The sequence below is a fragment of the Haliotis asinina genome, chromosome 3, assembly GCF_037392515.1.
Source record: "Haliotis asinina isolate JCU_RB_2024 chromosome 3, JCU_Hal_asi_v2, whole genome shotgun sequence".
In the NCBI taxonomy this organism is placed as follows: domain Eukaryota; kingdom Metazoa; phylum Mollusca; class Gastropoda; order Lepetellida; family Haliotidae; genus Haliotis; species Haliotis asinina.
Window position 1 is genome coordinate 66,588,772 of NC_090282.1, and position 72,089 is coordinate 66,660,860.

The 72,089-nt window shown below is 40.9% G+C and overlaps 2 protein-coding genes and 2 pseudogenes across 2 annotated transcripts; 3 read left to right on the forward strand and 1 right to left on the reverse strand.

Annotated features, from left to right (window-relative positions):
- Positions 1–5,909: 5,909 nt before the first annotated feature.
- LOC137276996 (aquaporin-8 pseudogene) lies at positions 5,910–6,695 on the forward strand (annotated as a pseudogene).
- An 8,019-nt stretch (positions 6,696–14,714) lies between these two features.
- On the forward strand, positions 14,715–47,658 carry LOC137278328 (lon protease homolog, mitochondrial-like). The gene is made up of 22 exons (XM_067810599.1): positions 14,715–15,351; positions 22,253–22,341; positions 23,727–23,846; positions 24,465–24,526; positions 25,383–25,615; positions 26,174–26,235; positions 26,899–26,969; positions 27,474–27,532; positions 27,774–27,857; positions 28,896–29,027; positions 30,951–31,039; positions 31,324–31,462; positions 32,088–32,210; positions 32,627–32,682; positions 33,137–33,224; positions 33,651–33,773; positions 34,606–34,722; positions 41,787–41,927; positions 42,224–42,389; positions 42,836–43,047; positions 43,384–43,548; positions 44,992–47,658. The coding sequence occupies exons 1-22, from the start codon at positions 14,722–14,724 to the stop codon at positions 45,139–45,141; spliced, it is 3,111 nt and encodes a 1,036-aa protein (XP_067666700.1). The 5' UTR covers positions 14,715–14,721; the 3' UTR covers positions 45,142–47,658.
- On the reverse strand, positions 15,732–17,548 carry LOC137277241 (uncharacterized; annotated as a pseudogene).
- A 15,871-nt stretch (positions 47,659–63,529) lies between the features above and the next one.
- Positions 63,530–70,975, forward strand: LOC137277242 (uncharacterized). The gene is made up of 8 exons (XM_067808904.1): positions 63,530–63,577; positions 64,187–64,300; positions 65,313–65,539; positions 66,019–68,206; positions 68,324–68,447; positions 68,760–69,040; positions 69,815–70,000; positions 70,925–70,975. Exons 1-8 carry the CDS (start codon positions 63,530–63,532, stop codon positions 70,973–70,975), a joined length of 3,219 nt encoding a protein of 1,072 aa, XP_067665005.1.
- Positions 70,976–72,089: the final 1,114 nt, after the last annotated feature.

A 72,089-nucleotide genomic window follows, 5' to 3' on the forward strand; every position in this document is an offset into this window, starting at 1 on the left:
ATATGTTTTGGGTAATTGTACTAAGTTTACATACTAACAATGTGCCCCAGAAACGCACCTTGTTCCTCTCAAACCCGTGACATTTTGCACAGAAATAGTTGGCAAATGTTATGGTTGGATTTTCAATTAGCGTTACAGGCACTCCACCAAAAGCATTCCGTCCTCCCACCTCGCAATCTAGGACATCTTCATCTGTTACACCATCTCTAGAACAACTACTGATTGTCCAAAACAGATTTCCTGTTCCAGTTTCTGAACACGTTTTGTGCTGGAGTACCTTTCTTTCTCTCAACAAAGTACTCTCTATATTCTTATATTCATCGCTTTGGGAAAAGTCAGATATGTTGGAACCAAGACAATTCTGAAAGTAGTCAAAGCAGCAATCGCCGTACAGGACGCAGATGTTGTCACAGTAACAGTTGAACATGGGATAGATACGGTGTGGATGCATTCTGACTGGAGTAGACCCACACTGGTGTGAGTTGTGACATGACTCGTAGTGACAGTTAGGGTTCCATGGATAACCGGCTATATTGATGTAGGAAGTGTCGTTGGCCAAGGGGGCAGCATCTGGAACACATGTATACCAGTTGGGTTAATAATGTCACGTAAAAGACATATATATCTTTTTAAGTCTGCCTACTTTTATCTGCCAACTTTTACCTAGCAACTAAAACAAAAATCAGAAAAATGAAAATCAGAATGCTGAGCACTGGATATTAACCCTCTTGTTTCCTACATTTCCCTTATGGATAGAATATGATCTTTTAAAGAGGAGTTTTTGATAGCCGAGATGTCTAACTTGCTGACAGTAACAACTGATCCAGTTAGGAGATAAACATCATGTGTTGGCCAATTTCCGGGTGTTATTGAGTATTTGAAGCATGGGAATGCATTTGGAACCGACGGCGTCAAATACTCAATAACACCCGGAAATTGGCCAGCACAAGATGTTTATAGACATTGTAAACAAAAAAGTAAACCAAAGGGGTTTTACTGTCTGCACTCGTTTACATCGAGTATGAGTACAGCAGTAAAGTGTCATCAGGTGGCCGTTTCAACTGTTTCCCATGGTAGCATTTGGAGTTGCTCATTTGTGACGTCATTCTAACTTTACGTCACCATATGATTTGAATGACGTCACCACTGTTGATGACACAGCAAAACAACTGTTTACGTGTAAGTACGCAGTGAATAGTCTTGCAGTTTCCGGGAATCCAAAACCATTTGATTATGTTTTCAGCCAATCAGATTACAGAACTTTTGGTGACTTTGGGTTTACAATCTATTTTGATGTTCTTTGTTGCTCTTTGTTATTCTCTTTGTTGTTCTCTACCGCTATTGCCTGCATTTTAGTCTGCGTTTTGGATTTAAAATCTGCATATTTACCAAGAAATGATCTCGCTGTGTATGTTTCATATTTTCTGGATGCAAAGGAAAAGACAAATCTACACGTCTTTGTGTAGACATATGTCCATCTGGCATTCATGCAGTTACACAGCAGGTACATAAAGGTTTGACACTCACTACACACTTATCAGCTGACCCACCCTGATCAATTTCTTTCAACATGAGATTTCAATTTTTTTTCAATATTGGGCATATTATTTTGCGTAATACATTCGTGTTCACTTAATTTGTAGGCATATAAGTCACATAAAGAAAGAAATATTTGCATTCTTACCCAGTCTCCAAATCCAAGGAATCATGAAAAGGATGTACTTCTCCATTCTGAGACATTCGCCTCACAACCGTCTCTGTGAGGCCAACTGGAGTGTACAAACGGCAGCTTCTGTGTGATTAATTGTCAGTGGTAAACGAAGAATATATCGTGATAGAAACAGTCAAAATGTATTCCACTGTAAAAAACAGTTTCTTGAGCCAGCCATTCCAAGGACATTAGAAGTATGCTTTGATCGTTTGTGTACTGTGACTGAACTTTAGAATAAAACAAAAAACATTCTATTAATGTCATGCAGAATATGTTTAGCTTAATTACTTGAAGTTACAATGTCTGTGTATTTTTCATTACAAAGATGTAGAATGTAAGAAAAGACAACAAACGGATGGGCATCACGTGTGTACGCGGTTTTAGATTTAACAATGATTCGAAATGCCCGGAGGATAATAGTTAAAGATGAAAGAAGGATTAGTGTTTAAGGTATCAAACGCTAGAAGCTTCTAAAGAGTGACTTTGTCTCACGAATGTTTTGTCCAATGTATACGCTCGTACATCTGGTCAGCCACGACAGGATATTGGGAAAGAATGCTGGTCATTAAGTGGATACAACCTCGATTGGAATATAAATATTATAACGGAACAATAAATGAATTTATAATTATAAAAAAACAATGACACAAATATTGTTTATGTCGGCCGATGTTAAGAATCAGAAATCACTTATCTCTAGTGTTAACGAAAAAACATATTTGTTTTGCTGTACGAAATGAATGATCGCTAAACAGTCTTGACTTTTTGACCTCAGTCAATAATATTGAACTTTCAAAGTCAGCTTATGATTACACAATGTCAATTTCAAAGTCCGTTTAACCCAACCCTACCTTTTAATCGTAGTATTTTTGTTATTTTGATTTTGGTCTAAACCTCTAGCGGCTGAAGGGATGGTGTAAATCCATCTAGGGTCCATGCAGGTAGCAAAGTAAATAAAATCGTCATGGTCCCTAGTATGGTCAGCTACCTTCATCTGTTATCGATCTGCAGTCAGTGTTTTATATTGTATTGTCTTCTTTAAGTAAACTATTTTACATACCAGTTTGATATTCAAGTCTGAGATACCCTAATGTTTTTACTGTCCATCGGTCACAGACTTTACTCTGCAAAGTGTTTGCATTGTGTGTTATATAAATTTGCTTTATACAGTAGAGACATTACCGATGTGACGTTAAATATTAAGTCATTCACTCGCTCAATAATAATATGGCGCGATGGAACGAGAATAATCAGGGAAAACTGAGACGTTTTCAGTCCGAACAACCCACTTTCCCATCATAGCCCGATACTATTCTATGTATATTTCCATGTCATTGGAACAGTCCCGATTCAAGACGATGCAATATGTCTTTCCTAGACATCAACATGGAACATGACTAATTATACATATTGAGTCAAAAAAGAAACTTCACATTCTTTCTTCAGGGCACTATAAAAGATCAAGAGATGGTAAGATGGTTAAATTGTTATTATTTCATTGCTGAGATCTGTGTGATGCACTCGATAGGCTACACCACCGTGAGAAAAAACATGGCTACACAGAGTGTCAAGTTACAATATGGACGTCGAAAATGGAGATTGGCAGCCCGCAACCGATTTCGAATGGTCTGTGGGGACAGTCGATCTCTGAACATCTCAGCCCTGGTTCGTGTAGACGGCAGAAATCTGCCACATACGTGACGTAGGATACGGGCGATCAGAAGTGGTGCCAGTTTGTTGTAGACGACCTCGCAGGTTATACACAGTACGACGGCTGCATCCCATTGCTCTTGCAACGTCAATAACTGATCTTCGCGCTTGCAATATGTCAACGGCACGTTCACTTTGCACATTTGAGAATCGTGGCAGTTAAAGTACCGTTAGAACTGTGGTTTAAAAGTGTATTTTCTAGTCTTGAGGCCAATGCAAACACGTGCAAATGAAGAAATCTTCGATGCGAAGATCACGTGATCGACTGCACGTGCAAAACCTGATTTGGCACTAACGTCATTTGTACGACGAATGTATGGGTTTGAGTGGGTTTAGCTAACGTTTTTCGAAAGATATGGATCCCTTTTCGGACACATGGATGTATCATCAGAGAAAACTTATTCATTGTTTAAAAAAACTCCAACATTTTGTGAAGTTTCTTTATTGACTCAGTATTTAGTTGTGATTAGAGTCCTGCTTGGCTGAATAGATTTTTCCATTGCAAGGGATACATGTCACTATAAATTTTGATGTACACAATGATGTATTTCATAACTTGGTAGGATATAATTACTAACAGAGATTGATTGTGGCAGTACCCTCGACAGGGGTTGCAGTACCGTAAAACTGTTGTGCCCCTGAAAAGGTACACAAAATGTGTATATATCTACCATATTTTTAACAGTACAATATTTATTCTTTTAATGATCGGCTAAATTTAAGAAATATGGATAAAACCTAAGGGGATGGTGTAAATCCAACTGGGCATGGGGTCCATGCAGGAAGCAAACGTAATGTCCATGGTCCATGGTACATGTATAGTGATCTACCTTCAGCTGCTGGCGATCAGTAGCCTGTATTTATATTGTATTGTTTTCGGCAGTAATGGATTTTATTACAACATACAAGTTTAAAAGCAGATATCCGTATATTTAAATGACCTTCGGCAACAGGTTTATATGGTATAGATTTAGTTTGGTTTAATTTATAAATTGTTGTCGGCACACTGTGGCTGAAAAACTGCCGATGTGACGTTAAATATTAACTCACTCACCCATGCATGCACATTACACACATCATTTTAAGCTTAAGATCTGTCTTTGTGTGAGCCATAGTGGCGACTGCATGCTTTAGTCATTGCATCATTCCTTTATACCCTTTGTTGAAAATGTTTCCAAAGTAAATCCATAAAGTGGTGAACATGTCTTTTAAACTAAAGTGGAAAACTTACACTTAATGTATATAGTAAGTGGTAATTGAAATAGTGAGTATACCGTCTAAACAATGATAACTGGCACAAACGACGTCGCTCGACACCGGCCTGGGCCTATATTTTCGAAGCTCTCCTAGCGTTAAGATAGTCGTAAGTTCATGTTAACGTATGACACTTACGACTATCTTAGAGCTAAGAGAGCTTCTAAACTCTAGACCTTAGCGCATTGCTCTGCATGTCCGTTTGGTACAAATACCGGCCTCGCAGGACGCCCTCTTTAAAAACACTGGATGGTCCTATCCAATATGTAATAAAATTGATATATATATATTTTCTATATTGTTTTTTTTCTGTTTTAAGCTTTGTTTACAATAATAGTGGATGTTATTGAGATACAGGAAATTTCCCCCAGGGTTCGAAATTGTGACGTGTATTTGTGTGCATCATATCTTGGATATCAAAGTAAGGGTTGACTTGAAGGACATATGTGTCCCTCTGGCATCCCGGAGTAAAGGACAGAAGTAACATACAGCCATGCGATTAGCATTCGGTATAGCTTCGGAGTCACGTTGATGAATAAATATGCATTTTCCACAGCCCACTGTTATAAATAATTTGCGGCTGTAAACGTGCGTCCTTACCTTGCGATTTGTAGTAAGAACTTGTAGCTTACGACTTGTAGTAAAAAAAAAATCGTAACGACTTTGTTACTTGTGTACTTTCAAGTCGCATACAACTCATACAACTCATCTTACGTATGACCCGGCAACATGGGTTCGTCGAGTGCCGGTGCACATATTCCAGTCACTAAAAATTAATAAATAAAAAATATTTAAAAAATAATTATATTAATAATAAGAAGAGAAATCGGTTCGGTGTGGATCCGTAGCTGGATTCTTAGGCGGAACACGGCTCGAGATCTTGAACATGAAGACAAGGCGAATTTTGACATTTTGTTAGAAGAAATTTCCCCACACATTGAGAAGTAGTGTATCCCCATGAGAAGCAGTATTCCACTTGGAGAGAAGTTCGCACTCATCATACGATATTAAATTTTGGCAAGCAGTAAGTTATGTGGTGTAATGCTGTCATCACTGCGCCGGAGTGTAGATATCTTTATGGAACGTTCGAAGACAGCTCGTCGCGAAAACGTTACGTAATTGACACTTATGACGTCACAGACCAATGTATTACGCTGAGAAGAAGTGTGACGTCACCGCCTGCAACAACGTTCAAAAAGTCTGAATTGCTTCTTCGACAAAGCTTCGATTCGTTATGGAAACGCCAAATTCAAACGACTGTGACCCTCTCCTTGAGAAGAAAAGCGACGTTTCTCATTATTTTGACTCTGTCATCCGGCCGTGTTTAGCCGAATTTCTTGGAGTGTGTCTCTTTGTGTTTATCGGGTGTTTGTCGACACAGGATAATCTGACAGTCCAGTCTACAGTTCCTTCGGCAGCTGCGGTAGCTTTAGCTCACGGACTAACATCAACTGTTCTAATAATGGGATTTGGAGGCATAAGTGGAGGTCATTTTAATCCAGCTATTACTGTGGGTGTGACTCTAGCCGGTGGCATGTCCCCGCTCCTTGCGCTGGGTTATGTGATCGCCCAGATCCTTGGTGGCATTTGCGGCGCAGGGTTTTGCAAAGCAGTTCTCCTTGACAGTGCTTACGAAATAATTTATGGCGGTGCGCATCTCCTAACCAAAGTGGATCCTGGACGTGGAATTCTGTGCGAAACACTTATTACGGTTTTGCTAGTTCTGACAGTAATTCTAGTTAGTGCTGACGAATCTACGAAGACCAAGTTCGCACCACTAGCCATCGGATTCGCTGTATCAGTTGGCATCCTGGGAGCTTTCAACACTACAGGTGGTTCCATGAACCCAGCAAGGAGTTTTGGACCTGCCGTTCTACTGAGCGTGTCTTCAAGCCTGAATGCCTTCAAGGGTCATTACGTATACTGGGTTGGACCTTTCATTGGATCTCTTCTGGCAGGCTTTTTCTACAGAATGTTCTTCGCCTCAGGATCCAAACGCCTGATATTTCGCAAGCAATGATGAAAGAGACTTTGAACTTAACAAGTTATGCACGCTGATACATGACTGCGTACCAGGTGGTTTGTTTGAACTATTTCGTATGTAATATGTGCAGGTGTCCCCGGTATAAAATACTACGGAACAGTCACTATATGTATTGCCTTATTTGTTATAAGTTATAATCTGATTTTTTTACATTGGTATATATGTGACGGGTAGGACATAATTTGCTACGTTTTCTTTCGAAGAAGGAGAGGTGAATATTCGCACTGTTTCCTGTGTCATTGTTAATTCTCATTTTAGTCTTATTTGTTTGTGGTATAGACACGGGTACTGGTAAAGCATTAAGAGACAGGAATATATTATGAAAGTTGGGCCCCGATTAGTGTAAGGGCATATGATGATGTACATTTAAAGTGAGTATGCACCTCAAAATAACTGGTAGGTGATGGCGATCAGTAGGGCTGGACAGATCCAATTTTCTATCTGGGTACCCCACCCCGTGTCCGTATACCCGTTTTGTTAATTCCTGACATCAAATTGACAATAAATTACTCAACTCGAAAGCTAATATTTCGAGTATTTTTAAACATCTTACAGTGTATTGTATTCAGAAGAAGTGAATGTAAGTTATGTGTGAATCTGTGACAATACAACATCATCATATCTGGTCTGGGTATTAGGACTTATACCCATGTCCAACTCATTACCCATCCGTCCCGGGTATCCAGGTATAACAGGTTACCCGTCTGGTGATCAATGGGGTGATCGTGGGTACGACGCTCGTATGTCTATGTGATAGTATAGGAGTTACGGTAATTGTAACACTACGGTCGCTGTGAGGAAGCCTAGGGTCTAGATTTTTTAATCTGTCTTAGCGCTAAGATAGTCGTAACTGTCATACATTAACATAAACTTACGACTATCTTAACGCTAAAAGAGCTTGGCCCTAAGGGACCGCAGTCTGGTCCTACATCACTTGGGGCGTACTGTCCATATCGTCACTGAACGGAGATATTCGCTAATATATCACAGTACGATATTGCAGGTTAAAGATACGTGTATGTGTTTGTATCGATACATTTGATGCCGGAAAATACTGGAATCCCCTGAGAGTGTATACACGTTTGGCTACATAAGAGAGACATCGAAATACAGCCTATGTTTAAATTCGACCAGTTTAATGTGATATCTTGAAACGATATCAACCCACTGACATTAGGGGAAAATTGTACAAGGCTTGCATAATTTAACATGGAATGACTACTTCCTGTTGGCTCACAGAGTAGCTCTGTGTAACAGAAAAACAACCCACGCTTGTAAGAGGCGACTAACGGGATCGGCTGGTGACACTCGCTGACCCAAGACTCGATTATTTACAGACCACAGCCATATAACTGAAATATTGGTGAGCCCGACGTTAAACAGTAGTAATTACGCTAGAAGCATAAGATGGTGTTGATGATTATTATGTCTGTAACACAAGCCTCTAACACAGATATAGAGATGACCTTCCGTGCAATACCATTTTACTAAACGCGTAAATGAGTTCGTATCAAACAAGCGAAAGCGGCTTTGTTACTAAATCTTTCACAACTGAAAAAAAACACTGGTATGACACATATAAGATCTACCTCCAAACCGGAAGAGTGCTTTGAATTCTAAAAATAGTACATGGCTTCCCCCTGGTTACTACCCAATGTCGGTTCTAAGAGTTACGCCCAGTGTTTCCTTTTGCTCCTAGCTAAGAGATACTCTCCGAGCCATTATAACTACACCTTTAAGTGTAACTCTTTGCTAAGAATTTTCTTAACGACATAAGAGTATTCTCAAGACATTTCTTAGACTTTTTTATAAATACCACTCCTGATACTCTTTTTTAACGTCACATGACCTCTCAAAATGCGACAGAAGCCTCTAAAACCCCCAAGGCACCATTCTGAGGAAACATGATCAATAAACCAATTACAGCAGTCAATATCGTAACATCGATTCCACTTCCACGTAGAGCACCTGCCACATATGTTCATTAACACTAACACACAATAAAATTTAATGTTTTTGCACGAATCTTTATTGAAACATATGGATTAAAACGAATGCGTATAATGCTGTCAAACCACTATTTTATAGGTGAAGGAACAAGTTTTATGGATGATCAACTTCTTTATTTTCACTAATGAATACTATTTTATAGTAATTTATGCAAAGTTCTCGTTAGGCAACACTTGACTTTCGGTCACCACATATATGCGTGCGGCCTAGACTATTTGCTATTGATAAACATCAGTCAGCAGATAACATGGGAACAATCACATTTTGTGTGATATAAACAGTCATTTGTATACGGAGAGAGATCCAGTGTAAGTAGATGAAGGCGATTTCGACAGTTTCGACAGTGTTTTTATCCTCAGTAGTTTGAGTACACGACGTTTTCCCACAAAACCGAGAAATATATAACATCCTTGGAGCCCGTTGAGAACGATCTGAAAGTCCCACAAAATACTGACCTTGGCATAAGCTGCGGAGAAACAAAAGACCCAAGTGAGTCCAGACATGAGCGACAACTTGCCATAAATGAACAGTTTCTGTCTCTCTTGGCGCCCAGACAAGGAGGCCTGGTGGATCTTACTTCTTGTCTCAATGGTGTACAGGGTAGCGCAGAAACACGTAAAGATCACCAGTAGGCAGGCACCGAGAGGCAAACCGAACACATAGATTGATGCTTTAGAGTTCCCGATCCAGCAGATGCCGCTAGCACCGTAGCTGAGGTCAGTGCCGTACACCTTCCAGTGGTCCAGACACACCAAACAGCCACAGACAAGGGCAGGCAGTACCCAGGCACAGACAGCATACAGACAGTATTTCTGCCGTCTGGATTTCGTATCCGTCACCAAGTGGTCAGTTCTTAGAGTACATACCAGGTCAATAGTCATGATGGTCATCCAGAAGAAGGTAGAGATCCAGGCCATGTGGGCGAGTGCAGCCACGACCACGCAGAGAGTTCCTTTCGGCAGCGTCAATACCAACTGCAGGCTCTGAGAAACGAGCAGTGTCCCTGACAAAGACATGACAATCTTACCAGGCACATTCCTCAGTTCAGGTAGCAAGCTGTATACCACCAACGTCCCTAAAAGAAACGTTATCGATAACGAAGATGTGATAATTGTCAGATAATACTGAACATGAGAATAATGGAAAAAGTAGAACCGCGTCTGTTCAATATAGTCTCTTGTCAGGTTTGATTCACAGACATAAGCGTAATTGCTGAACAGCCGGTACGTATTTTCCTCAAACACTAAATCAGAATTAAACAGACTAAGCGTTCCGTTGGTGACGGTATACTGAGATGAATTATAACGGAGAAACGCACATTCAAGGAACACGCCAAAGTCCGGTACACAACCCTTGATCCTCACTGTCGAATTAGTGGCAACGAATGGATAAAGCTGGTACACGAATGGGACATTGTCAACTGGAAAATACATCCGATCAACAATGGCATCGTACAGTGGACGATCTGTGTCCAAGGTTGCGTTGAAATCATACAGAGTCTGATGGACTGGACAAGGCAGCTGCTCACCCTCCTGGTAGTCTCGGAGATAGGCGGATGTCATCGACCAGCCTTTCAACTCAAGTTCATCTGGAAACAACTTGAAGATGTCCCGGCAGGCCAACAACACCAGAGAGGCTGGATTATCAGTGTGAAACGTCAGCACCAGCTTCGTTGTCAGACCTGAAACCTCATCATCTGATACCGTTCTCGGGTCATCGTAAATTGAAAAAATGTTGTTCATGGTTGTATTATCATCTGCCATTATGTCTTCCTTAATAAAATCTATAAACTCGGTCTCGATTTTGGAGTAACTGTCGATGAAGTTACCCAGCCTTTGAATGAACGCGCTTTGAAACATGTCCTCTAAGTCGTCTGATGTACTTTGAGGAAGAGACTTCACGTAGCATTCGAGGAAGAAATGTTCAGGTCCCGATTTAAACACTTGGTTCTCTGCAGGGATATGGTCTCTATCCTTGAGGTGACAAGTCCCGTTTACAGGGTATCTGTCAGGACTGCAGAGCAAGGCGGTGCACGACAGAGTCAGTGTGTCATACACCTCATTCGGTTTGCATAGCTTATGAGTCTCGTGAACACGGTACTGTTGATTCCCTACTGTGTAACTCATCCCGTTGTTGTAGAAATTAAACAAGATCTGTAAACTTGCAATCTGTGGTTCGCCGTTATGAGAGGAAGGAGTTGTTTCGTAATTTTTAATGTCTAATCTCCCTGTATTCAATGTCTGGGGATGCAAATGTGCAAATTTCTCTCCTGTGGTCTGCACCTGCCCGTCTTTGAAATCACAGCGCATGTTCTCAGCCCTATACTTTTCTCGCAGTGCACACATTGCACAATGGACATTTTTGTACGTTTTACCGTGACTGTCTCCTATGACGTTTACATAAAGATGACAGAGCCTGCGCAGTTTGCTTATGTCAGAGGGTTCGTCATCAGAGGCAATCGAGCATTCCGACACAACAGCAGGAGGCGTACAGTTCCTCACAAAACGCCACATGTCAGATTCATACACGATTTCACATTCCGAAGAGTTTAACATGTCCGACATGACAGTGTCATTGATCGTGTCATTAGCATTTGACACAAGAGTTGATATTTTTTTACCTTTGTCACACCTAACCATCACTGGCCACGGAATGGCACTGTCCATACCAACGCCATGACAACGCGCACACAATGCATTCTTAAACAATATATTGACATTCAACGCAGATGACACCGGACTCAGAAGCAAAGGGTTCTTCCCAGGATTCTGACAACTTGGCTCAGACGTTTGCTCAGAGGTGAAAGTTTCAGGACACCTTGAGATCATCCAGACATGCCCAGTTGTGGAATGTGAACTCTTTAGTTTAGTGCAGGTCATATAGCGCAAAAACCTCTTGACTTCCATTCGCCTTCTTATTATGATTGGCGCTACTGTGTTAAAATACGGATTGTCTTTGCACAAAGGTATTTGGCTACTCATTTCAAAACTAGACATGGCGTCAATGATATTACCAGTCTTTTCAGCTGGCTGGCAGTAGAGGTAATAGTCCTCACAACAATCTCCAAATATTGGACACGTCAGGTCGCATTCACACGTTGGTAAATGGGGGAGGTGAAGGCCATAATGTCTGATTCTGTAATTCTGTTGCTTGTATCCACAGTTACCGTGACATGTCATGGTGTTATTGCAGGCGGGTGCATCGTTGTACGCTGATGTCGCAGTCAAGATGTCGGGCAAGCCTGAAACAAGGCATGTACGAGTTACAATATATTTAGGCCGTTTTTAGCAACACGCGTTTGTGGCAAGGATGTACTACAATAGAATGCGAATACAGTACCAAAAATGCGACTCAATCCCTTCCCTGAAGCAGATCACCCACTGAGGGCGTCTGTGTCGGATTGGGTGAGATGGGCTGACTTTGACCATCTTTTTGGAATGGAAATATACTGGATTCTGTTTAAGTTTATGTAGCCAAAAATAATGTCTTTGAACGGCATTTGAAATCAGTTCACATAAAAGCAAGAATTTATTATGTCAGCATCTTTATTTAAAGGAACACGACCTTGCACAGTATTTTCAGATTCCTTCACCAGGTGAGTGAAACACTTGAAAGCAGGTCAGGTAGCTACGTACGTATATGTAAAACGACAGTGGTGTGATAACAAGGGAAGCCAGTGGTTTTGTGCCGATATTACCAATATTCCAGCTATATCGAAACGAACCCCGGTGGAGAAATGAACCCGAGTCTCCAGCATGACGAACGAACGTCTTAAGCACTGGTATAGTACGACTATCCCACCGACCTTTGGGAAGCCAGAAGCTGACTGGTGTTGGTTGTTAATAGCAATGGCTGGTTGGTTGGTTTGTTGTTTAACACCGCACTCAGCAATATTCCAGCTGTATGGCAGAGAGATCTGTAAATAACTGAATCTGGACCAGACAAACCCGTGATCAGCATTAGCATCGATTTACGCAATATTGGGATACCATGACAAGTGTCGATCAAATCAACGGTTGTCCCTTACGAAGAGAGACAGTTTTAGAAATAAAAAGGATGTCCACAAGTAGTATAAGCAATGGAAAAATGGAAGCCAGGAATGAAAAATAGAGCATTAAATATTGTATATGTGTTATAGGTTAACGTGTAAGGTTTGCGTCTATCCACTACGAAACACTGTCTTTAGAATCCATGGAAAGGGATGGAGATTTCTTATTCGTGGCATCTTTCCTATGTTAGACCAGGGAAACCATATGTTGTAGATTATCCCTGGTTATACGAGGTTATGTAGCTGGAGTAATGCTGTGAGGCGTTAAACAACAAACATGTTCAACTGCGAAGTACTTAGTTCAACGATGGTTTCACAAAGCGCTACTACCATGGAAAGTCTGTGTTAAGGAAAGGGCCGTCATAATACTAACAACGCTTTGTGAAACAAGGCCCAGGGAACTGACAGCTGAATGTGTGACTGAACACGTAAGCCTTGATCAATCAGTACCAGATGAGCAAATACGTTTACTCCCATAGGATTCAGCTGACATAAAAAATGTGTTTTCATGAATATATATATGAAATATATGCTTCCCATCGAAAGTGTAGACTCACTTAAAACACTGACTATATGTTATGTATATATGGTTACATCGAAGATTGATTTCTCAATTTAATTGAGGAACCAACTGAAATCGTTATACCGATGATTGCACGAGGATCATGCATCAAATTGCTGAAAAGGATGTGCATATATCGTGGATGTGCACAGCTGCGTTTGGTGTAAAGATTTGTAAAGAATTCGCCTAGTTTCACTGATATTTGTCATTTACAGAACCAGTGACAATAATCTTTTCAACGTTACGAATTTGTTTTACAATACAGTTCATGTGTAAGTATAATACCTTTAAAAAGTGTGAAGTATTCTGCAAAATATAGTTTCGAACTGTTGGCTTAAGTAAGTGGCAACATTTACACTGGTGAGTCTAAACTTTCGCTAGGAAGTACTCTTAGTTCTGTGCATGTAAGTTTATCTAAACTCACCTTGATTGAGAAGCCAAAACACAAAACACAACTCTCTAAACATCATTTCAGACGTGAATCAATGGCCAGTTGATGGTCAGGCAGTGATACGTGAACTGTGAGCGCATTTCTTTTAAAGCAGTTTGAATAAAATGAAAAATGGGAAAATAACCGCTGTGTTTGCTGAGGGCTTTAATGATCGGGATCATGATTATTGTTACAGATGAACTTATCACTTGGAAAAACAAGAATCGAATGAACGTGTCTCGATTAATAAAGAATATAATTTCACGTGTGTGATAGTACCGGAGATAATTGGGAAAGTGACCGTGAAGAGTCAAATCGTGTTATCAATTTCTAACGGTTAATGGCTGAAAGGAGTTATCAACAGGTGGCAAGAGGCTGAATGACGTGAAGTAAAAAGTTAATTAAATCGGGGAAGTAAAAAGTTAATTAAATCGTGGAGACTATGTTGTAGAGTATCCCTGGCTAAAGGGTTTTTTATGTTAATAACTTACTGTGAAACGAACAGAATTTTCAAGTGACATCTTGCTCTCGGAATTGATAGAAATTAATTAAAAAGGAATTCGTTCTAGTTATTTTAGTCGTTTAATTTCTACGTACCTTCTAGCATGTTCCATTCATTCGTGCCTCTTTCGGATATCGGGGTGTTGTCATACTGAAGACCTGGGTTCGATTTTCCACATGGTTACAATGTGTGAAGCCAAAAACTAAATTTACTTACTCACTCACTTCATGTTTTGATCATTTCGATGATCGATATACCTCAAGTGGTCACCATTCACAAAAATCAATTGCACGAAAAGTGACATAACAGTGTGGAACATTGCTATTTTTCATCGTGAAAAGATGTCAATGTGCCGTAAATTCTGGGAGTCATGAAAAAAGTGTCGTGGTTTTCTCAGTTTATGTTAAATGACTGGCCCCTGAACCGGAAATCGAATGGTCCCCTGTAAACATGGCCGCTTTAGTCAGGCTTTGCTACACGTGCAGTGTGAAAAAGGCGTCTTGTATCTCTCAAGGAAATTGTATTTTATCCAGACGGTTAGCGACGACGGTAAATTATGGAGTTGGGAAGATCAGAAACTTTGGACAGTGTCAGTGCAAGCCATATAGTGCTGGGAAACCCGCCAGTGGATTACATCAGACAAGGTCGCAAAGTTTGCTCAGTCACTGTGAAGAACGTACTGGGCATTCTCTGAGGGTTTTGTGCCACGAAAAGCGGACATTGAGCACTTGTGGTAAAAGTAACATTGCTAGTGCTAACAGTGCTAATGTGTCTAATTTTATTAAATTCAACATTTCAGCATTGAATCTGAACAGTCGGGTTAATCGAACGTTACTGGGGCAGAGTCGAATGGTTTCTGCTGCAGTTTCCTCGAGATATTTTTCGAGTAGTTCTGATAAAGGTGACGGAAACGACGATGGACAGCCCGCTGAGGAGGAATCGCCGACACCGCATGTGCAGCCTGAGCCATTTCCAATGGGAGCTCTTACAACCTTGGCAGTTCCAGAGATTTTCCCCAAAGTGCCTGTTATTGCAATCAGCAGAAATCCAGTTTTTCCAAGATTTGTTAAGATGATAGAAGTAAGTTGCATGGTCACATAATTTTTATAACAGCAAGTAGCTCTGTTGTATTTTCTGTGTCACTTTCTTCAATTTCCTATTTGTACATGCACCCACGTGTGCACACACATAAACACTAAACAGGCTATGTGAAGTATTAGTAGTGTACAGTTGTCTTGTTTTATAGCGGGGGTTATAGCGGAAACAGTACCCAAATTGTTTGGCAAAAACGGCACCATATTGGTGAAAATGGCTACTGATTTATGAGCAAAAATGGCACCATATATGAAAACAAAATATTACATTGACTTTATTGTTTTATTATTTTATTTATAAGTTTTATTTCATTTTATTTTTAAAAAAATCAAGCATTCTTTTTCACTGTTGGTTATTTGGGGGTTCTAAAAAGGACTGTTGAGACCAAATGAGAGTGTTGGTGACAACACAGAATTTTCAAGCGCCGAATCTGAAGAGTGAAATTCAGTGAATGATGGGTACATGGATAGCTGCACACCTTGTAAGAACTTGTGACAAAGACAGATTGTCATCCTTGAACTTTTCCGAAACATTATAAAGATGGAAACCTAACAATGCAAAAATAGTAATAACTTATTATTCATTATTTTACTTGATTTTATTTTATCAAGAAATGTACACCTTCAACAGAGTTGTTTGTCATGACTGCAATTTTGAAGACTGACCAGGCATGGGGAGTGAGTACAGGATGGGAGATCCACTGACTCTCAAAGTAATCAGTCAGTTGTCTCAGCTTGCCACGAGTTGGAACCCGATCTGATATCCTGTGAAATAGCCTTGTGATATCAGATGCAGGAAGGAAAGACTGTGACATCCAGTCTAAGTAAACTTATCCTCAGTACTTTTCATTACACTCCACCACTGAGTCTAACAAAACCATATGGGAGGTCGCGTCAGGTAACCTTTGAGATTGACCAATGAGAACACAGCTTACCAAATCGTGAAAGTGGACATTCGCACATACCTTTTGAACTTTTTATCTTGAAAAGATTCGTACACGAACGATTCCGAATGCTATTTAGTGTATGATCCCTTCCGGATGATGCACACGGCGCACGTTACAACCATGACAACGGTGAGTAAACAGTCCCTGAAAATAGTGTTTTTGGCAATATGCAAGGATGTCATCTTGCGGAAATATTGGCTAATGGTAACCATGTCAACAGAACCCCCAAAGCATATATACAGCTGGTCAAATAACTGTGTTATTATATACAGATTTTTGTTTGTGGAGAGATTTGTGTCGGTAACCTGAATATTTTGAAAGTCCCACCGATCCCTAAATAGTAGCCGTTGTTTGATTGGTTCAATCTATTTAACCGTCTCGCGTTTGATTGAATGGTTATAAGTAGCTCAAAGGGTACCTGACGCGACCTTCTACTAGGTTTTGTTAGAAATACATTGAGACTAAGTTTACTTAGACTGATGAACTTTCTGATGAACTTGTGATTGTCGTCTTCATCCATGTAAGCTATCCTGAAATAGTTTACACACATATGAGTGTATGAAATACATAAAGTATATCTCATGTTGTTATATATTATTATACCAATAATTTAGTGATACAAACTATTGAACGTACCTGTAGACCCGTTTCTTGACATTTTCTCCAAACTGCCTCTGTCAAGTGGAACAAGCATCCATGAATGTGGATGTCGGACAGTCTTCCTCAAAGCTTTACAGGCTGCCAGCTCAAAATCCAGGAGTACTGTTTTTACTTGTAGTTGTTTTTGGAGGCACTGGAACACCTTTACATAGTCTGATGTCCTTTGCCGTGACATTACAACAAAGACAAGAGGCACCAGCTGATAGTCCTTTGTGGCACGCACAATAGCATGAATAGTGAGTAGTTGATGGAAGGACCTTTGACAATCTTAAAGTGCCGTCCATGAACCACTGCTTACTCATACTCAAGTGCTGTAATTGCGGGACAGTGGTAAAAACTTAAATGCCTCTCGCCTTTGTTTCCTGTGTCACAACACAAGAAGTATTCTGGCAAAAAGTTCTCATCCAAATGAAAGTAGAAAACAGTACCATTACACAATACTTTATTTGAGAAATATTTACATATATTTAAGTAATTACTGTATTATTTTACACAACCATATAAAAAACCATGTATCTCAAGGTCCAAAGATCTAGGTTCTTTTGGACGAAGAAGCTCCCTCATCTGGTTGGCCATCCCTACTACTGCAGCTTTGTTCTGTCAACCACCAGGCTTGTCAGGCTTGATGTGACTCTGCTGAGCTTTCTCTACAATGCTGACGCCCACCTTATAGATGTTATTCACAGCTTTTTATTTCACCTGCTGAATATATAACAATTACACATATAAATTACATATTTATGAAGAAGTGTCATCTGTGCTTACACGAATGAGATACGTAAGTCCATCTGAATCGACAAGCTTCTTCTTTTCTTTCTTTGAGCCAGTCTCCACGATTGTGAAAACGTTTGGAATATCAGCCATAGTGGGGTCAAGGATGGTGTTTTTTATTGTGGATCGTTCGAATTCATGTTGTCTTGTGGTGGTAGTGAAGTTGGTGAAATATTGATGCCAGATATGTCAGGAGCCCTTACTACATCCTCAACAACCATGTCCTCTTTCAGGGAATGTGGCTCGGCAGCTGGTATGGTCATGTTCGATTCCAATCTTACATGAAAGTTGACATTGAACATCATGTTGTCAAAGGAATTCTTGTTGACAACGAACACATATGAAAGAGAAATCCTCTTTGTTTTGGCTAATCTCACAGTAACGTGATACAGACAGGCCGGTACTACAAACTCGATGAGTCCATAAATCACGCAGGTCGCAAGACACAGCATGTTGGTTCTTTCTGACAGTCTTATTGCATACGACACAGCGGTGAGACATTGCAATGAATGATGTGTAATGGGCACCTTTTTGGGTTTTAAATACAGTTTCATTTGGACTCTGAGTTTGAGTGATTCCAGTTGAGTAAATGCACTTAAGTCATCAAAGGGTGGGATGTTTTCACTTTCCAATCATTGTTGGCAGAGTAGACATATTTATTACCTAAGCACACTGCAATCTGATTATCAGGACAAACTTTCCATAATTGTTTGTACAGATAATCTTTGTCGGTGGATGGTGAGTGTTTTGTTCATTACTTTGTCATTGACTCACCTTATCCTTCTTCTCCACTTCTACTTCTTGGCTGGTCTGCTTAGCTGAATGTTGATCATACTTACCCAAAATATTTTTTTTATTTCACAAAAGTGAAACAAGAAAATTTTAGTTGGTGTCGTTTTCACCATAAGATTTGAAGCCTTTTTCGCCAAGGTGAGGTGCCGTTGAGTTCAAATGGCGCCATTTTTGCCATCACGGTACTTGATATATCCATAATCAGATATAAAATTGTAAACCTATGAGGTCTATTTTGTTATAAAATCTGATTAATATGACATTTTATCAACATATTTATGAAGAAATTATTATTTTAACTTTGATAGAGAGCAAGAGTCATGGGTTGAATGGAGTTAGTTAATGTTTATTCAGGGGTACAACCACATTACCCAAGCAATGAATTGGTAAAATAAACAATAGCCTAATAGTGTCATACCACTGGGGCAAGATACCAGTCAGAACAGTCATGGAATATGAAGTACTCCTGATATAGTCACCATTATAAAGATACCTATCACATATATACTGAACTTCAAAACAAATGCCACCCCACCCAAAATTTCTCCAGATATTCATCATCTTAATTTTAATTATTTCTTCTCATTTCATACTTTAGCTAGACTTGGTTTGTAGCCACTGTTCAGAAAATTGTGTTTTCAGATTCTGTATTTGATACAAAAAACATGTCGTCAAAATGCAGATACTAAAGTAACAAGCACTTGTACACATAACAGGAGACTATCTTACATGTTCATGGTTACATCCCCTGCTGATGATTGGACAAGGTTTTTGTGTGTATTTCATGAAAATGACAATATACGTCCTGATGTGTCATCCTTAGAGGGACCACATTTTTAGGAAGACTGAATGCTGTCCAGACTGCAAGACATGTTGCAAATCATTTTTCTATTAATCTTCAAATAGTGCACTACCGACAGCAATGACTCCAAGTCACAGGAAGCACAGCTGACTGTTCTCGCATTGGAAGAAGCCTGTGGCAAGGTTGTCTGAGGCAAAATTGGCAGATTATCCATCATCACCAGCAAAATCGTTTCAAGTGTCCACAGACGCTGCACGGAAAACCACTGGCCATCAGCACCAACACAGTGCGGAGGCATTTGAGGCAGAGGAACGTCAGATGTCACGGGCCTTACGGTGGTCTGATCCTCACTGTTCAACATTGTGATGCTTGTCTCCAGTGGGCCACACATCATCAGAGTTGGCATTACTGGGAATGGCGAACTGTAGTGACGAAAGCCAGTATTGTACCTCGACAGCTAATGGCAGAGTGAGAGTGTGGCGTCAATGCAGGGAGCGTTTTGCAGATGATAATGTCTGGAAAGACATTTGTGGGGAGGTCCACATGATCCAAGCATAATGATTTGGGATGCTGCTGCTCTCAGTCACAAAGTAGGCCCTGTGGTGTTTCAGAAAATTGGTCCTGGTCGAAGAAATTTTGTAACGTTTGTCCGATACATTGATCAAGGCCTGAGATCCTTTGTTATGCCACAGTTTGGTCATTATGGAAACCACATCTTCCAACAGGACAGTGCACGTGCCAATACTGCCAGACAATCTAGGGACTGTCTCTGTCAACACGGCATACAAACTCTTCAATGGCCTGCCCCCAGTCCAGATTTCAGCCTGATAGAAAACTTGTGGGATGAGATTCCGATGAGGCTCAGTGATTTGCAACCAAGGCTGACAGCTGCAGCTGTACTCTCTCAAACATATCACTGAGTATTGGCGCAAGTTTCTATGGCCTTCATCAGCTGTCTCTTCCACTCCATGTACAGATGATGCAATGCTTTTATCAACGCTCAAGGTGGCTATACATGTTATTGACTTTCAGTTCACACTATCATGCCACCTGTCGTCATTTTGACATGTAATTGTCTGAAACTCATCTTGAAGTGTTGATGATCAAACATGTCAATTTTGAAATCTTTCTGACAGTTATTATGTCATTTACATGTGTTTGAATTAAACTGACTGCCAAAGGGGAGTGACGTTTTTTTCTGCGGTTCAGTATACAACAACAGACCTATAGCTGGCTTGCATCTCGTGTCCTTATGTGGACAGGAGATGATAGAGATTATGTAGATGCCCAATGTTGTTGTTGATCTCTCGTTTACCTAGCAATAGCTGTTATGTTCAGAAAACAAGTGGATGATTGCCTTTCAAGCTGGCAATTTATGCCTGAATGTTCGATGTTGTGTGTTTGTGAAATTTTCCCTTTCCACAAACAAAAACATTTCTAACCTCAATCTCAAACAATACTTTTTTGAACAAAACAGGCTTTATGTCCACAATTCATGTTTTCCTCAAACCTTACTTCCGGTTAATATTTAAAGGTCACATGCAACGTAAAATACAACTTTGCAGTGTCTGATACCTTTTGGTATGCACTTACTGAAAGAAATCATCAAAAATGCCCCCATTCAACCTATAAAGTTGAGAAAAATGTGATGAAATAAAAGCCCGCGAAATAAGAGTTCAAACGATTCACTAAATTTCCCCCAGCGCTGGGGGAAAAAGTGGTTTTGACAGTTGTGCTGCGCTGCGCCCATGACGCATGCATAGTGAATAGGTTCGCAGAGTTTGAAACAGTATGCATGCCCGGAGTATGATGTCGTGAGCAGTAGTCTAATCTTGGTTGTGAACACAAACAAGTAAATAAACTACTCGTTACATAAAACAAACTTGTTGATTGTGATAAGCAGCCTCTGTCACAGAGAAAGCTCAATATCTGGTTTATTGACACCTATATGTCTGCCTGCCTGCCTGCCTGTCTGCTAAAGACAATATGCAATACACAGCTTCAATCATTGACCACATGCAATTTGAACTTAACACCTATCAGGCTAATCACCTACACCATAAACAAAATAAACTGATTTTTGACTCATGCACCCGATTCTGCCACATTATGTAATTAGGCAGGTGTGATACATGTACACATGACATGTTTTTATGTCTTTGGGTTGCAAACAAACTACATCCATTTTTCTTGGATGACTGGATGTGACGGAAACTGATGCAAACTCTTGTCAGTTTGAAGTCCTGCTTTGTACTTGGACGAATGACACTTTCCAGTCACGCAGTAGTTCACCATCTCTACTGAAATGATTTTTGATTGGATCAAACGCAAATTCAGAGAACATGTATTTACAAAACCAAACATCTCTATATACATTCTTTATGGATAACCAACTTCTTCTAGTGTATTTGATTTTGTTTGACAATGGTATATGAATCCATACTGAAACGACGCATCAAGTACAATAAATAATGTTGTTATCAATAAAGAATCTTACATTCTTGTTACTCGCCATACTTCTAAAATGCCCATCAAACAGATCATCACTCTGTACACACCATGAGACCTCAGCGTATCAGCAAATGAAGCAGCCAATCGGAAGCCGTCGTTAGACTTGAGTGCACATCCACCCTCTATGACTGGGTTCGGTCTCCCAAGGGCTTCGTACAAAATATTGCACTTTAGAATCACGATTGTACGCATATAATTTTGTTTACTTATTTTTCCACAAGCAGCAATGTATATTATATGTCATGAATATGTGATATTTGTGTTTTAATTATGATTGATTTTTTGGTTGCATGTGACCTTTGAGATAAATTGATTGAAATACTCCATTTATATTGGAATGTCATTTCCAATGTTACACAACATTTCTTTTGCCCGTTCAGTACATATGATGTTTGTCTATTCAGGTTGGTGACAAAACTTTGATGGATCTGCTGAGAAGGAAAGTGAGACTCAATCAACCATATGCCGGCGTCTTCTTGAAAAAAGATGACAGGTAATTTTGAGTGATAAGTTCTCGGTTATACTGACCCACACACGGTCTGAGACTATCAGGGTTAAAATGGTCTTCAACAATCCTTGATGTAGTAGATTGATTTGAGTAGATTGATGCTCATGCTGTTGATCACGGGGTTATCTTGCCCAGAGAGACCATTTAGCTGGAATATTGCTGAGTGCAGTGGTAATCAACAAAAGAAACAATGGCCAGGTGTGATATTTTATTGATGATATCGGATACTCTAGTGATTGTCCCTGTGGTGTAAGAGCATTTGAGTAGTGTAGTGGTTAAGGTATTTGCTCATCATGCTGAAAATGTGAGTTCAGTTCCCCACTTGTGTACAATTTATGAAGTCTATTTTTCGTATCCCCCACTGTAATATTACTGGAATAGAGCTAAAATCTGTGTAAAACCTCACTCACGGGGTCCCCTGCCGTCGTAAAACCAAACTCGCTCACTCTGTGGTGTAGTGGATAGATCATATGTTTACAGACAGGATGGGCTGTGGTTTGAATCCTGCATCATACTCAATTATGGTAAAAGGCAGTATTTGTTGTTGACAATAAAGGATAGATAACAGAGTCTGAGAGGTACTCATGTTTTGACGTGGCTCAAGTGCTTGTTGGGTTATCACAAGGGCTAAAACAATGCATCAAACTGTCAATGGATGGCAACTTTTATTTTTTCTTAAAGCAGTTAATCAATAGTACTAGTAGAAACAAAAAACTGTTGATGCATCGATAGTATGTGTGTATTTATTTCATATATAGCACAGCATATGGCTAAGAGCTACAGTTTATCGATTGTTTGATACAGTATTAGTACTTTTACATCTTTTACATCTTACAAACCAGATTTGAAAACAAATGGTGCACAAAAGTTTTGGACACTACTTGAAGACACTGAAAGTGAACGCATTCACTTTTGGTAGACGTCTCAGGGGTGGAAATACAGTGAGACCCCGGATACCCAGGTCCCATCTTATCTCATGTGCAATAGAAGTGACTGTCTATAACAGCCACACGAAGCCTCAATGACAAGCCGCAAAAACGAATGTGTCCGGATATCCAGGGTCTCACTGTACATTCATTTGGGAAATGACTTCAAATCAGATAATCCAAGGAGAAAAAAATCTGTTGCAATAGTTTCTCGCAGTAGCCATGTAGCATGTTGCAGTAGACCTTTGCTGTGCCAATAATTGTTTCCCTCTCAATAGTTACCCTATGTATCACTGTAGAGGGTGTTTTAGCTTGGACTAGCACAAAATCCACAAACACACTGCACACATCTTGGCTGACTTAAATCTATTTTGAATTCTAAGGTGATAAATTTGGCTTAAACAATTCTAAATGTTCTGTGTGTAATACCATCACTTTTTCCAGTAATGAGAGCGATGTTGTCTCCCGTCTGGATGACATCTACGATGTGGGAACATTTGTCCAGATTACAGAGATGCAGGATCTCGGAGACAAGCTTAGGATGATTGTCATGGCACACCGCAGGTAAAAGATTGCAGATCTCTCTAAGACAAGCATACATTATGATGCAGTATTTTCAGTCCTTAGGATAGCTTGTTTTCTTGGTTATTTCTTAGAATTGTAATTGTTCCAATTTTCATGTGTTTTTGTTTTCTTTGTTCCAATGTTGTTCACCCACAGTAGATTCATGTCAGTGTATTTTTGATAATAGTTGGTCATCTTTAACCACTTTTCACATTGCTTCAGCAACCCATGCTTGCCTTAAAAGGCAACTATGCTTGTTGTAAGAGGCAACTAACAGGATCGGGTGGTCAGTTTTGCTGACTTGGTTGACACATGTCATTGGTTCCCAATTGCACAGATCGATGCTTGTGCTGTTGATCACTGGATTGTCTGGTCCAGACTCGATTATTTACAGACTGCCGCCATATAGCTGAAATATTACTGAGTGCGGTGTAAAACTAAACTCACTCACTCACATCAAAAAGACAGAATAAAATGCTGTTAATCTACCATGTACAAATGTATATGAATATCAGATTTCATGGGTTGTGTAGCTATAGTGTATGTTTGATTTGTTTGTTGCAGACCTTTTTATTTTATCCTCTTTTTATTACCAACATTTTAAAAACTCCCTTTCAGGATTCGGATTACTGGTCTTCTGTCAGAGGAAGCTGAAGTGCAAGTTGAAGCCAGTGAAACAGGTATAACAACATTTCAGGCAGGATAGTGTATCTGTTGGATAGAGTTACCTCCCTTGCACTGTAGACCCACAGACCTGTCATGGTTTTGACTGTCCCTTCTTGTGTTTGGAAGTCATCAGTGTAATTGATATACATTAAACTATGTTTATAATGAACCTAAAGTGGCCTATAATTAAACAGTTAATTATATCTGTCACTTTGTGTGAGAATGTTCCTTTTAATGATGTAGTTTACTGTATGGCAAATATTAATATGTATATGTTAATAGCAACAAAAAACAATTTCCCATGTTTTATTTGGTCAGCAGATTACAACACTTCATCAAAATTGTGTCTTTTTTAACATGTTGACCTTTTGTAGGAGTGTTATTTGTAAGTTATAGAAAGCTTGGCCTTTTAATACCCCATTAACTGGAATGCTGTTAAAAGCAGCATTAAATTCACACTCTCATATTTGCATCCCTGTCTTCTGAAATTAAAAGATTCGTTCAGGATACTGTTTGGATTTGAACTGCAATCTAGGTCCTTGTTATCCCACCATGGAGATTCCTTAAAAGAGGAGATCCTAAGCAACCTGTGCAGGTCATGAGAAACAAAATCATTGATTGATGAATTGAAAGGTCAGGCAAAAGTCTTTCGGCACCGATTTTATCAGGATCTGTGGTAGATTGTAGCTATATCAGACGATAATTAAACTTACAAATGAGTATCCCTAATAGTTATTTATCCAAAGAAAATAGAATTGTGTTTTCATTTATTAGTTGTCAAAATTAGAGAGAGTTTGTTAAGCAATATTTTGTCATGGTCAGAATTACAACTGTTGAAATTTTCCAACAAGAAATTTATTTTATGATTAGACACCAATAACAGTAACAAGAAGAAGCGACGAAGACGACGTAATGGCCGAAATGGTGTCGAGGAGTCAGTAAAGTCAGTGGGACCAGAAGCAGCAGAGTCGTCTCCCTTGTTGGATAATGCAGCAGAGCAGATGCTTCAAGCTCCGACACCTGTGCCGCCTATTTCTCAAGTCCTGATGGTGGATGTTGAGAACCTACAGCATGAACCATTTACCAGTGATGATGAGATAAAGGTTATTATTATTACCTTTGTCTACATTTGTTTCTTTAGAATTGGCTTTGGTTAGTGATGTTCTGTGTTAGAAGAGCCGAGTAATGGGCAGTCATTGTATCCCAGTTGTGTAGGTCAGTACTCAGGATGTCAATCTCTGGATTGCCATCATATAGCTGAAATATTGCTGAGTGCAGCATTGCAATCAATTAAAAGAGAGGTATAAGCCTTTGGGCTGGTCCAAAATACGATCTGGTCAGGGTATCACAAAGCAATCATAGCTCTGAGGTGCTTGTGTCTCCTATATTTTAACACCGACTACAGTAATTGGGTCCTGGTGGATACGGCCCATTGGAAACTGTGGACTTGGTGATGTAACTCATTGGCAAGGATGGGAGATCTCACCTGATTAAATGTCTGATTTTTATGTCAATTCTTGTATTTTGTAGGAGTATCCTTTAGCTAGCATTGTCTTTACTGTCTTCATGTCGACCAATTTTTATGCCAACTTGGCATTATATGGTATTATGCTGGGATAGTTTTTGTTTTTGTTTGTAAAACAGTATTTGATGTTATTCAGGCGCTGACATCTGAAGTTGTGAAAACAATCCGAGACATCATAGCTATGAACCCTCTGTACAGGTACATGGATAATAATCTATACTGGACAAGCTGCTCTCAGCTACACTGTCAGTGTGGTAGAAACATACATACTAAGTTATGTAAGACCAGTCTTATTATGATTGATGGATGTCTAGTGAACATTTCTGAACATGTTTGGAAACACCATGCTAAATAGCTGTTATTGGGAAGCAAATATTTTTATACTGATATCAGTAATTATTTTCAGGGGTGGGAAAATGTGATGTTGTGTTCAGTAGATGTTTTTGTATCTGTATCTCATGAGAGACTGGGCATGCACCATGAAGTGTTGGGCACATACAGTAGTGGATGTTGCAGTCCATCAGTTTGACCTGACACTTTTGCAGTGATTTTACTGTAGTTTTCAGACTATGAATGAACCAGTTTTACAAATGTAAATCCAGTTTTTTTAAATTTAAGTCAAGAATGTCACAATTATATCAGATGTGTAAGAAAATTATGCTTTGTATTCAACATATATGCACAAATGCCACTGTCTTCTGGATACATTAGTTATTGGTGTATAAGAAAGGTTACCTGAAGTATTTCCACAGATTTCTAAAGTTAGCCCTTGGAAAATGATAAGTTATGACTTATTGAGTATTTTCGAGGGTATGTTGCTGATGTTTGTCATCCACTGACTCTATATTGTCTGTATTCCAGGGAGAATCTGGCCCAGATCATCCAAGCTGGTCAGAGAGTGATCGACAATCCAGTTTACATCAGTGATTTAGGTCAGTAGTCATAATGAAGTCAGGGTGCTTGTGCAGGGATGGAGTTTGTTGATTGGTGGAGTGTGATCATGTTGACTGGATCAGGAGTGCTTATGCAGGTATTGGGTTTGTGGTTTGGTGGAGTAGGATCATGGTCACTGGATCATGGGTGCTTATGCAAGGATGGGGTATGTAGTTTGGTGGAGTGAGATCATGTTAGCTGTATCAGGAGTGCTTGTGCAGGGATGGGGTTTGTTTTTTGGTGGAATGGGATCATGTTGACTGTATCAAGGGTGATTGTGCAAGGATGGGGTTTGTGGTTTGGTGGAATGGAATCATGTTGACTGTATCAAGGGTGCTTGTGCAGGAATGCCTGTACAGGGATTGGGTTTGTTGTTTGTCGGAGTAGGATCACACTGACTGAATCACAATTAACACAGTTCATTTTTCACACACACTGTCTGATATAGTATCAAATTATCAGAGAATTTGTGAATGTCTAAGTACTGACCTTTGCTGTTTTAGGTGCTGCTCTGACCGCAGGGGAGGCCCAGGAACTGCAGAAGGTCCTGGAGGAAACAAACGTAAGAACCCCTCTTGTATAACCCTTGCTGCCCTCCCAGAATACATCTCTAGTACATTCTGTTGGTTCCCATTGAGATCCAGAGAATAATACATCTCTAGTACATTTATTTTTCCAGATTGGGATTAAATTCTGTTCCTAACTATGTGGTTTAATAATAAGGTAGGATACCTTTTTAGCTTAGTAAGCTGTGTATTCTAATAATGGCTTGTGATGTGTTCTGTCTTTCTTGTCTGCTGCAGGTACCAAAGAGACTGATGCTGGCCCTGTCCTTGTTGAAGAAGGAGTATGAACTCAGCAAGCTCCAGCAGAGGATTGGTAAAGAGGTCAGTTGAGTCATCCACTGATACTAGCTCACAAAGCATTATCTGAGACGGTCTCTGTGATCTATAGTATGTTTGGCTCAAAAACTGATCATAAGCAACAACATCAGACCAACTCTGTGAGTTTTTGTTTCAGAATTTATATCCAAATAATAAGAAAGTTCTTTAATAAACGATCACTGAAAAATGTATACAGTTCACTATTTATTGCGAGGGTGGAGTGCAAAGAAAGGGACAGCCAGGTGTACATTAAGAGTGATTCTCCTTGGGCTTCACATTAACAGGATTAAACAATTACTGGGTGGGTCAGAGGTTGTCTCTTGTGTCCGAGTAAGGTATCCATCTTAAGCTACAACATTGTATTTCAGTGGACTACCACTATGAGATTTTCATTAGATCAGACTAGCACAAGCAACTGTACATACATGGACATGCATGGGAAGTCTTTGCCTTGCCCTTGGTCTCCAATTATCATCACCTCCTTGAGATAGTACTTCGATAATGTCATATCCTTGCATAATGAATGTTTATGGTACACTAATGTTACCACTGTTGTTCCATGGCTGTAGGATATAGACCCGTGAAGGTCCCGGGGTAGAATAGGCCTTCAGCAACCCATGCTTGCCATAAAAGGCGACTCAGCTTGTCGTAAGAGGCGACTAACGGGATCGGGTGGTCAGGCTCGCTGACTTGGTTGACGCATGTCATCGGTTCCCAATTGCACAGATCGATGCTCATGTTGTTGATAACTGGATTGTCTGGTCCAGACTCGATTATTCACAGACCGCCGCCATATAGCTGGAATATTGCTGAGTGCGGCGTAAAACTAAACTCACTCACTCACTCACTGTAGGATATAAGAAAACGATTGTCAAGGTGTCAAGGGACATAAGTCTTAATGGAATCTGAATGAATTGGAATAGTGGGTGCATGAACTGAAACAAATATCCAGTTTACTGAATCTCTAGTGTTTTGTGAATTGTGTGTAGTTTTGCACTGACTCTGTCTGGTGTTTTTCCAGTGTCTGTTGTTTTGTCGCAGGTGGAGGAGAAGGTAAAGAAACAGCACCGAGAATACATCCTGCGGGAGCAGCTGAAGATCATCAAGAAGGAGTTGGGCATTGAGAAGGATGACAAGGATGCCATTGAAGAGAAGTTCCTAGCCAGACTGAAGGTAATATCTTCGAAAATAAGTTCCTCGCTAGAGTAGTGGTAATGCCATTGAGGAGCAGTTGCACTCCACTCAAGGTAATGCCATTGAGGAGCAGTTCCCCTCCACTCAAGGTGATGCCATTGAGGAGCAGTTCCGTTCCACTGTAGGTAATGCCATTGAGGAGCAGTTCCACTCCACTCTAGGTAATGCCATTGAGGAGCAGTTCCACTCCACTCAAGGTGATGCCATTGAGGAGCAGTTCCACTCCACTCTAGGTAATGCCATTGAGGAGCGGTTCCACTCCACTCAAGGTGATGCCATTGAGGAGCGGTTCCACTCCACTCTAGGTGATGCCATTGAGGAGCAGTTCCGCTCCACTCTAGGTAATGCCATTGAGGAGCGGTTCCACTCCACTCAAGGTAATGCCATTGAGGAGCGGTTCCACTCCACTCAAGGTGATGCCATTGAGGAGCGGTTCCACTCCACTCTAGGTAATGCCATTGAGGAGCGGTTCCACTCCACTCTAGGTAATGCCATTGAGGAGCAGTTCCGCTCCACTCTAGGTAATGCCATGGAGGAGCGGTTCCACTCCACACTAGGTAATGCCATTGAGGAGCGGTTCCACTCCACTCAAGGTAATGCCATTGAGGAGCAGTTCCACTCCACTCTAGGTAATGCCATTGAGGAGCGGTTCCACTCCACTCAAGGTGATGCCATTGAGGAGCGGTTCCACTCCACTCTAGGTAATGCCATTGAGGAGCAGTTCCGCTCCACTCTAGGAAATGCCATTGAGGAGCGGTTCCACTCCACTCAAGGTAATGCCATTGAGGAGCGGTTCCACTCCACTCAAGGTGATGCCATTGAGGAGCGGTTCCACTCCACTCTAGGTAATGCCATTGAGGAGCGGTTCCACTCCACTCTAGGTAGTGCCATTGAGGAGCAGTTCCGCTCCACTCTAGGTAATGCCATGGAGGAGCGGTTCCACTCCACACTAGGTAATGCCATTGAGGAGCGGTTCCACTCCACTCTAGGTAATGCCATTGAGGAGCGGTTCCACTCCACTCTAGGTAATGCCATTGAGGAGCAGTTCCACTCCGCTCTAGGTAATGCCATTGAGGAGCAGTTCCACTCCATTCAAGGTAATGCCATTGAGGAGCGGTTCCACTCCACTCAAGGTGATGCCATTGAGGAGCGGTTCCACTCCACTCAAGGTAATGCCATTGAGGAGCAGTTGCACTCCACTCAAGGTGATGCCATTGAGGAGCAGTTCCACTCCACTCTAGGTCATGCCATTGAGGAGCAGTTCCACTCCACTCAAGGTGATGCCATTGAGGAGCGGTTCCACTCCACTCTAGGTAATGCCATTGAGGAGCAATTCCACTCCACTCAAGGTAATGCCATTGAGGAGCGGTTCCACTCCACTCTAGGTAATGCCATTGAGGAGCGGTTCCACTCCGCTCTAGGTAATGCCATTGAGGAGCAGTTCCACTCCACTCTAGGTAATGCCATTGAGGAGCGGTTCCTCTCCACTCTAGGTAATGCCATTGAGGAGCAGTTCCATTCCACTCTAGGTAATGCCATTGAGGAGCGGTCCCACTCCACTCTAGGTAATGCCATTGAGGAGCAGTTCCACTCCACTCTAGGTAATGCCATTGAGGAGCAGTTCCACTCCGCTCTAGGTAATGCCATTGCCTCTCCCATGAAGGGAATGGTAATGAGCACTTCCACTCCACTCAAGAAAATTCCTTTCAGGAAAGCTCACCAAGTTCACCTGTGAGTACATGGATGTGCCAGTTGATATATCTTTGTGTAGAGTTTGGCATCTGCAATAATTTACTTTATTTGCATGTTCAAAATCTTGATCTGATGTTCATGATATAGCCATTAATAATATGCTCATGATTCATTGATTCCAAGCTCAATGTCCAGTGTTTGTCCTTGTAGGACCTGACTGTACCGAAACATGTGAAGGACGTTATAGACGAAGAGCTCACCAAGCTGTCACTGCTTGATAACCACTCATCAGAGTTCAAGTAAGTCACAAGGAGGCTAAGTCATTTGTGTGGCTAGTTTATAGGTTATTCTGTGCACAATTGGGAGCTAGTGCAGTGATAGCAAAACTGGAGGTATGTGATTTTGGAGTTAGTGACATAATTCTATCTGCAGTGATTTGAACACAAATTTGTATGCAAATTTATTTGTACAAATAATGATATGCACATAAAATGTAAGGTATAAAAACTGATTTGTGCTGTCTGTGTGTATGTTCACTTAAGTGAACCTGTACTGATATGTTCTGTTACACATGTATGTGCAGTGTGACCCGCAACTACCTGGACTGGCTGACCAACATGCCGTGGGGGAAGTACACAGTAGAGAACATGGACCTGGACAAAGCCAACACGGTGCTGGAGGAGGACCATTACGGCATGGAAGATGTCAAGAAACGCATCCTGGTGAGTAGGTCCCCTTTAAACCTTGACATCACCACAACCCACATCCTGTTAAGTAGCTCCCGGTTAAAACTTGTCTTTCAGGCGCTAATAGTGCCCAGGACTACTTCTTTATCAATAGCATCTGTTAGTAGTGTTTTGATTTATTGTAATAATCGAAGATGGGTCACAGTGACCAAATGACCAAGCATTCGGTCACATTTTCTTACAATCGAACACAAGGGATTTTGGAACTCCTGTTTAGTGTTTGGAACACTTAACAACATAGCATATCTTAGAAGTTGTCAGAGATGGAAAACATGTTTAATTGTCAGAAAAGTTGCTTCACTTACTAAAAGTCATGACTGAACATTTTTAAAGACTGAATGGGGTTTATGCACAGGAAATTTGTCACTACTATAAAGTTACATGTTCCATAGTAGCATGTTCCATCTTCTTATACTTATCTGCAAACACAATCTGAAGTGGAAAATCAGAAAAATGTCACTAGCTGATATGTTTTGAAGATTGCTTATTGGTAATAAATGAATCATCAATTGTGAGATTTCAGCTAATTCCCAAAATTAGCATCCAGTTAATCTTTGTCCTATAGGGATTGGTCTGAATGTTTTCAATGTTTGCTGTACAGGAATTCATCGCTGTGAGCCAGCTGAAGGGGTCGGTGCAAGGCAAGATTCTCTGCTTCTATGGGCCACCTGGAGTAGGCAAGACCAGCATTGCTAAGTCTATTGCTAGGGCACTCAACAGAGAGGTAGGTGACCAACACACAGGGAATACTTCTTCTCAATACTGTATCCTATTGGCTTCCAAGTAATGTTACACCATATCACCTTATGCAGGTGTGGTTCATTACCTGAAGAGGAAAAAACCAAAGGCTTGTGTTGCGTTGTGAAGGCTGCTTTAATCACTGACACCTTTAGCATAATATGTTAAAATAATTTTATGTTTATAGAAAGGATGATACTAGTTTTTTCTTCATGGAAGACATATGTATTTATAACCTGTTTGAATTATCTCAGCTTTTGTGTCTTGATCTACTTACCACTTGATGTTTAAATACAGCAACCATTCAAGGAGATACAATGGGAATGCCTGAATTGGTTTCTGTGTATGTTGGTACAGCTAGATAGTGACTTTGAGCTACTATGGTATGTTTGTTGTTTGCAGTATTTCCGATTCAGCGTTGGTGGCATGACTGATGTAGCCGAGATCAAAGGACACCGGTGAGCGTAAAATCCATGCGACCCAATCAGTTGTTGAAAACTCAAAATTTTAGACGCCAAGCTGAAGAACATTTTGCCATTTCTAACAAATTTGATGTCAGGACTTAACATATCAGGTATCTGGGTAGGGTAGGGTAATAGGCGATGGGGTACCCAAGTAGAAAGTTCAGACCTGTCCCATCCCTTATCATGAACCACTGGAAGCGATTTATGTCAGATCAATATGTCTATTAAGCCAGTACAGTGGTACAGTGTTGTTATTAAACATGGCATGTATAATATAATTTTTCAATGATTTTGTTTAGTCTGCTAGTCACATGGTCATAATGGGTCCGGGGTATCCAGATTATCCATCCCGCCCTGTATGTCCATGTTTCTAGAGAGATGTGTGAGTCTTGTTTATTAAGCTGTGTAGTGTTTGTATACTCATCACTGAATGGTGTCTTTTCGCCAGGCGGACATATGTTGGTGCCATGCCAGGGAAGGTTATACAGTGCCTGAAGAAAACCAAAGCAGAAAACCCCCTTGTTCTCATCGACGAGGTAAGCCACAAGGCATCTGTGATGTCCAAGATCATAGGGTTCGAAAAAATGTGCTGCATGAACTGCCGAAGATGTGTGCACTTTTGTCATTATGAATAATAGATTTAGTGATTTTAAGGCTTTTATAAGATTGGAATCTGAGGCTTTTGTAGGGCTAAGAAACTAGAGATTTCTTGTTGCACTGATTTGTGAGCTGTTTGTGTAATTGCCAAAAGAAAAACTTTATCTTGCAGGTTGGGGTGATTTTCAGGATACAAAATCTGTCACTGAAATTGTTCAAAGATGGATTATTTTCAGTGCACGTCTTGACACTGTGCCATTTGGCTTCTGGAACAGTATGACATCATCTTTTTGTGCTTAATGGTGCTTACTTTCACATGCATTATAAAATTTGGATTGTTTGCTATTTTATTGTTTATTGCCCAGGTGGACAAAATCGGCAAGGGTTATCAAGGTGACCCATCGTCAGCTCTACTGGAGTTGCTGGATCCAGAACAAAATTCCAACTTTCTCGACCACTACTTGGACGTCCCTATTGACTTGTCAAAGGTAAGTTCTGTTTCCAAGAACAACGACAGCTATTGGCATTGTCAGTATTGTTAATGGTGGTTCTTGTCCACATAAGGGATTCTGCTTGTTGTAAGAAACATGCCAAGCAGTATTCCACTTTCTTTCTTCTTGGTTCTTCTTGGTCCTGTTCCACAATGGTGTCTTAGTGCTAAGATGGTCAAGATCCCATACTGAAACATAGACTTTCAATGGTTGTAGCACTACAATTGTCTTGAGGAACAAGGCTCTGTATTCCTATGGAGGTTCCTGGTTTGAAGTGTTGTTATCCTGATCATTGGCTGATAATAGTTAATGTTTTCCATATCTTTGTTGAAAATGCTTGTCATGCTTTATTCATATTGTCAAGCAAAGGAGACGCAATGATTGTCTCTTCCTATCCTGACAGTGTGAAAGAGTGCTAGTACTATCAATATTCAGTCTTCTGGTCCAGATTTGAATATTTAACAAACAAGCAAGAAAAATGAGGCGTCTGTTGTGTAACTGTCTTGTTAAACTCCACTCACTCAAGGTAGGTGTGCTGGACACTGGTATTTCATCAAACTATGAACTCTACTTGATATGTAGATGCTGGTACCTCATTGCATTTACAGTGAAAGAGTCTTACTATACTAAACAGTAAAAAGAATGCAACTTTTTAAATGGAAGACGCTTACTTTCATGAGATTTCATTTTTTTCGAAAGTGCATTTCTTTTGCTGTTCAGTATACTTTCTTATCAGTGTTGATTTGCCAACATCTGTCACTGGGGCAGATAGTTGTAGAATCTTTTCATGGTGTTTACTGAGTAACATTAGTATCCTGTAAACCTGTAGGTGCTGTTCATTTGCACTGCTAACATCACTGACACAATCCCGGAACCACTAAGAGACAGGATGGAGATGATCGACGTGTCAGGATATGTTGCTGAGGAGAAGGTGGCCATTGCTGATGTAGGTAACTTTCCTCACACACAAAACCCTTGTCATCTGGATGTCTCCATTACCAGTGAAATTGGAAAGGTTTATCAATTCTCTTTCATAGAGATCCTCCTTGGGGTACTTATAAGCATTTAAATGTTCTTTAAATTCTCGTGACAGTTGTAACTATATTTTTTCAATAAAATATATACAAAACAAAAACATCGTTTTTGTCTTGTGAGACCACCCCTACAGGGCCCCTGGCCCCGTGATAGCCAAGAGCAGGTAACTCTTCAGACTATAGCCTCCAGCAAAACACTTCCTTTTCTGTCGCTCGCCTATGCAGACGTGCTTCAGCGTTCACAGAGATTCTTGCTTACCAAAGACAAAGACAAGTACTAAGATGAGTACCTCAGAGGCTCAAACTGTATGTATGGTTTCTTTATTAGACGCATGGGCGCATTAGGAATCATTTTTTACAGTTTACTTGTCAAACTGTTGTAACTTTTGCCGTCCCTGTTGGTAGCCACGTGGTTAGCGTAATGGTGGAAGGCAAACCTTTTTTCCCGCCAAAACTTTTCAGTTTTATGGCGGTCTTTTTTAAAAAAAGTAAGCTTGTGTAGCTATGCTTTTATGTACTTTATTCATGTTATCTCCATATTTACTACTATTTTTATAAAAAATATGTCGTAAACTATGGTGTCGTGGCACTTAGCTTTTACCTTAACTCTGTACGTAGTTTTAGTTTTAGCTTTGCGCCCATGCGTGTCTTGTTTTATTGTTGTTTATTATGCAACACTAGGAGGTTATTTGTTGCCTTGCAGTTTAAATCCTGCTCAACATGCAAATCCTCCATTCCGGCTAAAGACCTGCATGATGTATGTCTAAGATGCCTAGTGGAATGTCCTCACGACAATCAGTCTTGTGATATGTGCGCGGGGTTTACCCCTCAGACCAGAAAGTCTAGACACGCGGACTTTTTGTTCTATTCCAACCTACTGAAGGGGAGGGGGTGATATCTGGGCTCAGGACCCTCCATCTAAGCACTCTCACAAAAAGAAAGGCACAGCTTCTTCTTCGGAGGGGTCGGTTAAGAAGGCCAGGGTGTCTAGGGACCCTTCCCCTTCTTCTGCCGTTGTATCCTCAGCACCTACCCCTACTTCGCAAGCACCATTAATCTCTGTTGATTCAATTAATGCCTTGTTTCAGCAACAGATGTCTTCGGTACAATCAATGATAGATTCGGCGCTGTCTGGTTTCCGAAAGGAACTGGACGCCCGATCTTCATTGAGCGGCCATGGTGGTTCAGTTGAGGGAGGCCGCGGCCCAGGCTTAGGCTCGGAGAACGCTCCTCCCTCTGGGCAGCCGTCCTGCGCTTCGGGCGTTCAGGCGGATGTGCCTAGGGCAGTCGACCCCAGCTTGTCCCGTGGGGCAAGTGGGGCAACGACGCCCGGTGTCGGCGGCTTGACCGCGGTCAGCACGCCTAGTGCCACGGTGGGCAGGCAGCCTAGTGCTGCCCAGCCACTATGGGCATCGACATCCTATCCATTTCCTGGGCTCTCGGGTCACCCTCCGGTGGGGGGCTTGCCCCAGTTGCCCAGGCGACCTAGTTCGGGCTCTGGCAGGGGCGAACCTAGCGGCTCGGCCCTTCTTAGTCTCTCTGCTCCTTCGAGTTCCGTCTCGGTAGCGCCCTCGACAGGTTCGCTTTACGGTGAAGGTTCCCTGTCTGAGGAGCGTGAGGAGATGGATATCGAGGAGGGGGGGATTGGGGAGGAGTGCGAGTCGGAGGTCACATACTCGTTCGGTTCGTCCCTAAGACAGGTTAGAGAGAAAATTGCCGAGGTCTTACCTCAGGTTTCTATTCCTGTGTCGGAGCCCGACCCCTTGGAGTTTCGGCTCCCCGGGGAGGCGTTCGCGTCTACTAAGGTCGCCGAGGCGAGGTTGCGCCTGCTCCCATCGCTGGTCGGGGAGGTAGTGAATCCGCTCCTTTCGGGTACCCGGTCGCGCTTTGATCTCCCGGAGATTAGCCGCCGGTATCAACTGGATGAGGATTCGCTATTCGAACCGCCAGTGGTGGACGAGTGTGTGTACGCCTCGGTCACCCTGGGGGGGTCCTCCTCCTCTTCCTTGGCCTCGACCAGGCAGGGCCGGCGGCTGCCGCCCTTCTCCATGGCCGCTCCAGTGCTAAGGTCCGCCTATCGTTCCTTTGAGGAGCAATATAGGTGTGCGGCCCAGCAGCTGAGAGTAGTGGTCCATTCAGCTTACCTTTCTGCTTTGCAGGGGCAGCTGTTGGATCATGGGAGCGCTGCTGACGACTCTCCGTCGGCAGTGTTGGGCCGGCAGCTTACGGACGTGCACTCTCATCTGGCGAGGGACAGCATTAGGTGCCGGTGCCGGTCTCCCGGGAAAAAGCAGAGGTCCTCCGTGCCGAGGTCCAGTCGTTACTGGACAAGGCTGCCATCGAGATGGTTCCGGAAGGTCAACAAGAAGACGGGTTTTATTCCACGTACTTCCTTGTGACCAAGAAGGACGGAGGGTTCAGACCGATCTTGAATCTCAAAGGGCTGAACAAGTTCATAGAGGTTCCGTCCTTCAGGATGGAGACACTGCGGTCAGTGATCTCTTCCTCAGAGACAGGGGATTGGCTCACGTCAATCGATCTCAAGGACGCTTACCTCCATGTTCCGATACACTCCGAGTTCAAGAAATACCTTCGGTTTTCGTTCGACGGGAAGTGTTATCAGTTTCGGGTTCTACCCTTCGGCATCTCCACGGCGCCGAGGGTGTTCACCAAACTTATGTTGATTCCGGCTCAGCTGGCCAGGTCACAGGGCAGATGTTGTCATCCGTACCTGGACGATTGGCTTTTGAGGGCCCTCAGGCTCCTGTTATCACACGATGCCACACAACAAGTGATGGACATCCTGTTGAAGCTCGGCTGGATCATCAATCTCAAGAACTCAGACCTGACCCCTACGCATGATCTGGTGTTCTTGGGGGCACGGTTCAATACGGCTCAGGGGATTGTTTCCCTAGCCCCAGACCGCATCGTCAAAGTTCAGAGAACTGTATTTCAGTTTCTCGAGTTCCCCAGAGCCACAGCAAGAACTTGGCTTCATTTGCTGGGCACTATGGCGGCTACAGTGGACGTGGTCTGGCGTGCGAGGTTGAGGATGCGACCCATTCAACAGGCATTAGCCCAGTTGTGGTCCCATTCGGAGAGCTACGAGACTATTCTCGAGACTCCCGCTTGGTTGATTCCTCACCTGCAGTGGTGGACGGAAGTCGGAAATCTGTCCAGGGGGATCCCCTTAGAGACACCGACACCTTCCCTCTCGATTCAGACGGACGCCTCCCTCACAGGCTGGGGGGGCGTCCTGGGCGAACTATCAGTCTCGGGCCGTTGGGCTGAGGACTAAGTTACCCTACACATCAATGTGTTGGAATTGAGAGCAGTCCGCCGGGTGTTCGAGAGCTTTGTGGAGTCAGTGCGGGGTCAAGTGGTTCGCCTAGAGATGGACAACCAGACCGCTATGACGTATATCCTGAAGCAAGGCGGCACAGTGTCACCGTCCCTCCTTCAGGAGGTGTGGCAGTTTCTGCTGTGGTGCGACCAGTTCGACATTCGGGTACTCCCCTTTTTTCTCCCGGGCATAGACAACGTCCGCGCAGATGCGCTATCGAGACGTATACTAGCCCCACACAAGTGGATGCTGCATCGGGGGATATTCGGGATTATTTCCCAGTTGTTCGGGTCGTTCCAGGTAGATCTGTTTGCCTCTGGGGTGACGAATCAGATTCCTGTGTTTTGCTCAAGGATACCAGATCCGAGAGCGATAAGCCAACAACGCCTTTCTGCTCGATTGGACAGACAGAGTGCTGTGGGGTTCCCACCAGTTCCTCTGATCTCAAGAGTCCTCTTGCAGCTGACCGCACAACCGGCTTGGCTGCTTGTGCTTCTGGCACCGCTTTGGTTGGCTCAAAGCAGGTTTCCGGTAATTCTCAGGTTTCTGGCTCAGCCTCCTGTACTATTACCCTTTCGACCGGACTTACTATCCCAGAACGGAGCGCCACACCCCAATCCCAGGATTCAGTGGGTGGCTTGGCTGCTGTCCGGAGTCGCCTCCATGCGAGAGGAATTTCTGCACCAGTTGCAGACACAATTCTGGCTTCGCAGAGGGATTCGACGAACGTTCAATATGAGGATAGATGGGCCTGTTATGCGCGCTGGTGTGTCGACAGGGGGATTCTCGATCCCTTTTCTGCAGATCTAGTATCTGTGTTGGAGTTTCTGCAATCTAAACTGGAAGCCGGTCTGGCCGCTTCTACAGTTAGAGGTTACTCCACGGCAATCTCTGCCTTCCACATTCCTGTCGATGGTGCATTATTGGGGCAGCACCCTCTAGTTCAGCACTTTCTTGCAGGCGTGGACAGAATCCGTCCGTCTGTCCGGCGGATTAGTCCCCCGTGGGACTTGCCAGTCGTTCTTGATTGGCTGTCCGGTCCTCTTTTTCACAACCTGTCGGCTTTGTCCCTCCAGCTGTTGACATGGAAGACTGCTTTTCTTGTGGCGGTAACCTCTGGCAGGCGGGTAGGCGACATACACGCTATGTCCGCCAACCCTGAATTAATGGTGTTTCACAAAGACAGAGTGAGCATTCGATTGCCAGATACTTACCGTCCTAAGAGAGATAGCACCTTTCACGTTACGGAGCCTATTGAGCTTCCCGCTTTCACGCAGCCTTCGCCGCCCGGTACCTCTCTTCGACGTGCTCATGTCTTAGATGTCCGTAAGACCCTTAAGGCTTATATCAAACGAACAAAAGACATTCGGAAGAATGATAAATTGTTCTGCTGTTATGGTGGCGGCAAGGCTGGCCTTCTGGCGAACAAGCAGGCCATATCTAGGTGGCTTGTCTCTGCCATTTGTATGGGATACACCTCGAAAGGTCGTACGCCCCCTGAGGGTTTGAAAGCTCATTCGGTTAGGGCTGTGGCGACGTCTAAGGCATATGCGTCTGCCTTGCCCATTGAGGAGATCTGCTCTGCGGCTATTTGGAGCCGACCGAGCACGATCATCCGTCATTACCAGTTAGACAGACTGTCAAGCGAGCGTGCTCGGTTTGGCCAGTCAGTTCTCACCAGTGGGCAGGGCACGAGTGCCCTAGCTGATTGAGCTACCCTTGCATTTGACGAACGATCATTTGACGAACGATCATTTGACATTGTAGCTGCAACAAGTAGACTGGTGATGGTGTCTTACTGTATACTTTCCATCTTTTATCCCAGTGGTGGGCTCTATTATGGTGGTGGTATTTTTTGCTTTACCGGTCTAGACTGTTTTCAGGTCTTCCCTAGCACCTTGGCCGGTGCACGAGAATGGACCCTGATATATCGGTCGCCTGTCTCGACTCCTGTTTTTTGTGAAAAAAAAAGGGGGGGAGGCATTTTTATAAGCACCCTACGACTTTCTCATAGAAATGTAGGGTTAGACCGTGTAATAGCCTGACCCTGGTCCGCACCCCCGCCGCAAGGCATAGAAGGTCACGTGACCAGGTAAGTTTGATTCCTTGTTACTTTCAGTTAAACGTAATAAAGGTTATCATCTTATGTCAGGTTTATGAGCAGACAGAATGCCTCTCCCTAAGATCAGTCTTTTGGAGTCTGTCTTATGCTTATAAGTACCCCAAGGAGGATCTCTATGAAAAAGAATCGAACAAACCTGTAGAGGTTGCAGATTCTTTGAATAGAGTCCTCCTTGGGGTAAGGCCACCCACCTCCCCACATTCTGTCTGTATTGCTTACAGAACGGAAGTGTTTTGCTGGAGGCTATAATCTGAAGAGTTACCTGCTTTTGGCTATCACGGGGCCAGGGGCCCTGTAGGGGTGGTCTCACAAGACAAAACCGATGTTTTTTGTTTTGTATATATTTTATTGAAAAAATAGTTACAACTGTCGCGAGAATTTAAAGAACATTTAAATGCTTATAAGTACCCCAAGGAGGACTCTATTCAAAGAATCTGCAACCTCTACATGTTTGTTCGAATTTCCAGCTTGACAAAATATTAACATGTAGTAACAGTCCTTGAATTATATGAATAATTGTTTGTCTTGTTTTCTTCTGTCCATGGTCTCTCGTTGAACATAAGAGCAACAGCCATATTGAAAATGTGATATATTGTAACCAACTGCATAATGTTTGAACAGGGTGATGTTTACATTTTGTGAGCACACAAATAGGTGATGATTGCAAATGGCTTCGGGAAACAAAGGCTTCATGAGTGGAAAAATAGGCATTCTCAATTTACTGAATCAGTGAATGGAATAATTAGTGCATATATGAAATGAAGTCATGTATTTGAAATATGATTTTCGCCGCACTTACCTTATGTCCATGAATCATTGTTACTCCAGTGTACATGTTTTTTGTCAAATTTTTACTTTTTGTCATGGACTTTTACACTGAAAGCAGAAATTGAATATGTCCATTCATCTGATCTGATTGTGGTGAATTTGGATGTTTACTAATTTGCTGAGTTGTAGTTGGCCATGTGGCTCAAGACGTTCCATTTTTCATTGAATTTCACATTTTGATCTTCATTTGTCCTTTTCATTTTGAACATGACCTAAACTACGGTTATGTTGTATTTGTCTGCATCATAAGCACTTTCTTTCAATTACCCGCGAAGGTCCGGGTAGAATAGGCCTTCAGCAACCCATGCTTGCCATAAAAGGTGATTATGCTTTTCGTAAGAACGACTAACGAAATCAGGTGGTCAGGCTTTCTGACTTGGTTGACAAATGTCATCAGTTCCCAATTGCCCTTATTGATGCTCATGATGTTGGTCACTGGATTGTCTGGTCCAGACTTGATTATTTCCTGACTGCCGCCGTATAGCTGTAATATTGCTGAGTGTGGCGTAAAACTAAACTCATTTATTCACTTTATTCCCACAAGCCATAGGTCAATTTCTCTTAGACTTCACCATTGTTTAGATGCATGAATCCAACAAAGTTGACCTCAAAATCTTTAAAGAGGTTGACTTTCAAACTAACGCCATGACCTTGTGTATGATTTGTGTGGTCTTTCTTAACAGAAATACCTGATTCCACAAGCCCGAGAGCACTCCGGGGTTCAGGAGGACAACATTGACATCACTGATGATGCCATCAAGACACTCATTAAGTCGTATTGTAGGGAGAGCGGAGTGCGCAACCTCCAGAAACACATAGAGAAGGTCGGCAGTTTCATTCTCGCTGTTTCTAAGTTATTTTTTGAAGGATATTCTGAGTCAAAATGGAAATAATATTTTTAAGAAATATGTGGAGTGCTATGTCTTGGTTTGAGGGAAAAATTAATGTGCCGTTAACATACAGAGGGTAGATTTTTTAAGCTCTCTTCATGCTAAGATAGTCACAAGGCCATGCATTAACATGACTATCTTAACGCTAAGAGAGATTTAACATTCTAGGCTCAGGGCCATACATGTACTGTAGCCAGGGTGTAGTTTGTTCAAAACTTTTTTTTCTACAGATTTATCGCAAGGCTGCGTACAAGATGGTGAGGGAGAAAGTGGACAGCATTCATGTGGATGTGGACAACCTCCAGGACTATGTGGGCAAACCTATTTTCACCACAGACCGCATGTACGAGGAAACACCCCCAGGGGTAGTAATGGGTCTTGCCTGGACTTCCATGGGTATGTTGGGGACACAGAGACAGATATTTCTGGCTCTTTATAAGTAGTAGCATAAAGTGGGAGAAAAATGGCTCAGTTAGTCAGTGTTCATGCTGTCTGGCACATGTTGTTTGACTGGCATTGTTAACACCTAGGGGATGTATCTTGACCCACCATTCACTCTTCACAGTCCTCTAGTATAATATGCTTGTGCTGACTGATACATGAAGATCCGGGTTAGAACTAATCATCATTAACCAAAGCTTTTCATAAAAGGCAACTAACTGGATCAGGTGGTCAGACTCGGGGAATTGGTAGACACATCATTGTATCCCAGCTGCATAGATAAATCCTCATGCTGTTAATCACTGGAGTGTGGTCCAGATTCGATTATTTACAGACTGCTGCCTTGTAGCTGGAATATTGTTGCATAAAATTGAAGTCATTCACTTATGGTGTCTGTTTAGGTGGCTCCACGCTGTACATTGAGACAGTGAACAAGAAACCCATCACACCAGACTCTACCGATGCAGGTTCCCTGGAAGTCACAGGTCACCTTGGTACTGTCATGAAGGAAAGTGTCAACTTGGCGTATACCTATGCCAAGTCTTTCCTTACAGAATACAAACCTGATAACGCCTATCTACAGAAAGCTAATGTGCATCTGCATGTGCCAGAGGTATGTATGGTGGAAGGTGTATGTGAGTGAGTGAGTGCGTATGGGTTTTATTCCACTTTTAGCTATATTCCAGCAGTATCACGGCTGGTGACACCAGAAGTGGGCACAGAGAATCAAACCCAGGGATTCGACATGATGAGTGAACGCTTTAACCACTAAGCTATCCCACCGTTGCTATGGTGAAAGGAACTAGATTCTTTGAGTGTGACATGTATCAAGCAATGAAATTGTCCAGCCTAACTCAAGACTTTTTCCAACAAATGTCAGTACGTTAGTGCAAAAGACATTCTGACACTTAATATCCTTTAGTAGATGCAATGACTTGTCTGTTGCCAGGGAGCGACTCCAAAAGATGGTCCAAGTGCTGGCTGCACCATCACCACTGCACTGCTGTCATTGGCACTAGACCACCCTGTTCGCCAGAACATGGCCATGACAGGGGAGGTGTCTCTCACAGGGAAGGTCCTGCCAGTCGGTGGAATCAAGGAGAAGACAATAGCTGTAGGTTACATTTGCTCTTGTCAGTATGAAGATCCAGGTTAGAATTTGTCTTCAGTATGTTGTAATAAAGCTGGGTGGTCAGACTGACTGACTTAGTCACAGGGATGGCAACAGGTGAAAATGATTTCAGTTGAAAATCAGCTGAGGATCTGGGGAGTCGCAACAATGTATCTGAAGAAAATACGGTGAAATTCTGAAATTTAGTAGCCCTAGAGACACAGATGTGGGCACTTGAAGTTGATAAGTGGGACCTCAACGTACCTAATTATTTTCAAGGCCAGTCTCTATACTGTATACTGTTGTATGATCTCAACCATGCCATATATAGCATCAATCAGAGAAAAAGTTGTTTGAGAAACGATCAAGCAACATTGCTCTATTTTCGCTCATCTCACCAAGGGATGACTAGTAGTTGGTGGAACAGCACCTGCCGTATCCTGACAAGAAGGGGCTGTGCTGAGTTGCACCTGAAGTGTGTGTCTTTGCTGTTTCACCAGCTGTTTGTCACCCTTTGTGAAGAGTGAAAATAGATAATGTAATATGCTGCAACTATTTCTGTGATCAATCAGAAAACATCAGATTTCATATCCTGTTAATTACAGAGGTGTCAGGACCATATGTCTGGCATTAATTTTTTTGTGTACTTATCCCAATTTTGAGTTATTTAATCATTCGTCATTCTCGTTTGAACCTAAACGTGGTAACATGCTAAACATGGACTGACTGGCTCACAGTCAGTAAAATGTGTCTGTGTGTAGCGTTCATTTTGAAAATGCAGCATGGTATTACAGCATGGTATTACAGCATCAATCTGGGCTAGCACTAGCATACACACAATGCTCTATAAATGCAGTAATCCCCATTTCATCTTCACCATATTATTAGATAAACTGTTAATGAGTCATGGTTGACATATGACCCAAGTTAGCTGTAGTTTTATTTTCTGAAATCAATATGATCCAGTGTGTTGCCCTGTACCCAGCAATATGTGGATCAACTGATGGTTTCCTATGTCAAAGTTTGAAAATCATGGCAGACCTACTAAAGCATCAAATCTGAAAACATTGAATAACTGTTTGGTTTTTTAACACAAAATGCTGTGTCTGATTTTCCACAGAACTATTTTAACACATTCTTCAGTAGCTTTGGCACATTACTTGTGGATGATGTTATATATTTCTATAGCGACTGTCAGCCTGGTTACAAGATAGCTATTAGTTATCCAAAGAGTACCAAAATATTGATTAATGCAGTTTATGATGGAATTAATACTCCAAGCACACTGCTAGATGTAGATTTTCAAATTTGTAATGTTGTCCTTAATATGGGTTTGAATATGCTGCTTGAGGATTTCACATGTGAAACCCATTTGACCTCTTATTTCTCACTGCCAGATTTCGAGACACACTCCCATTGGTATCATGATTTGTTATGATGTTGCAGGCTAAGAGAGTGGGAGTGGATTGCATCATCTTGCCTGCTGAGAACAAGAAGGACTTCTCGGATCTTCCTGACTACATCACAGAGGGTCTCGAGGTCCATTTTGTCAACCAATACAAGGAGGTGTTCAGTATTGTATTCCCTGATATGTGATGTCATCTGTGTACATGTGATATCATCTGAATAACCAGTGATGTCATCTGAATAACCAGTGTATTATAATAACTGTGGACTGATTCTGGTTTGAGTCCAATTCAGATGACAGGGTGTAAGAAGTACGTTCAGGTGTGAGTTGATTCTGTGGAAACTTCCAAGGTGAAGATGGAGATTTCCGAGATGAAGCTATATAAGAGGATGAATCCAGGGTATTTATTATGACAGAATGATAACATCATACTTTGTATAATGTATGGATGTTCCCTGTGGATGGTTGATTCTAGCTATGTGTGTATGTTTGATGGCTATTATTGATTGACATACCTGGATTTATAGACATTTTCGTCAGTTGCATGACTTAAAAACAGTTGGTACCAACCCAGATTTGAAGGCAGCAAGAAATATCTTTTAAGCTCAGATAACTTCTCTGTTTGGTTTGAACTTTTGCTTTGGTGTTTGTCAGTCAGTTCTGAGGTATTATTTCCTGAGGCTTATTGCTTGAGGAAATGACCATTTGCTTCCTGGTTCTCAGAACACTTCTGCCATTTTGCCATTTTAGAGTTCTTTTGATTTGTTTTGTACTGTCATAGTGTTGAAGTGGTGCTGTTGACATAACAAAACTATCTTGAGATTTTTTAGATTTATGAACAGATGCAAATTAAAATTGTTGTTTACGATTAGGTTTTATTGCATTTGCATTCGGCTCATGGAAAATGGCAGTGTGATTGTTGTAACTATAACATAACTAGAATCATGACAGGAATACTGTTTTGGGACTTGTCTTATTTTGTAAAGTATACATGGCTATACATCCTTGAAGTTAGGATATCGCATGATGACAGTGTGCTGTTCAATTCATAACTCAGCTCCTACTGTTATTCTGTACACATCATTTCACTCATTGAAGTGACGGTTACTATTTGAAGAAAAGTGAAAACAGTGTATTATACCAATATAAAATAGCAAGGTTATTGACCTTTCATGTATGTTTCTTTAGATCATCAATGCTTGTGTGCTACAAGCCAGAATTAACACACAATCCCATTTACAAAGTCTTCAATTGTAAGGTACAAAATGGTAAAATGTGACATTTGGGATTATACCATCTCAGTGGAAGCAGCAATGTCTGAGCAGGTTTGGCAGCTGATCTTGTGTGCTGACGATTAGGTGCTGGACTTGGGGTGTGGGTTCGAATCCTGGATGGACTCAACCCCACAAAAGTACTAGAATCTGTACTATACTATGAAAATGTAATCTCAAATACATCATCTGTTAAAGTCAGCAGGAGACACTGAATTATCTTGACAGCTCATTCATTCTGATGAGATGAGATGAGATGAGATGAGATGGACAACTGTTATTTCTAATAAGAATGGAACCAGAAAGACAGTTTGAAGGGGAACATTCAAGAACAACTCATATATCTTGTCCAGGACACATAATGGCCACAAGTTGGCCTTTGCAAATACATGAATCTAAATGTGTGGCTGGTTGGAAGGTTTAGCTGTTCTTTAAGGGGATTAAGTGAAACATATTTATTGCATTAATTGTATATCTTTACACATATTCATGTACAGCATCCAGAGAACATTAAGACATTGGTGTAGTTGTTGTGTACAGGGTTAACATGGTGTTTGTAATATTTAACAGGATACCAGGTTGTGTAGAAGTATCAACTGTATATTTTCTTCATTTGTTATGAATGAGTTTGAGTTTTCTACATTTTCGAATGTAAATTGTAGCCATTTGTGTGTAATATTGAGATTATTGTCTGTGTTGTCAAGAAGGCATTGGGTGTGACAGAGTTATATCCCATGGTTATTCTGAAAGTAATGACTTGACTCCTTAAACAGGTAATGCAAGGGACTGTTCATAATCTGTGGCTGGGGGGTGGTGATGATGTTAAAGTCATCATCACCGCCCCTAGGCACAAATTATGAACGGTCCCCAAGTTTGAACTAAATTCAATTTTGAATGGAATCTGAACTAGACAAGCAACTGACACACCTAATTGGTATTTTGACCCAAATGCATGCATAATCATGGTCAAAGGCTTTTCTAAGTGTCCACTGGAGAAAGCACGAATCATCTGAGTCAGAGGCGTGTTAGCCATCCCCCTCAGTATATGACCAGAGGCATTAAGTTATAACTTTGAGAAGACTTTTTCACTTCTTAAAACAGATCAGTACACCTTCAGTAATTGCACCATAGGAGGTTGTTTGTATAGAGGCCATTGAGTTTGTCAACCTTAGTAATTCCTTTATTTATGAATGTATATTTAATTTCTCATATGTCTTAGTCAGATTCACTTGCTGTATACTCCAGCACCTAATAATTCAGTTCTTGCTTGCCCAGGTATGGAGTGGCTGTATTACTAGTATTTAGACAGAGAACCATTGTTGATGATCAGAACCAAACTGATTATATTGTCCTGTACCATATTATCACAATGTGAATATTCATGTATAAATGTCAGCTGTTCTAATGCAGGAATAAAGCTGAGTAATGTACGTTTTTGGGAATCCTGTTATGGGTTATGATGACTGCACTTGTCAAGAAAACAAATCACTCTTTGGTGGGTGGTGGAGTAGCCTAGTGGTTAATTCATTAGCTTGTCATCTGAAAGACCCGGGTTCTATTCCCCACGTGGGCACAATGTGTGAAACCTATTTGTGGCATCTCCCACTATGATATTGCTGTAATATTGCTAACGGCAACGTAAAAGTGAACTCAACTAATTAATCACTTAGTGGTAAAAACATCATAATGTAAGATAGAAGAATATCAGTGTTTGAAATGCCTGCCTGCCCAATATCCCATTGCAGGTTATTCACAATGTCGACAGCCAGATTCTCACATTCATCTACCAAACGGTCAGGTTAAAATTTAGACATGTATGTGAAGATATTTTGTGGGCAGGTAAGTTATAAGACAGGGTTGGCAAATTTTACGTCTAACCAGCCCTGTGGTCAGGCTGAAATTCTTGGGAGTTTCATACCCTGATAACAGCCTCCCAAACATAGCCACAATATATCTTATGGATGGTGATTTAACACCAAGTTGCAAGTTGATGCAACAACAGGCTGATGTGTATGTATTCAACATGGAAGATTTGTTCTTTGTATATTAGGCAGGTTGAAAGCTTGGACACCTATAGCGTAGGAAATAACATACAGAGATTGGTCCTGGTTACTTGATAGTTGTCCTGGTTACTTGATAGTTGGGGTGGTTGGGTAAGGATAGGAGTTAGGGGTTAAGGTATTCGCTCCTTGCACCAGGCTCAGGTTTAGTCCCCACATGGGCACAATGCATGAAGCCCATTTCTGGTGTCCCCTGTCGTGAAATTTGCTGGAATATTGCTAAAAGCAGCGAAAAATTAAACTCACTACTTCATAGGTCTTGATCAGTCAATGCTGGTTGTAAGTGTATTGAAAAAATGTTGCTAAAAGCAATATGAAATCCCAGTCACTGAAAACAATTCTACAACTAAAATATCTAATTCAGTTATGGGCATATGTGTATTGCAACCACTGAGCGCAATGTTCACACGCTTTCCCTTTGTGTTCATTCACAGGTAAACTGTCATCGGCTCCCAATTGCGTAGGTTGATGCCTATGTTGTTGATCACTGGTCCAGACTCGATTATTTACAGACCGTCGCCATATTGCTGGAATATTTCAGAGTGCAGCGTAAACCTCACTCACTCACTCACTATATAAAAATATTGAGTTACGACAGGTCGTAACGTTACGAACGCTTTGTGGATCAGGATCCAGATAAGTAAATTGTTTCAGTGACAGCGAGATAAAATATGTCCTTTAATCATAACGCCATGGTAAACGATGATGTCACAGTGGCCTGCAAAGTAATATACGATTGTAGCGTTATCACGCGGGAGATAAGCGTTTGGTGCTAATACGCTTATGCTGATAAGTTTGATAACAATAGACACAAGGACAAGGTCCTATTTGTCCTCCACAAATCCTCTTGTGAAAGCCACCTTTGGATGATACATTGGAATATTAGTTTTGCTCATTGAGCAGTGTTAATGTTGAATTACAAACAGGATTGTATTGTAGTAGAATTAATGTTCCCACTTTCCTCAGTAAACCTCAGTGGGGTCCCAGTACCGTCAGTCACTGCCCACAGACTTCCGTACCAATTTCAAGCTAAGTCATCTTGCAGATGTATGGCCACTTGTCTATTGTGGGTCGATCGGCGGCGGAACACTATTGGCGATTGGGGACAGTAAGAGAAACAGTAAGAGAACAGTACAGAGCCTTTAAATGACACCATACAAGGAGCAACATAAACACCAAGGACACTTTTTTAAGGAATTTTCAGTGAGTTTAGTTTTATACGGCTTTTAGCAATAGTCCAGCAATATCACGGCGGGGGACACCAGAAATGGGCTCCACACATAATACTAATGTGAGGAATTGAACCCATCTTTACCCCTACGCCCTTAATATTCAGTCAGTAAAGCAATAAGGAGGACGCCCTTATGTTCGTTACGATAGCAATGTATGGGCATTCTACAATAACCCTCTGTAAAAGTGACACATGATATAACATTTTTGGGTGTCTGCGATTCTGAAAGTCATCTGATGCCGATATAGTAAAGTAAAGGCCTCCAATTCAGGAAGATCCCAATCCTGACATATTGTTTTAGGTTCCTAGTTTTCCTAGTCAGTCGGGCTAGAAACCTAGCAACAGATTATAAAAAACTAAAATACTGTCAAAGACTAATACGAAAACATGTCTTAAATATTTTGTTAATGCACAAATAAGTCATCATTAAACTACTAATATCATGAACAGTTTATCGGACTATAATGTTACTTGGTTAAAGGGTATTTGAACTTAAGAAGTCGGAGAGCGTGATATATTAACAAAATGACCACCTGAAAATTCACTTGTCAGTGATTTACTGGCCCGTCTGGATTTTTACTAGCTACGGGCCTATGGTCCAGTGGCAATTTAGCACACCGCTCCTCACTCCCATTCTCTCGCACTTATCGACCTAATCTTTAATGTAGACTGCGTTTTCCTATTCTTCACGGGTGTCATTGACTATGGATCAGGTTGATATAGACGCTGATCGTCGTGCAGTGGTTCATCACTCACGACAAATTATCGTGACCACCCACTTTTGAAGATCCGGGTAAGAGTTAATCTTCAGCAACCCATGCTTGTCTTAAAAGGCGAGGAACGGGACCGGGTGGTCAGACACGCTGACTTGGTTGATTAGCTGACTTAGTTATCGCATCCCAGTTGTTATTTCAAAAGATCAAGATTTTCTGGCCCAGACTCGATTATTTACAGACTGCCGCCGTTATATATCTGAGTGTAGCGTTAAACAACAAGCTAAGAAAATCATTATACGAAGCACAAGTAATTACAAGGTTTGTGAAAAAACAAATATAAGTCCAGGAATGTGTTATACATGTTCCAAATGTCATGCTAATTTCTAAAAACCATATCTTAATTTAGTTCTTTCGACTTATCTACTTGCCATTAAATGAAAGAAAGCGTGCAGAATAAATAAATACAAATATACATATATAGTACAACACGCATCAGAGAGAAAGATGACATACATATATGACCCGTGAAGGTCCCGTGGTAGAATAGGCCTTCAGCAACCCATGCTTGCCATAAAAGGCAACTATGCTTGTCGTAAGAACGACTAACGGGATCGGGTGGTCAGACTCGCTGACTTGGTTGACAAATGTCATCGGTTCCCAGTTGCGCAGATCGGTGCTCATGTTGTTGATCACTGGATTGTCTGACCCAGACTCGATTATTTCCAGTTTGAAAACAGCAACGATTGCGTTTCTTTTCCTATCAGTATGCTTTCCTACCTGATTAAGTTTTAATAGGACTGATGACTTATTAGACCTCTAAACGTGAGGGACTATTTTCCACCCAGTCTATGCAGTTGTATTAGCTTTGTCCGTCAAGCGATGTGAATTATATACGTCCGCGTTGAACACACAATCAGTGTAGATCAGGTGAGGTTAATATCAGTCAATCAGTGGGGCAATATACATTCACATGTCAGTCTACAGTCTTGTCGGATTCAGAAGATGTGCAGCCACATGTACATGTTTAGGGCCATGTCCATGGTCCATAGCGGCTTTTGGTTACCGTAGACACACATACACACTGCCTCCGTGACGTTTTGAATTGGTCCATTCGTCACCACTCGCCTCTTTCCGTAAATCCTTTGAAAGAGCTCTTCAGCTTGTCCCAGAATGGCACATAGATCACGAAAGGAATTGGTCTTCACGAGTGTGTCACCAATATAACAAATACTTGTTCTGAGAGGTGTCTAAAGAGATCGGATGGTCAGACTTGATGCCAGATTGACAAATACCATACAATATCAATACTACGTAGATCAATGCTCATTAGGTCAGTCACTGGATTTTTGTTTCTGTCTACAGTATATAGATAACAGTGAGTATGTGAGGTTTACCAGCAATATCACGGCAGGGAATACGTAAAATGGGCTTCACACATTCTGCCCATGTTGGGAACTGAACCAGCGTGACGAGCGAACGATTTAACTACTAGGCTACCCCACCGCCCGTCTACACATAACAAAATGAGGTCTTATGCACAACAAATGCGTATATGATAGAGCGTTCCTGGACACTTATTTTACTTGTTTCACGTCACTAAAGGACCCACCCATGCTGAGGAGACACTGCGAAAAGTGTGGAGACATTGCGAAGCATGATAATGTGAATTTGAACACAGCAATGTTTAACAATAACATGCATTCTCTCTATTCCAAAAATGACTCCAACAGTACGAAGTTGATAGTGAGCAAATAAGTACGGTTTTGCGCAGCTTTCAATGGGCTTTACACATTGTGCCCATATGGGGAATCGAACCCTTGCTTTCAGCGTGACAAGCGAATGGTTTAACCACTAGGCTACCCTAGCGACCCACAGCGTTGATAGTTACAGTGCGTTGCTGGAGATAGTGCAGTGAGGCAGTTACAGAAACTGTTACAATAGGAAAGTACTGCTACAGTGAAACTTCAATAGCCAATTTTATTTGTCGACGGTAAATTCAATGTATTCTGCAGTTGTACGGCAGAAAATATGGTCAACAACACTTTGACAGACGCCAGTGTGATGCTACTATGTTAGTTTTATGGACAACATGATACAGGAAGCGTTTTCCCCTTTCTCACTCACTCACTCACTTTACTGTAACAGTAAAAATACCACTGACAACTACAGACTAAGTATAATTACTGACAGTTCAACTACAGGGTACTGCGAATATCCCATACTTCAGCTGATGTCCTGATATTGATTCTAAAGTAACGCATTGATGCGTTTGTTTAAACAATTTGATGCTTTCATGCCGATGTTTAGACAGTGAGATGAGACTGGACAGAAAGAATGCAAAGCTTGCTAGGAGACGCCCAGAGGGATGCATTTAGACATTTGTCGACAGATCAGCCGGTTCTCAAGAAAACAGGTGATTGGATGGGAAGAGAGGGGGTTTTATTGAAAAAAGTACATTGCCCCAGAGAATTTACAATGCAGACAGTTGAAAAAATAGAAAACACTTTTCCACAAAATACGGATGCAAGATATATGTTTGAAACAAACATTTTGGCTTGAAAGTTTGATTAAACAACTTATAGTTTCGCAGATGTTTGTTTCGCTAGAGTAACATTCACTCGCCATACAAACTCCATGAACGTACAGCAGTAACTAATTTGATCTATCAGTGCATACGCATTTGGGTAAATAGTTTTTTAAATGCGTAAATTGAAAATGAACTCCTGTTGAAAACAGAACAGGAAAGATGTTTTTGATAAGCGTAGTATAGTTGTGTTACCTCACACGGGTAAGACCCGTGAAGGTCCCGGGATAGAATAGACCTTCAGCAACCCATGCTTGCCATAAAAGGCGACTATGCTTGTCGGGACTCGCTGACTTGGTTAGGACATGTCATCGGTTCCCAGTTACACAGATCGTTGCTCATGGTGTTGGTCACTGGACTGTCTGATCCAGACTCGATTAATTCCTTACCGCTGCCATAAAGCTGGATTATTGCTGACTGCGGCGTGTTACTCACTCAACACGGGTAAACGCCGTTGATGCCAAACCGGAATTAGGACCAGCAACTACCATTTTCTAGCTTTACATTACACACTGTGATTTCAGCAGATCACATGGAGGATAAAGAGAGCATTTTCAGTAATGATTTTTAGCTACATTTAATGTATCATATGAAGCGAAAGGCTTCCACATGGACCATAATCATTCCAGTATTTATGTATGACACAATAACAAGCAAAACAAGACATAACAAAACAAAACCAGTTCAGTTGTAAGTGTTCCTAGTTGGCTGTCTGACCAAATCCAATAGTTCGGAATAAAGCTGTCTGTGCAGTTAATATAAGAATGTAACATTGATTTGAACAGGTTACACAGGTGGGGATATTCATGAAACCTGTTCTAATTCAGAGGAGTTTAGTGTAGTGGCATTTGGTGTAAACAACTGAAACACGTCAACCAGAGGTATGGCATGATGTATTTGGTACCGTTGGAAAGCTTGCAATCAGTAGCTTTCCACAACTAATGTTGCCAAACTTGAAAGTGTCAGGCATTATGTCATTGTGGTGCGTTTCCATGGTACCCAAGCCATTTTTCAGAGAGCATTACAACTGTATTATTTATAGAAGAATATATCTTCACTATAACTATGACTAGAAGAAGATTGTGGTAGCCGAAGATTCATGAATGGAAAAATTGTCAAATTAATTTGGTCACGACAGGCTGAAAAACTCATATTTTCCAAGAATACGTGGTAGCAGATATTCTTTTACCTTTGATTCTGTCTTGAGAGACAATATATGAACTTAGGTGATCCACTATTGCTGATTGTTTATATATATTGAGAGACCAATATACAATGTGAGATGTTGATTCACATATTCCCTGTAGATAGTGCGGTGCCTTTGATGGAAAAACAGGGAAATTGTACTTATCTGCCACCTGGCATGTTAACCCTATCTCTGTGTGAATGATTTCTAAATACTCGGTATGTCTGTTACGGCTCCAACTATGGCATTTAAAATACATCCTACCATAGAATGGACAGGTAAGAGACAAGTTTAGAACTAAAGTTCTTCATTGTAACAACCACAAACGCGCCGAATTCGTTGACTACCCATGGGCATAAGGAGATGGCAATACCATGTTTCGTGTCACAGCCACGTTTATCAGCCATATTTACAATAACCAGGCTGCTGAAATTAACATGGTCAGCAGAATTTTATTGTAATAAATATTGGTCATAAAATGATTTAATCTAAAATGTGTCTCTGAAGTACAGGATATAGAACCTTACTAGAGTGTGATAGGTTAAGATATGTCAGCACGAACTACAAATTCATTCTGAAACTCTAGCGGTATTAGTTTTCATCGTTACTGATTTTTGTTTTATCTCATTCAGTTTATTATTTTGGATGATATGTCTGTACATCCTGAAATCTAATCATGCAGATCTGGGTATGAAGAGGTCTTCATCAACCCAAGGTTATCGTAAGAGGTAACTAACAGGACCAAAAGATCAGACTGGTTGACAATTCAGTTCAGTAATTCAGTTCATATATCATCACATCCCCACTGCGTAGATCGATGCTCATGATGTTGATCACTTGATTGTCTTGTCAAGGCACGACTATTAACAGACCGTCGTCATATAGGGGGAATATTACTGAATGTGGCGTTAAACAACAAACCGATGAAGAACCTGCCACCAACCATTCAGTTATGTTAAGCGTTCAAAAAGGAATATTACATCTGCAAAGAATACACTAAACTAAATGATAAACTAACTGATATATACACATGTATACATACCAGATGCATATATGGTGTGAATTGTTATCACTTGTGTGTGAAAAGTTTATAAAATAAAATCTGCAAGCACGTCATACGTTATAGGAAATGATGCTTCTTGGCATATAACGTAGTTTCTGACATTATAAAGCATGTTCATTTGACCTTGACCCTGACCTTCATAAATAATTTGCATGTGCATGTTTTTAAACAGTTGAGTTGTATGTTACACAAACAATCACTAAAACATATGGATCAAGTGTTACTGCTATCTTTGATTCATTCACATACAGAGTGCCATTGAAAGTTCTGGTTGCCACGGTGACGCCCCCAAAACATCATTTTGTACGACACAAACACTTGACAACACTTGGTTTAAGAAAATAGTGACTCTGAGCTCTGAACCATTGTAGTTTGTCTTATTTGTGTTGACATACCACCAATTTATGAGGGAATATTCAATTTTAGTCCATATATGCTAGAAAACTGATAAATGTAACTTGGCCGTTGACCTTGAAGGTGTTTATGCACATGTATTTATCACACATGGGGCAGGATATCATCAACACCAGTAAACATTATTGAAAAGCAATATTTAGTTCCATAAAGGCATGACATAATGCATTCTGTGATACGAATAAAAATGCACGGTAACCATCCAAACGCCCTGAATCGCACCTGTTCTAACAGTTACTGGTATGAAATGTATTTTTTCAGAAAGCTGAGTCTTGAGGTTTCTTATGAAACGAAATACATCGTGCTCTATGCATTCCATACTCGGCAGTTAAGAAAAATGAGAGGATAAACATAAAATTTCAAGCAGGAATAGCAACATAGGGGGTTACTGTGACCTTGACCTTTGACGTTGACCTTATTGTTTTACATAGCTGGGTGGAGCAGTACTTCGATCATCACATTCATTCTCAAAAATGATAAAATCGACATTCATAGTGAAGATATATATAGATGTCATGCTCTCTGAACAAACACATGGTTACCATGGATACGCACAAAATGACATATTGCCAGGCACTTTCAGGTCTGGCATCATTGGTTTTGGAAGGTTAGATTCCAAGCTTTCCCACGGTACCAAATATACATCTTGCTATACCTCAGGTGGTCCTGCATTATTAGGACGGTTTGTTGATCCCTGTATTGATTTAGACAACGACGTTGTTTTGTCAACGAAAAGGGGCAAACGTTCTCATGTGGCTTTAAGCAATAACGCATGTATGTAGTTGTGAAGCGACAAAATGCTACAGAACCTTGGACATGGTGACAGTTTATGTGTCACGTGTCATTCACCACCGACAATAGGCTTTATGCACATACCGAAACATACCTATTCAGACAATGACCTACTTTTCAGTCGATCCGATTTTTCTCGTGTGAAAGTGAAAATAGACACCACAAACAAGTATGGTTACTCTGAATTCCAATTCCTCGTTTCATAACAAATTGGTATTTACAAATGAATTTTAAATTTAAACTTTAATAACACTTTATTTCTATATTTTATGTGGGCGTTTTGGCAGCATACATTAACGAAGAAATCACAGAGTGCCTCTGTTTGATGAGGTCGTAAAAGATTCACAATGCACTTGGCTCACTGGTTACATCTGTTATGTGGTTTTTTTGCACATATTCGGTGTAGTTCTGTAACGCACAATGACATTGATATAATATCAGTTTCGTACCAGACCGCGAAAGTTTTCTAGCGGCAGAGCCTCGTTTTGAGCTTTCCACGATTTCCAGGTTTCCGTTTTTCAGAGCTCGCTGTATGACAGAGTACGTTGTTCGACGTGTTTGCAAGGATTAGGAGCGTAGTATTGCCATTAAAATGTCCTCAGACATATCAAAACATACTTATCAATACTTATGAATTCAGTTAAATGAATTAGGCTAAAAAATTCTGGACTGGTAATTTCACTAAGTTGCACAATACGACGGAACCCTGTAACCAGAAGACGAGACTGTTCTGTAATCAAGATTTAACTTACCGTAATTACAGTGTCTTTCATCATACTTAGAAGGATACATATAATCAGAATTGATATTATTGGCAATATGGAAGACCAGAATAATTTTTAAGGGGATGGGATCAAATTAAAATTACCATAAAGACGGCATACAAAAACCTCTGCAACCCGGATAGTCAAACAAGAATCAGTTCGCCCACTTTCGCCTTGTTAAATCAAATTAAATATATGGCTATAAAGAAATCGTACATGGCTATAAACATAACAAATATGGTTATAAACATATCATATCTGACTACGAACAAAACATATATGAATGTAAATATATAAGAAAGCTAAGGATGCATAAAAAATTGAATGTTTCTCGGGCACATTTTTTTCAAAAGTTGCGAGGGCGATAGGACGTGTTTTTTTTTGTTTTTTTAAAAAAAAGTTTACCTCGTGTCATTGAGTTGTAGATTCAGTCACGTGCGTTCTTGCAGACATTCATTCTTGTAGTGGACAAATGGATGATCGGGACGAGGAAAAGCCATAATCATTTATTTAATTGGTAATAAAAAAAATGTTACGCGGACAAATAAAAGTGCAGCCCCGATGCCCGAGACATATTGTATATTGTGTTATGTAGCATAACACACTTACTAGTTGTCATTTTCTTCCCTCAGAGGTTGTTTGTCATATCTTCCCACGAACGTTCGTAGGAAGATATGACAACTAACCTCTGTGGGGAGAGAATGATTAGTCGTATACATTGATACACAATACAATAGTCAAAACAGGCCGAAAACGATTGAAAAGAGTGTTCATATGAAATATTAATGTCTCATGTAAGCGAAAAAAGCACCATTTTTTAATCGTCTCTATCACAAGTTTGATCGAGATAAAGGCATTGTCGTTTGGTATGGTCAGCGTTTCGCTCTTTGGGTTAGTTTAACGTTTGTTATTATTTAATCAAATCAGGTTTTCAAGAGTACTCCTGGTTTGCATGGTAGTGTATGCTAATTAAGTGATTAGTAATTAGTTGTACACTAAAACCTGTAATTAATTACACGGAAACCTGGTATGTCATGTCGCATCAACAGTATGTATAGGTTAATCGTTCACCAGACACAAGTCATTGTAGCGTATCAGTGTGACTGTTTGAAACACAAGCTTAATGCCTTTATCACAATATCGGCCATAACTGTACCTAATGCTATTTGGTAGTTTGACATTTAACAGTGTCAATAACCTACAAATCAAATGTAACCTTTTTCTTGTGAAGCTCAAAGTAGACACGCGGGTGAACTAATCCTTGATAATGAACGAATCAGGTGGAAACAAGTCTAATCACACGAAAAAATGTGTAATTTTCATTACAGAATGATAGCTTAAGCTGGAATCATATTTCCTTAATCAGAGTGGCTTAGAGGAAGATCTCATTTAAGGGTTTTATCGACTATTGATTGAGGTATTAATGCAGGAAATGCAGGAACGATCCATCTGTTATGCGACGGTGAACCAAACCAAATATATAAAACATTACCATCAACAGCCTTTAATATTTATATTCTGTTCGTTTTTCTTTGTTGAAAGTGTAGATATTTACTATCTTTATGATAATCGTCAATTAAATGTCTAAGAGGTCCTCTTTCATATAAGAAGTAACACAGTAGATCATATCTTTTTAAATAGTTGTTATCCGTGAAGATCCAAGTTACAACTGGTCGTCATTAACCTATTCTGGATATGGTGGTCTATCTACCCGACTGGGCTGACATATGTCAGCGCATCCCAGTAGCATGAATAGAAGCCCATGCTGTAAATCATTGGATTATCTGGTCTGGTCCAGAGCTGATTATTTACAGACTGCAAAGTTAACGAACGAATGAGCGAACGAAGGAAGAAAGGGACGAAGGAAGGAACGGACAGATGAACGAACGAGTGATAGTCATGAATGTTAGAAGTAAGACATCCGGGTCGTGTAATAAAGACGCTGGACGAGAAAGATGTTTTGTATGCACGGCTAAGATGATTTGTCATTTATGGTTACACAACGTTTGAACACTACCACAGACACCCTTTCAACGTTGGCACGTTGTACTTACTGATTCGATTTAACAGGCAATGACAGAAACATCCAGAGCCTCACTTTGCTGAACTGGCAGTGCTGAACATAATCCATTTATCCGCATTTCTTCATATATAACTCATGTATACTTGACCTTGCCTGTCAACTTTGAAGTCATAAGTGTTCATTGGAAATAACGAATGGAATCTCCAGCTGTTGCCGTATGTATTCTACTGAAGACACTTAGTTACGTATGAACCTTGTCATAACCATTTGGTAATATTTGCCTGAGACAAAATATACTCATGAAAACGAATAATGGAAAACGTTAACGTGCAAGTGTTCCTGTTGAATATATATAACATACAGCGTGATAAGAAACCCGTAAGAGTATACGAACACTTGCACTTTCGTGTGCTACTTTTTTCGTTTCCATGAGTATAGGGACACTTGCACTTCCGTGTGTTCCTTTTTTTCTTTCTATGACAGTAGGAACACTTGCACTTTCGTGTGTTCCTTTATTAAAAGAAGTCGTCTTCAAATATTCATGGTATAAAATCAAGCTCAGCTGGAATATTCAGATCAGAGCATAGTGCGCCAAAAGTTGAATTCGATCCTTCTGGTTATTGATACTCTCGTTTCATAAAATAACCCTTTAAAAAGAGAGATTGATTGCTATCTTAAATGTGATTCGTCAATCAGCGTGGCACCAATCATGTTCATCACAGCATTTTGATTTGAAACCAGTCAGTGACACTCCTGATGAGATTGTTTGGATGCATCACATTCAGATGATACACAGAAATAATTGGCAATATATTTCAAGCAGTTTTATGATAGTCTAGCAGCTCTTTTTTTTGTAAAACCTGATTGATATTTAGGCAGTTTGACAAGCGATTGGAACCAACACGTTCAAAAACATCATCGATGCAAACCGATCATGGAAGTAGAGGCTTTGATTAATGACAGGGCATGTCCCTCCGTTGTAAGTAAACTGTGTTACATTAGTCAAACTTCATATTTGTGGAAAATTCCTGATTCTTAATGAAAGTTAGACAATAAAGAAATTATTTTGTGATTGATAGGCATGTTGTATTGATTAACTGGGGATAATGCGTTGTTAATATTAATGGTACAATCATAGCACACATCTCAATTAAATGTATTCTAGAAACATATGTTCCGTTTTCAAAATACGCCACCATAACTTATCAGTCCTCTTTGATGTCTTGAACAAAATCAACGCAAGCAATAAATCTGACTTACACAAATATGGTTATTCATCTGAATCACAAGCGGTTAGAATCTATCTCAACAACCCATGCTTGTCGTAAGAGGCGACTAACGGGATCGGGTGGTCAGGCTCGCTGACTTGGTTGACACATGGCATCATATCCCAATTGTGTAGATCGGTGCTCATGATGTTGATCACTGGATTATCTGAAGCAGACTGGGTTATTTTCAGACCGCCGCTATGTAGCTGTAATATTGCTGAGTGCGGCGTAACACTAAACTCTCTCACTCCACTCATCAATCAGATTCTGACTGTTCACGATGACAGCCCCATAAAACTCAAGCATTGATGAACAACCAACCAGCCAAACAAACAAACAAACGTTTCACAAACACGTACTTACCTGATATCTTAACCGAGATATCATATACTATTCTATGAAGTACATACACACTGGCAACGTAAATAGCAGTCTTGACTTCAGCTCGCTTCCATACCCGTAGATGTTATACAATACGTTTTACATTACAAATTGAATGTTTCTAATGCCTCGTATTTATTATATTGCAACAGTTTTTGCCAGATTAATACTATTTCCAGCATACCTATCACCTGTAAGGCTGAGAAGAGGAGGTATAAGTATCATTAATAAGCAAAAATAACCAGTGAAACCTTACGCCGTACAAGTTGTACCTGTTATATACCTTCTGCCCTTCTAGTGTGCACTGTATACTTTGCTGATAAGGCCTGGGCAACAGCAAGTAATGAATAGGTTTCAAAGGACCTTGTCAAATAATTCACAACAGCTATGCTCGCGATTTGATTTAAAGGTACCTATTAATAACTAGTGTTAGTATGGGAACGCCATGGGAATATGTATGTGTATGTATTTTATACACACACGTGTGTTGATTCTGTTTGATCCCGAATTTATTTTGCACATTTGTAGCAGTAAACGCAATGGTTTATTACTTCTGAACTTATGTACGACCCTTGAAATGAATAATGAAAATTTCTTTTGAAACATTCCCCTTGAGCTGGTGTTCCAGCATGTAGAAGGTTGCTCTTTAATATGGAGACTGGTTTGACGCTGCTTTGAACGGCATATCTGTTAAAATGTCCGCTTGACAGGGGAGAAAAGCAAACGGTTAAGACGGTAATAACTGAGACACAATGACCATAGGTGAGACATATCTGGGACTCGAACCAAAGATTGCTGGCCTACGGGATGCAACGGCACCTCCGACGATTGACCTACACTGTTCTAAGGACGAAGCAAGAATAAAAAAATAGCGTTAAAAAGGATTTTAAAGAATTTAATGCCCATCCAAACTGTTGCTAAGAAGTTGCTTACTCTTTCAAGGTGGAGTTAGTGAGCACGCTTAAGGTCACTTCCTGTCAATGCTATCAAAGAGAAGAATGAGATCAACACATATCGCCCACTTTGGTAATCGAACCAGGTTTTTGGCATGGCGAGCTGAGACCATGATAGCACTCTGCTAAATATCACCTTTTCCCCAATTTCTTTGACACAATAACAATAGTTGTTTAAAGAACGAGATGGGAATGACGCTGCGATATATGACATGACCACATGAAGGGGCTTCACACATTGCTCCGTTACGAACATCGAACCCGGGTCTTCGGAGAAACAACGAGCGCTTTCGTCACTGAGCCGCTAGTACAATACATTCCATGGGATATGTTTGTTCATGTCACAGTGATTGATAAATAACTTGTAAACATGTTGCAACAATGAAAATCCGACTTAGAAGCAACTAACGGGGTCGTGTTCAGGCTTGCTGACTTGTTTGATGTCATTGTATCATAGTGTAGATCATTGTAGATCGATGTCCTCGTAGTCATCCATTTTGTTGTCTGTTCCAGACTCGACCTGGAAATTGCTGATTGCTGAAATAAAATACAAAATTTATATATATAACGTACAGCAAAGGAAACGCAAATTTGGAAAAAAAATGATAGCTCATAAAAGGAAGCGTTAGTATAAATGTGTTCTATCTAAAAACCTGACAGAAAGTCAGGGTTGCGTTTCTCTTTCTGGTCAGTATACATGTAGGTAAAACCTTTCTGTGTTACCGAACCAGTACAGACCGTATAACTTTAAGTCCTACATCGCGTGACTATTTCCTAGCCCTTTGAAAGTTGTCTTAACCTATTAATCATTCTCAATAGAAACGTGTATACACTCCAGTTAGGGTATTTACGTGGTTGACTCAAGCGTGTTTGATACACAAAAGTCCCATTCATGTTGGTGTTAGTTTTAGGAAAGTGCCACACAGCGCCACTTGTGCAATGTAAAATAATGTCTTCCTTTGCTTACATGCATTTAGGACAACTTGGTGAGTACACAAGTAAATGTACATTACATAATCATTATAAGCATTATGACATATTGCTGTTACATTTGATTTCAAGCAGGTCGTACGATTTTGTTCAAATGCATTTTGAATTCGTTTTGAATCCGGGTTAGAACCGGTCTTCGTTAACCCATATCGCAAGAGGCGACTTATGGGATAGGGTGGTCACGGTCTCTGCCTTGGGTAACTCATCATTGTATCCCAGTTGCGTAGATTGATGACCATGTTCTTGATCACTTGATTGTCTGGTCCAGGCTCGATTATTTCCAGACCGCCGACTTAAAGCTACAATGTTGGTGAGAGCGCGTAAAACTAAACTCACGCAAAGGCACTAGAGGACATGTCGTCCAAATTTTGGACATCAGCAACTGAAATGCTGTCCGATACAAATACATTACCTTGTTTCATGAGAAGAAATAGTTTGCCTTTGCATTTATTTGTAGCGAGCATCACCTGTATGAAAAAATACGCTCAACCCGAAGCGTAAAGTGGACCCTGAATCATTATGGAAATGTTTCTGTTTCTTATATTTGTTAACGCACACTCATACTACTAGTGAGATTCCTAATGTAAATAAATCTCTTTGTGAATTAGCACAATCTCCATTATAAAGCGACGGATCGTCGAACGACATATGACACTGTATGCACATTCGCACCTCTGTTTAAAGCTTTGCACAGAGGTTTCAATACTTGTGATGATTTCTGACAATGGATGTTTCAGGCATATGCTGATGGAAGTTTTTAAAAATTATCTACTTTGTCCCTATTTTCTCCCATTTTTCCACATCATCTCTGATATGAGTAAAAGAAACAAGCACATATTTTAATACTGCATACTGTTTGTGTTTTAGTTAGACGATAATGATGGGTGGTGCTTCCAGGAAGCAGCAGGACAGCTCCCATTTGCCTGATGTGAGTAGAAAAAAACATTAAATATATATAAAGGTGATTTCTACGGACACACAACTTGAAACTAACACACTAGAACTATAATTTCCTGAAATCTAGTTTCCCTTCGTCACATTGTATATGGTAGGATTTTGCAGTATTCTATATGGATAGTATATACGGTGGTTAAAAAAAAATCAACTCAGAATTTTTTTTCGATACTGATATATATTGGATAAGTTTTTGGGTCAGATTGTAGAACACATACTCGCAAAGTTCATCTACACAGGGCCATATCATATCTTAATATTATACAAGATTTAGCCTATAAAAATGCAACCCTATTAATTCCTTTTCTTTTGGTACCATTCCCCATGGCTATGAAACTCTATCAGATAACCATGTCGTACTGAAGGGGACACCATAAGTAATTATGCTTTCCCGCAAATGCTTTTACAATACCATTTGAAACTACAGAATGATCATATTGAAGTTGAGAACAGGTATTCCTATTGCATCGCCATTGGTATCTTTACGAAAGTCTGTAATCACGTCAGCATATGAAATAACAGGTGCTGCAAACGACCTATTTATGTAAATACGAATAAGATATACGGCTTGAATTACAAATAGGTCGATGTGCCGTACTCGGAAAACAACTACCCGCCACTTAAGCCGCCCAAGACAAAGAAAGACATTGTGTACAATCCACGACTTTTCACAGCCATCGATGCAAAGGCCAGCGTGGTAAGAACCAGCGATAACCATTGTTCAAGGCTCTGATTGGAGTTGGAGCTATTGATCACCGAACAAATATACTGGTACATGTCGTGTATTGGAACATTAAGGTGATTGAGTTGAAGATTGTTTGGCTTAGCTGGGCCTCTTTGTTACCTGCACACATAACAATGTTCAGAAAACACTGTACTAGATGTAAGCAATGTTATCATAGCATATTGAAGTAATACAGCTTGAAAGTATTACAAGCTCTCACGTCCCAAATTATTCAAATACATGCACGTCTTTAATGAAAATCAACCTGAACACAGGTGTAATTATCTTCTGGTTCACCGAGAAGGTGCTAGTTATATGGAATGGCTGATAAACTTGGAGCCACACTATGACTGATTCATAGATGGAGTTGTGGCTACATTTCATTTTGAGACAATCCCCGCCAAGGTGCTCAGCTGCTTGCATAAGATGGTGGAATGAGTACCTCCGTTCATATAACGAAGAAAGCTTTCTTCTGGTGGTTTAAATATTCTCCATGCCATCACCATTTGCGTGATTCCTGCCAGACGGGTTTTGTGTTGCTATTATGTGGTGCTCAACTAAGTGAATATGGACGATGTTCAATGAGTCCGTAAATCAGATGCATATTGCAGCGATAGCAAGAGCGATGTGTAAAATTTTGGTAGACCAACATACCTTAATATATGTATCATGCATTTGGCATCGCCATGAAAATATCACTTATACCGGCATATCAAATGACAATAAAAGTCATATTTAATGTAAGTGTGTAGACCACACTCTTGTGAAAATGCGTCATATCATTAATACATTTTGAAGTCATCTAGAGGACATGTCGTCATAATAGCAGGGTTAAAACCCAAACATCATTTAACCCAACATACCTTCAATGGAAATGTGGGTTTCAGTTTGTGTAAAGACAAATACATTTAAATAAATCTGATCTTGAAGGACCACAATGATTCATTTAGATTCTGTACCGTTTCCTACTTCTTGTAATTATTAGACATCGAGGGATGATGCCCTGTCCTACCAAACGTTGATCAAACATTTGACAGAAGGTCTTCAAAATGATGTCCAGAAGGTCAGGTCCATATTTGTATGGCTGGCCTCACAACAGATCATGTACGACAATTTCGACGATGTCACTGACGTCAACACCCCACTTGGCTACATGCGTCTCATTCAGGATGACAGGGGAACTTACGAGCAATTCTTTGCTCTGCTTTGTAGGTGAGTTTCCTAGGCAGTTTTGTTACAAGGCACTTGGTTTTCGGAAGGTTGTGTGTCCATTGCTAGTCTAGGTCTATTCTCGGTGTCAGTCTGAAACCGCAAAGCCGTGTAATTAAAGCTAACACACTTTAACCGCAAAGATGACACAGAACGTAACGACTTTCAGGCAGGGAGGTTACTCTAACCGTTTAGCAAACAGTTTTGTTATAACTGTTGTTACAGCCTATGCTATATCAAAATGTTTATTGTAATGATGGAATTGTTGTGTCGCTTTCATTGAATCTTCATGGATATTCAAATGACCTGGATTGGGTACCTTAGTAACTGAACATTTCTTTGCCTCGATCACATTTCTTTGAAGTTTGGATTGGTGATACTCGTCGTCATTGTAATTCTCACTGCTGTATAGAACAATGCTGACTTGCACGAAATGCACCATTTAGTCATTATGTGTACATGTTTCCATTGTTTGCAAACAGGAAAGCGAAGATCCCATGCATGGTTGTCCAGGGAAACGTTAAAAGTGCTACATACGAAGTAGGTGACATGGATATAGAATGTATCTATGGCCACTGGAACTTGGTGTATCTCGACGGATCGTGGAGGATAGTCAATCCTAAGTGGGCAATGGTGTCCATTGGGAACTATAGCAATAAACGGTGGCGCATGATAGAAAAAGATGGGAAGGCAGAACAACCAGATAAAGAGGCAGGTAGTTTAGTGTATGTGTATAGTCAGGACGACTTCTATTTCCTCACAGACCCTGAGGATCACATATACAGGTGTCTTCCAGTCAATGCCAAATGGCAGCTTTTAGGGGAGCCATGGAGTATGGAAAAATTCCTGATGGTTCCATTAGTCCATAATGACTTCTTTACATCTGGACTGAAATTACTTGAAGGACAACAAGGTATTCTTGTTGCCAAAGAAGGTGAAGTGGAAATTAACTTCCAGGTGACTAAAGGTGCAAAGGATATCAAATATGAATTATACTGTGATCAGAAAAACAAGCAGAAATGTCATGTAGACAGTCAGATGTCCCGTTATGTATTTGTTAACAACTTCAGATCGACAAGATCATTTTTCATTCGTCTTCAGACAGAAGGCAGATACATGCTTACGATTCTCAACGATGAGGACACACCGCTGTGTGACTTTAGAATAGACTGTTCTGGAGTCAAAGGGACATGTGAACCGTTTCCTAAAAATCCTACCATTGGATGGGGTTTCAGTGAAACAGCTAAGAGGGCTGGCTTGTCAAGTCCCTCGCAAGAAAGCGGAATTGTGACTATTGACTCAAAGAAATCAGTAGATTTTACCTTTAAGACTCAGAAGGGGGTAGATGTAAAAGCTAATCTTCTTCACAATGAGATTCCCACAACAGAACTTGAGAAACATGTCAATCAACAAAAGGACGGTGACAAATTGACAGTAACCGTTGACATACCCACAACATCTGCTAAGCAAGAGTATGCCCTTGAAATTAATGCCAAGGGCAGTACAACTGCCAAGCACCAAAATGTTGCTAACTATCTGTTAACAACACAAAAGAACAAGCCTCATAATATCGCATCACGAGGTATGGAGTCTACTACAAATTCTGGGAAGCATTCAAACCAAACAAAAACAAATGGTTATATCAAGAAAGAAAATCCAACCGAAGCACCTGCTGACAAACAAAATGGTACTGGACAGACAAGGGGAATGTTTTCCTTTCTTTCAAACAAACCTAAAACAGTTCCTGAAGAAACTGGTGGAAGCAATGATAAAGCCGCCAATGGAAGCATCCCTTCAAAACAGTGTCAAACTGACAACAGCGATACCAAAACCGATGACACTGCCATTGACAAAACTAAAGACACTACAAAGGAGCCATCACAACAATCACTAACCTCAAAGCTTAAAAACAAAACATACTCTTTCAAAATCAAAAACAAGGAAACGAGTGGGAATGGTGAGTCTTGTCGTGTGTCTCCTGATGGTCTTCCTAATGGAAACCAAGCCTCAGAAAGTATCCATAGGTTACAAGGATCGAGGCGTGAATCTGGAACCTCAATGAATGCAAATTCTCTATCACCGAGGAGAACACCTCTTCATTCTCCTTCACCTGAAATGATAACGGATTACAGTTCCCCAGCTCGCATTAAGCGAATGAAGGAAGCTTATTTAAACAATAACCTTACTAAAGACACAGCCTCGTACAGATATTATGCAAGACAAAAATCATCATCTCCAAATCCTCCGAACGGTGACATTCCTGCAACAGATCAGAGAATAAAGGGAGCTGCATCTCCAGTGGGTCTGGCTACGACAGGCAAACTTACTCCAACACAGGGAAACAGAAGCGATATGCTGAAGGTTCCACATCCGAATACTCCAGTCTCAGGCAAAGGGGCAACTACCAAACCAAATCGTTTACAGACAGGTTCAACAACACTCTCATCAATGCAAGCCAGTACGCGTGCATCAACGGTTTCAAACATGTCTTCAGATAGCCCGAGTAACAAGATACCCACACCATCAAGGATGAAGGGAGTGTCTGGTTTCCCAGCCTCAAGAACAAACAGCAACAACTTTAAATACCTACATCAAAAGACCACGGATCCTACAAATGTAAGCAAAGGCTCCAAAACAAACGAAGGACAGGTGCAGCAGCACATTGAAAAGGTTCGTGTTTAATTGGGCCACATGCTATAATAATGTAACATTGTTTCATTTCACATGTATAACCATTTTCAAAACTACTGAAAGAAAGGCTGAAGTGTTTTATTTCCAACTTTCTAGATTAAAGATGTACAAAGGATCAAGCAGTCTCTAAATGTGAAAGAAACAGGCAGCCAAAAGAAAGGCAGTGGCTCGAAATCCCCATCCAGGAAGCAAGGTGGAGATCGTGAATTAATTTGTGCAGGTGAATATATCTGGTCTTGGCTTTGAAGATACGCTGGTAGGTAGATAGTTAGGGAGTCCGTCAGGTTGGTTACTACACTTACATTATACCAGTCTACACACAAACGCAGCAAACGGACAAAAGCAATAACACCATGAAAGAAAATGCTTTTTCGTTGACGTTTCCTATTCAATGTAATTTAACCGCTTTTGTTTTTAAAGTTTTCTGTTGAAGGTAGCCTAGCCACTTTTGTTTTGAATGTGCTGACGTGAGTACGGTTTCGCTAGTATTTATCAATATACATATAATAACATAACCACCTTTTATCTACAGATCTGAAAAAGGCAATAGAAAATCGACAGTTATCGGAAATAAACAAACTCTTGGAAGAGACTGGTGTTCATTCGCCTGATCCCAGATTAACGGAATTGAAGGAAAAAGCCGAAACTGTCCGGTCAGTGATTAAAAGAATGAACAAGTACCTGCATGAAGTGATGGCGGTCAACCAGGGCACTATCGCAGAGATTCATAGCTACAGTCACCCCAAGCCAATCGTTCATGACGTCATGAGGGCAACATTTCTCCTTCTCGGAGAAAGGGGATCACAACTTCGGGTCAGTATTATGTACAATACTATAATGTATATGATATCTCCTCTTCATCAGACTCTTTTGGGGTAGGTTTAGCGCTGGTTTGATCATTTATTTCAACTGGATGATCGCACGTTGGTTTGGCTGGTTTGTTGCATAACCCCGCGCTCAGCACCTTAGACGACCGGACTGACGGTACCTCCTGGAACACTACAACGTTCGCGCTTTGAGTGTGATGCTGACAGATGAGGATGTGAAATTAGTAGTCAGTCTGGTAACCATCAACAGATTCTGAATATACCTCTGAATATACCTCTGATGGGTCCTTACTAACCAGAACTACCTCCTCCTGCACCCCCTCCCCCCCCACCATCACCTCCTCTCCTTCCATTACCGTTTTCTCCAGAATTAGGGAAAGCTTGAACCACCAATTGTGTAATATTAGTGACACCTGTCTTTTTTTCATATGGAATAAAGTTGACTCGTATTGATGATGCGCTAATTCCGAGTTATGACCATTTTCTGATTCTAGGAAATGTTTATCATATATGTACCTCATATTTATTTAGTATATTCATGTAATCAAGTACTAAATGCATGTCTTTGAAGGTGTTCGCATCATATCGCTACCCCATGACACAGACATATCTCATTTGGCCGCATGACATATAAAAGTGGTAGCACAACTGTTGGACAACTTTGTACTTCGGATACAGTGTAACATTTCGTGAGTCGTGTTGTCCGTAATCAATTAGATCATATCATTATTAAGATGCCATTGTCGTTCCTGTTGTCTAGAAGTGGCACTACATACAGCAACTCATGAGACGCACCAGCAAGGATGGACTGATCGTGAGGATTCAAGAATTCGACGTCAGTACCATCAGCTGGGAACTAGCTGAATACGTCAAGCTCATCTTGGACGGCCATGATCCTGACGAGGTTCGCTTGACAAGTACAGGGGCCGGAGCCTTCTACATCTGGGTAATACGTTTGGGTTAGCGTGCAGGAGTGTACTCCTTTCGGGTATTACGACAGCCCACGTGGATGGAATCAAATAAAGCAACTGGACCTTAATGTTTTACAAACCTTTACTTTTGCCAGAGGAAACGTAAAGTCAATCACCATATGATTGTATGCCAATTATTAGCGAGTTTGTTAATTTAACAATCCAATGAATCCGAGAAACGCATGCAACGGCAACAACCCATGTCTTCATATACGTCGACACCAGCTACACTTTACCCACTTGGGTCACACCTCTACACCACGGTAAGATGTTTAAGCTGAAAGGTGATCTTTACGTGTACGGACCACCTGATGTGTGATCGAAGGTCTTAGGTTTCATGTGCCTTCTCTAAACAAGCTGTCCTCCATGAAATCATCTCCAGTGATTTACGATAAACTATCTTTATTTGATTTAAATGGAAACATTCTGCAAGTGTATTTTGACACTTGCATGTGACATACTGATTATAATCAACTTCAGTTCGACAGCGACTATGTGATGAATGTGGAGTAAATACTGGTTCAGTTGCATCATCACATGTCATGTCAGTGCGAAAGACAGTCGAAATAAGACATTAATAAGACATAATAAGAATAATGAATAAGACATTTTCATAATTACTGAAACCCACGAGCACATATAAGGTGTGTTGCTGTTGTACCACATCGCATTAAGCATTCTTCTACCTCTGTATAAGAAATCGAGGCTGGGTCAGACGTTTAAATCACAACATATGCATCGATCTACACGTGACACGATGTCCTGCCCACAGATAGATATGACGATTTGTGAGCACTCAAAAAAGCAATGTCTGTATGCATTCTCATACTGGAATTGTTGTATATGCATACCTACACGTGTCGTAGTTTATGCTTTAACGTATGTTTCTTATATTGCAGTGTAGAAACATCATCAATGAAGTTCAACGGAACAAACAAGCTCTCCAGTAGCTGACATTCTCATGACAGAAATGGGTAAGACACGCTTCAGATCCGCCAGGGAGGCGCCACGCGTGTAACAAAGCACTGGTAATCAATGCGCACAGCGTGTGGAACTGAAATATATTACACCACGTGGCCACAGGTGTGTAGCTCTAAGCAGACGAAGTAGACAATGCCAAGTGTGCATATGGTTAGCTGTATAAAGTATAAGACGTTGTATTAATACTGTGGAACTGTAACAAAGTACAGTACTGCATTGTGCGTGTGCAGCTGTAACAACTCACACGTCACATTGCACATGTGTAGCTGTAAAAATGCACACGCCACCTTGAACATGTGTTGCTGTAACAATACACATATCACGCGGTATGTGCACCTGTGTCTCTGTAACGGAATATCACATACAATGTCATGTGCACACGGCTACAGATGTAACAAAGAATTCATACATACATAGTAGCTGTAACAAAGTTCAAAACATGTTTACACGTCTGCAGCATGTGCATCTGTAGCAAGGTACAAACGTGTACATACAAAAACTTTTATCATGTGCTATGTATCTACATAGTACGTCGACTTCTCTCCTACATTGTACTTTCCTCTATGCTCTGCGCCTTACGACCATACATGCTCCGAAGATAAGATTTTACCTGAGATGGAAATTATTTGAATGACATTTAGAAGTGATACACATAGGGTTGTGGATGTCAACCTCTTTACTTTGAGACCGATAGCTGTTTAAGAAAGTGTGAAACAACAACAAAAACAACAACAACAACAACGACAATAATAATCGAACAAAGAAGGCAGCCAATAGTATACTGGCGCTGATTGGCGATGGCATTGGACATGTGGAGGCCAAGGATTTATAATAGTCAATTAAACATCAATGATTAATCCAGGTATCACTGACACCTCAAGTGGTGTTTCAAATATACGTTTTTTTAAAGCTAACTGCATCTTCTTCAGGGCAGTGACAAAAAGACCAATTGAATGTTCATGTAAAATATGGCCACTATCAAATGGTCGTCAATAAGCGCAAGTTGAACTTTCGCACATCTGATATCGCCGTAAATGAAAAGGATATAACGATGCAGATCACCAGTCCCGAGTATTGACTGGA

What these genes read in the sequence shown, in the direction of transcription:
- LOC137278328 (XM_067810599.1), top strand. Translation starts at nt 14,722, where the DNA reads ATGGCCGCTTTAGTCAGGCTTTGCTACACGTGCAGTGTGAAAAAGGCG. An exon ending in TCCCTATTGACTTGTCAAAG is followed by an intron (nt 33,774 to 34,605) that starts GTAAGTTCTGTT and finishes GTAAACCTGTAG; the next exon opens with GTGCTGTTCATTTGCACTGC. An exon ending in TGCATCTGCATGTGCCAGAG is followed by an intron (nt 43,048 to 43,383) that starts GTATGTATGGTG and finishes GTCTGTTGCCAG; the next exon opens with GGAGCGACTCCAAAAGATGG.
- LOC137277242 (XM_067808904.1), top strand. Translation starts at nt 63,530, where the DNA reads ATGGGTGGTGCTTCCAGGAAGCAGCAGGACAGCTCCCATTTGCCTGAT. An exon ending in ACAGCTCCCATTTGCCTGAT is followed by an intron (nt 63,578 to 64,186) that starts GTGAGTAGAAAA and finishes AATTACAAATAG; the next exon opens with GTCGATGTGCCGTACTCGGA. An exon ending in TTCTTTGCTCTGCTTTGTAG is followed by an intron (nt 65,540 to 66,018) that starts GTGAGTTTCCTA and finishes GTTTGCAAACAG; the next exon opens with GAAAGCGAAGATCCCATGCA.